The sequence below is a fragment of the Patella vulgata genome, chromosome 7, assembly GCF_932274485.2.
Source record: "Patella vulgata chromosome 7, xgPatVulg1.2, whole genome shotgun sequence".
Taxonomy (NCBI): Eukaryota; Metazoa; Mollusca; class Gastropoda; family Patellidae; genus Patella; species Patella vulgata.
The window spans coordinates 51,979,002-52,051,090 of NC_065885.2; the positions used below are offsets into that span (position 1 = coordinate 51,979,002).

General features: G+C 36.4%; 4 protein-coding genes across 4 annotated transcripts; all 4 read right to left on the reverse strand.

Moving 5' to 3' along the window:
• Nucleotides 1-18,087: 18,087 nt before the first annotated feature.
• On the reverse strand, nucleotides 18,088-22,769 carry LOC126827935 (M-phase inducer phosphatase-like). Its single transcript, XM_056102306.1, has 5 exons — nucleotides 22,500-22,769; nucleotides 21,658-21,674; nucleotides 21,419-21,536; nucleotides 21,192-21,300; nucleotides 18,088-18,098 (listed from the first exon to the last, which is right to left on the reverse strand). Exons 1-5 carry the CDS (start codon nucleotides 22,767-22,769, stop codon nucleotides 18,088-18,090), a joined length of 525 nt encoding a protein of 174 aa, XP_055958281.1.
• Nucleotides 22,770-31,224: 8,455 nt separating this feature from the next.
• Nucleotides 31,225-32,849, reverse strand: LOC126827934 (M-phase inducer phosphatase-like). The gene is made up of 3 exons (XM_050557515.2): nucleotides 32,515-32,849; nucleotides 32,276-32,393; nucleotides 31,225-31,368 (listed from the first exon to the last, which is right to left on the reverse strand). The coding sequence occupies exons 1-3, from the start codon at nucleotides 32,847-32,849 to the stop codon at nucleotides 31,225-31,227; spliced, it is 597 nt and encodes a 198-aa protein (XP_050413472.1).
• Nucleotides 32,850-42,516: 9,667 nt separating this feature from the next.
• LOC126827933 (M-phase inducer phosphatase-like) lies at nucleotides 42,517-43,351 on the reverse strand. Its single transcript, XM_050557514.2, has 3 exons — nucleotides 43,017-43,351; nucleotides 42,778-42,895; nucleotides 42,517-42,660 (listed from the first exon to the last, which is right to left on the reverse strand). The coding sequence occupies exons 1-3, from the start codon at nucleotides 43,349-43,351 to the stop codon at nucleotides 42,517-42,519; spliced, it is 597 nt and encodes a 198-aa protein (XP_050413471.1).
• A 4,535-nt stretch (nucleotides 43,352-47,886) lies between these two features.
• On the reverse strand, nucleotides 47,887-48,721 carry LOC126827931 (M-phase inducer phosphatase-like). The gene is made up of 3 exons (XM_050557512.2): nucleotides 48,387-48,721; nucleotides 48,148-48,265; nucleotides 47,887-48,030 (listed from the first exon to the last, which is right to left on the reverse strand). The coding sequence occupies exons 1-3, from the start codon at nucleotides 48,719-48,721 to the stop codon at nucleotides 47,887-47,889; spliced, it is 597 nt and encodes a 198-aa protein (XP_050413469.1).
• Between the last annotated feature and the right edge of the window lie 23,368 nt (nucleotides 48,722-72,089).

Below are 72,089 nucleotides of genomic sequence, written 5' to 3' on the forward strand. Positions count from 1 at the left end.
CTTCCTCTGTAAATATATTCATAGCTCCTTGAATGTGACCGCCATCAAACTCGTAAGGGTAGCGACAGTCTATAATGGTATAATCTTGAGAATATTCTCCTTGCAGTAACCGACCCACGGTTTTAGATTCTATGGAAATGAGGTCGCTGTGTTTTCCATCAATTGTTGGTAAACTGTGCTGTGTACTTGCATCACCAATTAAACACGGCTCGCTTTCCATTCTTTCCAAAGCCATTTTAATATCCACCTAAAAGTATATAACAAATCATTTATTATTTAAAGTACATGCAATACAATTTCGTCATTAGAAACGTTTAAGAGAAATATACTTTTGTATACACGTATAGTATAAAAAAATTCATAGTATTTACCTGCTGATTAATCATGGTCCTTTTTGACGATTTGCATTCCTGTACGTCTTCTTCTCGTTTACGCTTGTATGAAAACAGTGACCTTTTTGCTTTTATCATTGGTGACCGCTGGCATGAAGTTAAATGTGAAACAGATTCGGGAGAACTACCAAAACCACTATCACTGGAATCTTCGTCATCGCTGAGAAAATCGAATCTGACTGGTTTAAAGGTGTTTACTGACATCATTTCCTGAAGAAAATAAAATCAGAATTGTTTCAAGTTGTACGATTTGGGAAGAAAAAGAAGAAAAACGTTATTTTCCATTTACTTCGTTGTTTCAAACAAAACCTTTCAATTACTTACGGTGGATTGTGGAGATCTTACTGGACTCTGAAAATTGTAAAAAGATATGTTTCTGTAGAAAATATTAGGTATGAGAGGAAATCTTGTAATGACATTTAAGGGCAAAATGGTCGCGTTTTATACAGCATAGAAGCCATGTTGTGAGCACAGCTCACAATGGATTTAGAAGCACCGCCTCCATGTTTTTACAACTTGATTCAATCAGTCTCGTTAATAAATTTACACGTTGGATGATTGAATCATTTGATTTGATCAGTGAGTTAGTGTTCAATCATATTAATGGTGAAACCACGTGCTTGTTTTCTTATGATATTACCCGAAAAAAACTCATCTAAAGATCACAAGAGTTGTAACTCAATATTGTGACACCTTTAATCAGTTTCTGATTTATTTTGTTTAGTTTATAATCACAGATTTTCACATCACTATGTGATATAGAGAATAGCAAGTAAGATGATTCTGGGCGATATGTTATCACATAGAGGACTATATCCGGGCTACTTTAGTGCGTGTGGGAGGAACGGGGAAGATTTTGGATACATCACATATTATATTATTACCGCCATCAATGAAATCAAATGGGGTTTAACGTCCCACTATTCACCAGACAATGAATATGCGTGAACAATTAATCGAGTCTCTACATACAACTAGTCACTTTATTTTAAATTTATTCATGAATATGTTGCGTGCGTTTAAATAGCATGAATAGCTTACAGTTTTTTTTATTTAAATACATTTCATTATAAATCAGGACAATTGATAGAAATCATGAACTTTCTCCCTGTTCATTACGATCACGCGGTCTGTCAACGTTGCAATTGTCATAGTAGCGACCCCAACGTTAAAAACTCCTGCATTCGGACGAATAATTTCAATAAAAATATACTGTTCCGCTGCGACTGGACTAATGAACTGTGATATGAGGGAATTTTGCCCGGACATCGGAACTACAGCCTACTCATATATCGATTTCCAATTGCCAAGAGATCTTTTACGTGTACTCCAATGTATGCACGGGAATAATAGAAGACGGACATCCTGCATACATTGTGCTATGGGGTATATTTTGCTAGGACAACCAAAACTGACATCGAATTCCAACTTTCAAGGGATATTTTACGTGTACGCCAATATGTACACGGGAACTCACTATTTCGCCCAATCCGAAACTTTCTCGGCCAAAACAGGGAACGAACACGGGACCTCCAGGTTAGCTAGTCAACGTCTTACTGACTGATCCACTGTGGCTGACCTCAAGGTTAGCGAGCCAACATCCTACTCACTGAACTACCGATTCTCCCATACAGTCGTGCGTGCGCACCTTAATCTCGATTTGACCACGTTCGTTATTCTGGGATTTTGTTAGGGTCAATGACCAAAGGGGCCTCCCTCGATGAAATTGGAGGCTTTGAAGTTGAACTGAGATAAGGTTTAATGTCATAATTTTATGCACAAACCGAGTTGTGAGGATTTAATAGCCCTATTTCCCATAGATTCGCTGTTTTTTTTACGGCGAATTGGAAGGATACCCTGACGGTTACAATTTGGCTAGAAATGTCACTCCCAGCGCCTAATTACATTCACCGCGTGACCACGTCTAACCCAGGAAATTCTCGTATAAATTAAAAATGAAAGTTTTAATCCTTGTAAAACGTAATTTATTAGCGTGTGATATAACCACACATAACAGAACAATATTATATACAATTCTATAGATATAATTATAACAACAACATTTTAAAAACTTTAACAAGATAAAAACAATTAATCACATTATCACAGATCAGCTTCTAGATAAATTATAACAACTAACAAGAAATCACAAAAACAAAGGTTAACAATTTAGTATGGCGACTGGGCGACTCGGCGCGACCGGCTGCGCTTTTCACCTGCTGTCCAGGACTTAGATCTGGTACGAAAATGGCGGAGATCACTCGAGTGGTCTTCGTGAAGCATTGGTAGATAAGCCTGGGGATTACATTGAGCCTAAAATATAAAAAATAAAGAGAACTTAAATTGTGTTTTCTTAAATATAATGTACAGAGACAACAATCAGTCTGTTTGTCATTACTTTATACATAGTTTATACATTAAATGTACATACCTTGTTACATTCGTAGAAAGCTTTATAACCTCCGTCTAAAAGATAAATTTCTGGATAATACAACTCTGGGTAACGATGACTATTTTCTTTACGATCTAGACTTCTGAGCAATCTCATTCTGAAATAGAAAGTGAGAAAACATGAAATAATGGAAGATTTACAAAGTCCCGCTATTGGCATTTTCATTAGTATAGAAGTTTTATGTACGTTTATAATGAATAACTTGTGTGATAACTTACAATTTGGGACCTCTTTTTGATGAAAATTCACAATGAAAGACTAAAACTTGACGTTTGCATATAACATTCGCTCTCTGGTTCTCCAAAAAAGATCGAATTCCTTCCTCTGTAAATATATTCATAGCTCCTTGAATGTGACCGCCATCAAACTCGTAAGGGTAGCGACAGTCTATAATGGTATAATCTTGAGAATATTCTCCTTGCAGTAACCGACCCACGGTTTTAGATTCTATGGAAATGAGGTCGCTGTGTTTTCCATCAATTGTTGGTAACCTGTGCTGTGTACTTGCATCACCAATTAAACACGGCTCGCTTTCCATTCTTTCCAAAGCCATTTTAATATCCACCTAAAAGTATATAACAAATCATTTATTATTTAAAGTACATGCAATACAATTTCGTCATTAGAAACGTTTAAGAGAAATATACTTTTGTATACACGTATAGTATAAAAAAATTCATAGTATTTACCTGCTGATTAATCATGGTCCTTTTTGACGATTTGCATTCCTGGACGTCTTCTTCTCGTTACCCTGACGGTTACAATTTGGCTAGAAATGTCACTCCCAGCGCCTAATTACATTCACCGCGTGACCACGTCTAACCCAGGAAATTCTCGTATAAATTAAAAATGAAAGTTTTAATCCTTGTAAAACGTAATTTATTAGCGTGTGATATAACCACACATAACAGAACAATATTATATACAATTCTATAGATATAATTATAACAACAACATTTTAAAAACTTTAACAAGATAAAAACAATTAATCACATTATCACAGATCAGCTTCTAGATAAATTATAACAACTAACAAGAAATCACAAAAACAAAGGTTAACAATTTAGTATGGCGACTGGGCGACTCGGCGCGACCGGCTGCGCTTTTCACCTGCTGTCCAGGACTTAGATCTGGTACGAAAATGGCGGAGATCACTCGAGTGGTCTTCGTGAAGCATTGGTAGATAAGGCTGGGGATTACATTGAGCCTAAAATATAAAAAATAAAGAGAACTTAAATTGTGTTTTCTTAAATATAATGTACAGAGACAACAATCAGTCTGTTTGTCATTACTTTATACATAGTTTATACATTAAATGTACATACCTTGTTACATTCGTAGAAAGCTTTATAACCTCCGTCTAAAAGATAAATTTCTGGATAATACAACTCTGGGTAACGATGACTGTTTTCTTTACGATCTAGACTTCTGAGCAATCTCATTCTGAAATAGAAAGTGAGAAAACATGAAATAATGGAAGATTTACAAAGTCCCGCTATTGGCATTTTCATTAGTATAGAAGTTTTATGTACGTTTATAATGAATAACTTGTGTGATAACTTACAATTTGGGACCTCTTTTTGATGAAAATTCACAATGAAAGACTAAAACTTGACGTTTGCATATAACATTCGCTCTCTGGTTCTCCAAAAAAGATCGAATTCCTTCCTCTGTAAATATATTCATAGCTCCTTGAATGTGACCGCCATCAAACTCGTAAGGGTAGCGACAGTCTATAATGGTATAATCTTGAGAATATTCTCCTTGCAGTAACCGACCCACGGTTTTAGATTCTATGGAAATGAGGTCGCTGTGTTTTCCATCAATTGTTGGTAAACTGTGCTGTGTACTTGCATCACCAATTAAACACGGCTCGCTTTCCATTCTTTCCAAAGCCATTTTAATATCCACCTAAAAGTATATAACAAATCATTTATTATTTAAAGTACATGCAATACAATTTCGTCATTAGAAACGTTTAAGAGAAATATACTTTTGTATACACGTATAGTATAAAAAAATTCATAGTATTTACCTGCTGATTAATCATGGTCCTTTTTGACGATTTGCATTCCTGTACGTCTTCTTCTCGTTTACGCTTGTATGAAAACAGTGACCTTTTTGCTTTTATCATTGGTGACCGCTGGCATGAAGTTAAATGTGAAACAGATTCGGGAGAACTACCAAAACCACTATCACTGGAATCTTCGTCATCGCTGAGAAAATCGAATCTGACTGGTTTAAAGGTGTTTACTGACATCATTTCCTGAAGAAAATAAAATCAGAATTGTTTCAAGTTGTACGATTTGGGAAGAAAAAGAAGAAAAACGTTATTTTCCATTTACTTCGTTGTTTCAAACAAAACCTTTCAATTACTTACGGTGGATTGTGGAGATCTTACTGGACTCTGAAAATTGTAAAAAGATATGTTTCTGTAGAAAATATTAGGTATGAGAGGAAATCTTGTAATGACATTTAAGGGCAAAATGGTCGCGTTTTATACAGCATAGAAGCCATGTTGTGAGCACAGCTCACAATGGATTTAGAAGCACCGCCTCCATGTTTTTACAACTTGATTCAATCAGTCTCGTTAATAAATTTACACGTTGGATGATTGAATCATTTGATTTGATCAGTGAGTTAGTGTTCAATCATATTAATGGTGAAACCACGTGCTTGTTTTCTTATGATATTACCCGAAAAAAACTCATCTAAAGATCACAAGAGTTGTAACTCAATATTGTGACACCTTTAATCAGTTTCTGATTTATTTTGTTTAGTTTATAATCACAGATTTTCACATCACTATGTGATATAGAGAATAGCAAGTAAGATGATTCTGGGCGATATGTTATCACATAGAGGACTATATCCGGGCTACTTTAGTGCGTGTGGGAGGAACGGGGAAGATTTTGGATACATCACATATTATATCATTACCGCCATCAATGAAATCAAATGGGGTTTAACGTCCCACTATTCACCAGACAATGAATATGCGTGAACAATTAATCGAGTCTCTACATACAACTAGTCGCTTTATTTTAAATTTATTCATGAATATGTTGCGTGCGTTTAAATAGCATGAATAGCTTACAGTTTTTTTTATTTAAATACATTTCATTATAAATCAGGACAATTGATAGAAATCATGAACTTTCTCCCTGTTCATTACGATCACGCGGTCTGTCAACGTTGCAATTGTCATAGTAGCGACCCCAACGTTAAAAACTCCTGCATTCGGACGAATAATTTCAATAAAAATATACTGTTCCGCTGCGACTGGACTAATGAACTGTGATATGAGGGAATTTTGCCCGGACATCGGAACTACAGCCTACTCATATATCGATTTCCAATTGCCAAGAGATCTTTTACGTGTACTCCAATGTATGCACGGGAATAATAGAAGACGGACATCCTGCATACATTGTGCTATGGGGTATATTTTGCTAGGACAACCAAAACTGACATCGAATTCCAACTTTCAAGGGATATTTTACGTGTACGCCAATATGTACACGGGAACTCACTATTTCGCCCAATCCGAAACTTTCTCGGCCAAAACAGGGAACGAACACGGGACCTCCAGGTTAGCTAGTCAACGTCCTACTGACTGATCCACTGTGGCTGACCTCAAGGTTAGCGAGCCAACATCCTACTCACTGAACTACCGATTCTCCCATACAGTCGTGCGTGCGCACCTTAATCTCGATTTGACCACGTTCGTTATTCTGGGATTTTGTTAGGGTCAATGACCAAAGGGGCCTCCCTCGATGAAATTGGAGGCTTTGAAGTTGAACTGAGATAAGGTTTAATGTCATAATTTTATGCACAAACCGAGTTGTGAGGATTTAATAGCCCTATTTCCCATAGATTCGCTGTTTTTTTTACGGCGAATTGGAAGGATACCCTGACGGTTACAATTTGGCTAGAAATGTCACTCCCAGCGCCTAATTACATTCACCGCGTGACCACGTCTAACCCAGGAAATTCTCGTATAAATTAAAAATGAAAGTTTTAATCCTTGTAAAACGTAATTTATTAGCGTGTGATATAACCACACATAACAGAACAATATTATATACAATTCTATAGATATAATTATAACAACAACATTTTAAAAACTTTAACAAGATAAAAACAATTAATCACATTATCACAGATCAGCTTCTAGATAAATTATAACAACTAACAAGAAATCACAAAAACAAAGGTTAACAATTTAGTATGGCGACTGGGCGACTCGGCGCGACCGGCTGCGCTTTTCACCTGCTGTCCAGGACTTAGATCTGGTACGAAAATGGCGGAGATCACTCGAGTGGTCTTCGTGAAGCATTGGTAGATAAGGCTGGGGATTACATTGAGCCTAAAATATAAAAAATAAAGAGAACTTAAATTGTGTTTTCTTAAATATAATGTACAGAGACAACAATCAGTCTGTTTGTCATTACTTTATACATAGTTTATACATTAAATGTACATACCTTGTTACATTCGTAGAAAGCTTTATAACCTCCGTCTAAAAGATAAATTTCTGGATAATACAACTCTGGGTAACGATGACTGTTTTCTTTACGATCTAGACTTCTGAGCAATCTCATTCTGAAATAGAAAGTGAGAAAACATGAAATAATGGAAGATTTACAAAGTCCCGCTATTGGCATTTTCATTAGTATAGAAGTTTTATGTACGTTTATAATGAATAACTTGTGTGATAACTTACAATTTGGGACCTCTTTTTGATGAAAATTCACAATGAAAGACTAAAACTTGACGTTTGCATATAACATTCGCTCTCTGGTTCTCCAAAAAAGATCGAATTCCTTCCTCTGTAAATATATTCATAGCTCCTTGAATGTGACCGCCATCAAACTCGTAAGGGTAGCGACAGTCTATAATGGTATAATCTTGAGAATATTCTCCTTGCAGTAACCGACCCACGGTTTTAGATTCTATGGAAATGAGGTCGCTGTGTTTTCCATCAATTGTTGGTAAACTGTGCTGTGTACTTGCATCACCAATTAAACACGGCTCGCTTTCCATTCTTTCCAAAGCCATTTTAATATCCACCTAAAAGTATATAACAAATCATTTATTATTTAAAGTACATGCAATACAATTTCGTCATTAGAAACGTTTAAGAGAAATATACTTTTGTATACACGTATAGTATAAAAAAATTCATAGTATTTACCTGCTGATTAATCATGGTCCTTTTTGACGATTTGCATTCCTGGACGTCTTCTTCTCGTTTACGCTTGTATGAAAACAGTGACCTTTTTGCTTTTATCATTGGTGACCGCTGGCATGAAGTTGAATGTGAAACAGATTCGGGAGAACTACCAAAACCACTATCACTGGAATCTTCGTCATCGCTGAGAAAATCGAATCTGACTGGTTTAAAGGTGTTTACTGACATCATTTCCTGAAAAAAATAAAATCAGAATTGTTTTAAGTTGTACGATTTGGGAAGAAAAAGAAGAAAAACGTTATTTTCCATTTACTTCGTTGTTTCAAACAAAACCTTTCAATTACTTACGGTGGATTGTGGAGATCTTACTGGACTCTGAAAATTGTAAAAAGACATGTTTCTGTAGAAAATATTAGGTATGCGAGGAAATCTTGTAATGACATTTAAGGGCAAAATGGTCGCGTTTTATACAGCATAGAAGCCATGTTGTGAGCACAGCTCACAATGGATTTAGAAGCACCGCCTCCATGTTTTTACAACTTGATTCAATCAGTCTCGTTAATAAATTTACACGTTGGATGATTGAATCATTTGATTTGATCAGTGAGTTAGTGTTCAATCATATTAATGGTGAAACCACGTGCTTGTTTTCTTATGATATTACCCGAAAAAAACTCATCTAAAGATCACAAGAGTTGTAACTCAATATTGTGACACCTTTAATCAGTTTCTGATTTATTTTGTTTAGTTTATAATCACAGATTTTCACATCACTATGTGATATAGAGAATAGCAAGTAAGATGATTCTGGGCGATATGTTATCACATAGAGGACTATATCCGGGCTACTTTAGTGCGTGTGGGAGGAACGGGGAAGATTTTGGATACATCACATATTATATTATTACCGCCATCAATGAAATCAAATGGGGTTTAACGTCCCACTATTCACCAGACAATGAATATGCGTGAACAATTAATCGAGTCTCTACATACAACTAGTCACTTTATTTTAAATTTATTCATGAATATGTTGCGTGCGTTTAAATAGCATGAATAGCTTACAGTTTTTTTTATTTAAATACATTTCATTATAAATCAGGACAATTGATAGAAATCATGAACTTTCTCCCTGTTCATTACGATCACGCGGTCTGTCAACGTTGCAATTGTCATAGTAGCGACCCCAACGTTAAAAACTCCTGCATTCGGACGAATAATTTCAATAAAAATATACTGTTCCGCTGCGACTGGACAAATGAACTGTGATATGAGGGAATTTTGCCCGGACATCGGAACTACAGCCTACTCATATATCGATTTCCAATTGCCAAGAGATCTTTTACGTGTACTCCAATGTATGCACGGGAATAATAGAAGACGGACATCCTGCATACATTGTGCTATGGGGTATATTTTGCTAGGACAACCAAAACTGACATCGAATTCCAACTTTCAAGGGATATTTTACGTGTACGCCAATATGTACACGGGAACTCACTATTTCGCCCAATCCGAAACTTTCTCGGCCAAAACAGGGAACGAACACGGGACCTCCAGGTTAGCTAGTCAACGTCCTACTGACTGATCCACTGTGGCTGACCTCAAGGTTAGCGAGCCAACATCCTACTCACTGAACTACCGATTCTCCCATACAGTCGTGCGTGCGCACCTTAATCTCGATTTGACCACGTTCGTTATTCTGGGATTTTGTTAGGGTCAATGACCAAAGGGGCCTCCCTCGATGAAATTGGAGGCTTTGAAGTTGAACTGAGATAAGGTTTAATGTCATAATTTTATGCACAAACCTAGTTGTGAGGATTTAATAGCCCTATTTCCCATAGATTCGCTGTTTTTTTACGGCGAATTGGAAGGATACCCTGACGGTTACAATTTGGCTAGAAATGTCACTCCCAGCGCCTAATTACATTCACCGCGTGACCACGTCTAACCCAGGAAATTCTCGTATAAATTAAAAATGAAAGTTTTAATCCTTGTAAAACGTAATTTATTAGCGTGTGATATAACCACACATAACAGAACAATATTATATACAATTCTATAGATATAATTATAACAACAACATTTTAAAAACTTTAACAAGATAAAAACAATTAATCACATTATCACAGATCAGCTTCTAGATAAATTATAACAACTAACAAGAAATCACAAAAACAAAGGTTAACAATTTAGTATGGCGACTGGGCGACTCGGCGCGACCGGCTGCGCTTTTCACCTGCTGTCCAGGACTTAGATCTGGTACGAAAATGGCGGAGATCACTCGAGTGGTCTTCGTGAAGCATTGGTAGATAAGCCTGGGGATTACATTGAGCCTAAAATATAAAAAATAAAGAGAACTTAAATTGTGTTTTCTTAAATATAATGTACAGAGACAACAATCAGTCTGTTTGTCATTACTTTATACATAGTTTATACATTAAATGTACATACCTTGTTACATTCGTAGAAAGCTTTATAACCTCCGTCTAAAAGATAAATTTCTGGATAATACAACTCTGGGTAACGATGACTGTTTTCTTTACGATCTAGACTTCTGAGCAATCTCATTCTGAAATAGAAAGTGAGAAAACATGAAATAATGGAAGATTTACAAAGTCCCGCTATTGGCATTTTCATTAGTATAGAAGTTTTATGTACGTTTATAATGAATAACTTGTGTGATAACTTACAATTTGGGACCTCTTTTTGATGAAAATTCACAATGAAAGACTAAAACTTGACGTTTGCATATAACATTCGCTCTCTGGTTCTCCAAAAAAGATCGAATTCCTTCCTCTGTAAATATATTCATAGCTCCTTGAATGTGACCGCCATCAAACTCGTAAGGGTAGCGACAGTCTATAATGGTATAATCTTGAGAATATTCTCCTTGCAGTAACCGACCCACGGTTTTAGATTCTATGGAAATGAGGTCGCTGTGTTTTCCATCAATTGTTGGTAAACTGTGCTGTGTACTTGCATCACCAATTAAACACGGCTCGCTTTCCATTCTTTCCAAAGCCATTTTAATATCCACCTAAAAGTATATAACAAATCATTTATTATTTAAAGTACATGCAATACAATTTCGTCATTAGAAACGTTTAAGAGAAATATACTTTTGTATACACGTATAGTATAAAATAATTCATAGTATTTACCTGCTGATTAATCATGGTCCTTTTTGACGATTTGCATTCCTGGACGTCTTCTTCTCGTTTACGCTTGTATGAAAACAGTGACCTTTTTGCTTTTATCATTGGTGACCGCTGGCATGAAGTTGAATGTGAAACAGATTCGGGAGAACTACCAAAACCACTATCACTGGAATCTTCGTCATCGCTGAGAAAATCGAATCTGACTGGTTTAAAGGTGTTTACTGACATCATTTCCTGAAAAAAATAAAATCAGAATTGTTTCAAGTTGTACGATTTGGGAAGAAAAAGAAGAAAAACGTTATTTTCCATTTACTTCGTTGTTTCAAACAAAACCTTTCAATTACTTACGGTGGATTGTGGAGATCTTACTGGACTCTGAAAATTGTAAAAAGACATGTTTCTGTAGAAAATATTAGGTATGAGAGGAAATCTTGTAATGACATTTTAGGGCAAAATGGTCGCGTTTTATACAGCATAGAAGCCATGTTGTGAGCACAGCTCACAATGGATTTAGAAGCACCGCCTCCATGTTTTTACAACTTGATTCAATCAGTCTCGTTAATAAATTTACACGTTGGATGATTGAATCATTTGATTTGATCAGTGAGTTAGTGTTCAATCATATTAATGGTGAAACCACGTGCTTGTTTTCTTATGATATTACCCGAAAAAAACTCATCTAAAGATCACAAGAGTTGTAACTCAATATTGTGACACCTTTAATCAGTTTCTGATTTATTTTGTTTAGTTTATAATCACAGATTTTCACATCACTATGTGATATAGAGAATAGCAAGTAAGATGATTCTGGGCGATATGTTATCACATAGAGGACTATATCCGGGCTACTTTAGTGCGTGTGGGAGGAACGGGGAAGATTTTGGATACATCACATATTATATTATTACCGCCATCAATGAAATCAAATGGGGTTTAACGTCCCACTATTCACCAGACAATGAATATGCGTGAATAATTAATCGAGTCTCTACATACAACTAGTCACTTTATTTTAAATTTATTCATGAATATGTTGCGTGCGTTTAAATAGCATGAATAGCTTACAGTTTTTTTTATTTAAATACATTTCATTATAAATCAGGACAATTGATAGAAATCATGAACTTTCTCCCTGTTCATTACGATCACGCGGTCTGTCAACGTTGCAATTGTCCTATTCGGACGAATAATTTCAATAAAAATATACTGTTCCGCTGCGACTGGACTAATGAACTGTGATATGAGGGAATTCTGCCCGGACAGCGGAACTACGGACTACTCATATATCGATTTCCAATTGCCAAGAGATCTTTTACGTGTACTCCAATGTATGCACGGGAATAATAGAAGACGGACATCCTTCATACATTGTGCTATGGGGTATATTTTGCTAGGACAACCAAAACTGACATCGAATTCCAACTTTCAAGGGATCTTTTACGTGTACGCCAATATGTACACGAGAACTCACTGTTTCGCCACATCCGAAACTTTCTCGGCCAAAACAGGGAACGAACACGGGACCTCCAGGTTAGCTAGTCAACGTCCTACTGACTGATCCACTGTGGCTGACCTCAAGGTTAGCGAGCCAACATCCTACTCACTGAACTACCGATTCTCCCATACAGTCGTGCGTGCGCACCTTAATCTCGATTTGACCACGTTCGTTATGCTGGGATTTTGTTAGGGTCAATGACCAAAGGGGCCTCCCTCGATGAAATTGGAGGCTTTGAAGTTGAACTGAGATAAGGTTTAATGTCATAATTTTATGCACAAACCTAGTTGTGAGGATTTAATAGCCCTATTTCCCATAGATTCGCTGTTTTTTTTTACGGCGAATGGTCAATCAACATTTTAACTGTTTATTCAAGTTCGAAATTGGAAGGATACCCTGACGGTTACAATTTGGCTAGAAATGTCACTCCCAGCGCCTAATTACATTCACCGCGTGACCACGTCTAACCCAGGAAATTCTCGTATAAACTACAGCCTACTCATATATCGATTTCCAATTGCCAAGAGATCTTTTACGTGTACTCCAATGTATGCACGGGAATAATAGAAGACGGACATCCTGCATACATTGTGCTATGGGGTATATTTTGCTAGGACAACCAAAACTGACATCGAATTCCAACTTTCAAGGGATATTTTACGTGTACGCCAATATGTACACGGGAACTCACTATTTCGCCCAATCCGAAACTTTCTCGGCCAAAACAGGGAACGAACACGGGACCTCCAGGTTAGCTAGTCAACGTCCTACTGACTGATCCACTGTGGCTGACCTCAAGGTTAGCGAGCCAACATCCTACTCACTGAACTACCGATTCTCCCATACAGTCGTGCGTGCGCACCTTAATCTCGATTTGACCACGTTCGTTATTCTGGGATTTTGTTAGGGTCAATGACCAAAGGGGCCTCCCTCGATGAAATTGGAGGCTTTGAAGTTGAACTGAGATAAGGTTTAATGTCATAATTTTATGCACAAACCTAGTTGTGAGGATTTAATAGCCCTATTTCCCATAGATTCGCTGTTTTTTTTACGGCGAATTGGAAGGATACCCTGACGGTTACAATTTGGCTAGAAATGTCACTCCCAGCGCCTAATTACATTCACCGCGTGACCACGTCTAACCCAGGAAATTCTCGTATAAATTAAAAATGAAAGTTTTAATCCTTGTAAAACGTAATTTATTAGCGTGTGATATAACCACACATAACAGAACAATATTATATACAATTCTATAGATATAATTATAACAACAACATTTTAAAAACTTTAACAAGATAAAAACAATTAATCACATTATCACAGATCAGCTTCTAGATAAATTATAACAACTAACAAGAAATCACAAAAACAAAGGTTAACAATTTAGTATGGCGACTGGGCGACTCGGCGCGACCGGCTGCGCTTTTCACCTGCTATCCAGGACTTAGATCTGGTACGAAAATGGCGGAGATCACTCGAGTGGTCTTCGTGAAGCATTGGTAGATAAGCCTGGGGATTACATTGAGCCTAAAATATAAAAAATAAAGAGAACTTAAATTGTGTTTTCTTAAATATAATGTACAGAGACAACAATCAGTCTGTTTGTCATTACTTTATACATAGTTTATACATTAAATGTACATACCTTGTTACATTCGTAGAAAGCTTTATAACCTCCGTCTAAAAGATAAATTTCTGGATAATACAACTCTGGGTAACGATGACTGTTTTCTTTACGATCTAGACTTCTGAGCAATCTCATTCTGAAATAGAAAGTGAGAAAACATGAAATAATGGAAGATTTACAAAGTCCCGCTATTGGCATTTTCATTAGTATAGAAGTTTTATGTACGTTTATAATGAATAACTTGTGTGATAACTTACAATTTGGGACCTCTTTTTGATGAAAATTCACAATGAAAGACTAAAACTTGACGTTTGCATATAACATTCGCTCTCTGGTTCTCCAAAAAAGATCGAATTCCTTCCTCTGTAAATATATTCATAGCTCCTTGAATGTGACCGCCATCAAACTCGTAAGGGTAGCGACAGTCTATAATGGTATAATCTTGAGAATATTCTCCTTGCAGTAACCGACCCACGGTTTTAGATTCTATGGAAATGAGGTCGCTGTGTTTTCCATCAATTGTTGGTAAACTGTGCTGTGTACTTGCATCACCAATTAAACACGGCTCGCTTTCCATTCTTTCCAAAGCCATTTTAATATCCACCTAAAAGTATATAACAAATCATTTATTATTTAAAGTACATGCAATACAATTTCGTCATTAGAAACGTTTAAGAGAAATATACTTTTGTATACACGTATAGTATAAAATAATTCATAGTATTTACCTGCTGATTAATCATGGTCCTTTTTGACGATTTGCATTCCTGGACGTCTTCTTCTCGTTTACGCTTGTATGAAAACAGTGACCTTTTTGCTTTTATCATTGGTGACCGCTGGCATGAAGTTGAATGTGAAACAGATTCGGGAGAACTACCAAAACCACTATCACTGGAATCTTCGTCATCGCTGAGAAAATCGAATCTGACTGGTTTAAAGGTGTTTACTGACATCATTTCCTGAAAAAAATAAAATCAGAATTGTTTCAAGTTGTACGATTTGGGAAGAAAAAGAAGAAAAACGTTATTTTCCATTTACTTCGTTGTTTCAAACAAAACCTTTCAATTACTTACGGTGGATTGTGGAGATCTTACTGGACTCTGAAAATTGTAAAAAGACATGTTTCTGTAGAAAATATTAGGTATGAGAGGAAATCTTGTAATGACATTTTAGGGCAAAATGGTCGCGTTTTATACAGCATAGAAGCCATGTTGTGAGCACAGCTCACAATGGATTTAGAAGCACCGCCTCCATGTTTTTACAACTTGATTCAATCAGTCTCGTTAATAAATTTACACGTTGGATGATTGAATCATTTGATTTGATCAGTGAGTTAGTGTTCAATCATATTAATGGTGAAACCACGTGCTTGTTTTCTTATGATATTACCCGAAAAAAACTCATCTAAAGATCACAAGAGTTGTAACTCAATATTGTGACACCTTTAATCAGTTTCTGATTTATTTTGTTTAGTTTATAATCACAGATTTTCACATCACTATGTGATATAGAGAATAGCAAGTAAGATGATTCTGGGCGATATGTTATCACATAGAGGACTATATCCGGGCTACTTTAGTGCGTGTGGGAGGAACGGGGAAGATTTTGGATACATCACATATTATATTATTACCGCCATCAATGAAATCAAATGGGGTTTAACGTCCCACTATTCACCAGACAATGAATATGCGTGAATAATTAATCGAGTCTCTACATACAACTAGTCACTTTATTTTAAATTTATTCATGAATATGTTGCGTGCGTTTAAATAGCATGAATAGCTTACAGTTTTTTTTATTTAAATACATTTCATTATAAATCAGGACAATTGATAGAAATCATGAACTTTCTCCCTGTTCATTACGATCACGCGGTCTGTCAACGTTGCAATTGTCCTAGTAGCGACCCCAACGTTAAAAACTCCTGCATTCGGACGAATAATTTCAATAAAAATATACTGTTCCGCTGCGACTGGACTAATGAACTGTGATATGAGGGAATTCTGCCCGGACAGCGGAACTACGGACTACTCATATATCGATTTCCAATTGCCAAGAGATCTTTTACGTGTACTCCAATGTATGCACGGGAATAATAGAAGACGGACATCCTTCATACATTGTGCTATGGGGTATATTTTGCTAGGACAACCAAAACTGACATCGAATTCCAACTTTCAAGGGATCTTTTACGTGTACGCCAATATGTACACGAGAACTCACTGTTTCGCCACATCCGAAACTTTCTCGGCCAAAACAGGGAACGAACACGGGACCTCCAGGTTAGCTAGTCAACGTCCTACTGACTGATCCACTGTGGCTGACCTCAAGGTTAGCGAGCCAACATCCTACTCACTGAACTACCGATTCTCCCATACAGTCGTGCGTGCGCACCTTAATCTCGATTTGACCACGTTCGTTATGCTGGGATTTTGTTAGGGTCAATGACCAAAGGGGCCTCCCTCGATGAAATTGGAGGCTTTGAAGTTGAACTGAGATAAGGTTTAATGTCATAATTTTATGCACAAACCTAGTTGTGAGGATTTAATAGCCCTATTTCCCATAGATTCGCTGTTTTTTTTTACGGCGAATGGTCAATCAACATTTTAACTGTTTATTCAAGTTCGAAATTGGAAGGATACCCTGACGGTTACAATTTGGCTAGAAATGTCACTCCCAGCGCCTAATTACATTCACCGCGTGACCACGTCTAACCCAGGAAATTCTCGTATAAACTACAGCCTACTCATATATCGATTTCCAATTGCCAAGAGATCTTTTACGTGTACTCCAATGTATGCACGGGAATAATAGAAGACGGACATCCTGCATACATTGTGCTATGGGGTATATTTTGCTAGGACAACCAAAACTGACATCGAATTCCAACTTTCAAGGGATATTTTACGTGTACGCCAATATGTACACGGGAACTCACTATTTCGCCCAATCCGAAACTTTCTCGGCCAAAACAGGGAACGAACACGGGACCTCCAGGTTAGCTAGTCAACGTCCTACTGACTGATCCACTGTGGCTGACCTCAAGGTTAGCGAGCCAACATCCTACTCACTGAACTACCGATTCTCCCATACAGTCGTGCGTGCGCACCTTAATCTCGATTTGACCACGTTCGTTATTCTGGGATTTTGTTAGGGTCAATGACCAAAGGGGCCTCCCTCGATGAAATTGGAGGCTTTGAAGTTGAACTGAGATAAGGTTTAATGTCATAATTTTATGCACAAACCTAGTTGTGAGGATTTAATAGCCCTATTTCCCATAGATTCGCTGTTTTTTTTACGGCGAATTGGAAGGATACCCTGACGGTTACAATTTGGCTAGAAATGTCACTCCCAGCGCCTAATTACATTCACCGCGTGACCACGTCTAACCCAGGAAATTCTCGTATAAATTAAAAATGAAAGTTTTAATCCTTGTAAAACGTAATTTATTAGCGTGTGATATAACCACACATAACAGAACAATATTATATACAATTCTATAGATATAATTATAACAACAACATTTTAAAAACTTTAACAAGATAAAAACAATTAATCACATTATCACAGATCAGCTTCTAGATAAATTATAACAACTAACAAGAAATCACAAAAACAAAGGTTAACAATTTAGTATGGCGACTGGGCGACTCGGCGCGACCGGCTGCGCTTTTCACCTGCTGTCCAGGACTTAGATCTGGTACGAAAATGGCGGAGATCACTCGAGTGGTCTTCGTGAAGCATTGGTAGATAAGCCTGGGGATTACATTGAGCCTAAAATATAAAAAATAAAGAGAACTTAAATTGTGTTTTCTTAAATATAATGTACAGAGACAACAATCAGTCTGTTTGTCATTACTTTATACATAGTTTATACATTAAATGTACATACCTTGTTACATTCGTAGAAAGCTTTATAACCTCCGTCTAAAAGATAAATTTCTGGATAATACAACTCTGGGTAACGATGACTGTTTTCTTTACGATCTAGACTTCTGAGCAATCTCATTCTGAAATAGAAAGTGAGAAAACATGAAATAATGGAAGATTTACAAAGTCCCGCTATTGGCATTTTCATTAGTATAGAAGTTTTATGTACGTTTATAATGAATAACTTGTGTGATAACTTACAATTTGGGACCTCTTTTTGATGAAAATTCACAATGAAAGACTAAAACTTGACGTTTGCATATAACATTCGCTCTCTGGTTCTCCAAAAAAGATCGAATTCCTTCCTCTGTAAATATATTCATAGCTCCTTGAATGTGACCGCCATCAAACTCGTAAGGGTAGCGACAGTCTATAATGGTATAATCTTGAGAATATTCTCCTTGCAGTAACCGACCCACGGTTTTAGATTCTATGGAAATGAGGTCGCTGTGTTTTCCATCAATTGTTGGTAAACTGTGCTGTGTACTTGCATCACCAATTAAACACGGCTCGCTTTCCATTCTTTCCAAAGCCATTTTAATATCCACCTAAAAGTATATAACAAATCATTTATTATTTAAAGTACATGCAATACAATTTCGTCATTAGAAACGTTTAAGAGAAATATACTTTTGTATACACGTATAGTATAAAATAATTCATAGTATTTACCTGCTGATTAATCATGGTCCTTTTTGACGATTTGCATTCCTGGACGTCTTCTTCTCGTTTACGCTTGTATGAAAACAGTGACCTTTTTGCTTTTATCATTGGTGACCGCTGGCATGAAGTTGAATGTGAAACAGATTCGGGAGAACTACCAAAACCACTATCACTGGAATCTTCGTCATCGCTGAGAAAATCGAATCTGACTGGTTTAAAGGTGTTTACTGACATCATTTCCTGAAAAAAATAAAATCAGAATTGTTTCAAGTTGTACGATTTGGGAAGAAAAAGAAGAAAAACGTTATTTTCCATTTACTTCGTTGTTTCAAACAAAACCTTTCAATTACTTACGGTGGATTGTGGAGATCTTACTGGACTCTGAAAATTGTAAAAAGACATGTTTCTGTAGAAAATATTAGGTATGAGAGGAAATCTTGTAATGACATTTTAGGGCAAAATGGTCGCGTTTTATACAGCATAGAAGCCATGTTGTGAGCACAGCTCACAATGGATTTAGAAGCACCGCCTCCATGTTTTTACAACTTGATTCAATCAGTCTCGTTAATAAATTTACACGTTGGATGATTGAATCATTTGATTTGATCAGTGAGTTAGTGTTCAATCATATTAATGGTGAAACCACGTGCTTGTTTTCTTATGATATTACCCGAAAAAAACTCATCTAAAGATCACAAGAGTTGTAACTCAATATTGTGACACCTTTAATCAGTTTCTGATTTATTTTGTTTAGTTTATAATCACAGATTTTCACATCACTATGTGATATAGAGAATAGCAAGTAAGATGATTCTGGGCGATATGTTATCACATAGAGGACTATATCCGGGCTACTTTAGTGCGTGTGGGAGGAACGGGGAAGATTTTGGATACATCACATATTATATTATTACCGCCATCAATGAAATCAAATGGGGTTTAACGTCCCACTATTCACCAGACAATGAATATGCGTGAATAATTAATCGAGTCTCTACATACAACTAGTCACTTTATTTTAAATTTATTCATGAATATGTTGCGTGCGTTTAAATAGCATGAATAGCTTACAGTTTTTTTTATTTAAATACATTTCATTATAAATCAGGACAATTGATAGAAATCATGAACTTTCTCCCTGTTCATTACGATCACGCGGTCTGTCAACGTTGCAATTGTCCTAGTAGCGACCCCAACGTTAAAAACTCCTGCATTCGGACGAATAATTTCAATAAAAATATACTGTTCCGCTGCGACTGGACTAATGAACTGTGATATGAGGGAATTCTGCCCGGACAGCGGAACTACGGACTACTCATATATCGATTTCCAATTGCCAAGAGATCTTTTACGTGTACTCCAATGTATGCACGGGAATAATAGAAGACGGACATCCTTCATACATTGTGCTATGGGGTATATTTTGCTAGGACAACCAAAACTGACATCGAATTCCAACTTTCAAGGGATCTTTTACGTGTACGCCAATATGTACACGAGAACTCACTGTTTCGCCACATCCGAAACTTTCTCGGCCAAAACAGGGAACGAACACGGGACCTCCAGGTTAGCTAGTCAACGTCCTACTGACTGATCCACTGTGGCTGACCTCAAGGTTAGCGAGCCAACATCCTACTCACTGAACTACCGATTCTCCCATACAGTCGTGCGTGCGCACCTTAATCTCGATTTGACCACGTTCGTTATGCTGGGATTTTGTTAGGGTCAATGACCAAAGGGGCCTCCCTCGATGAAATTGGAGGCTTTGAAGTTGAACTGAGATAAGGTTTAATGTCATAATTTTATGCACAAACCTAGTTGTGAGGATTTAATAGCCCTATTTCCCATAGATTCGCTGTTTTTTTTTACGGCGAATGGTCAATCAACATTTTAACTGTTTATTCAAGTTCGAAATTGGAAGGATACCCTGACGGTTACAATTTGGCTAGAAATGTCACTCCCAGCGCCTAATTACATTCACCGCGTGACCACGTCTAACCCAGGAAATTCTCGTATAAATTAAAAATGAAAGTTTTAATCCTTGTAAAACGTAATTTATTAGCGTGTGATATAACCACACATAACAGAACAATATTATATACAATTCTATAGATATAATTATAACAACAACATTTTAAAAACTTTAACAAGATAAAAACAATTAATCACATTATCACAGATCAGCTTCTAGATAAATTATAACAACTAACAAGAAATCACAAAAACAAAGGTTAACAATTTAGTATGGCGACTGGGCGACTCGGCGCGACCGGCTGCGCTTTTCACCTGCTGTCCAGGACTTAGATCTGGTACGAAAATGGCGGAGATCACTCGAGTGGTCTTCGTGAAGCATTGGTAGATAAGCCTGGGGATTACATTGAGCCTAAAATATAAAAAATAAAGAGAACTTAAATTGTGTTTTCTTAAATATAATGTACAGAGACAACAATCAGTCTGTTTGTCATTACTTTATACATAGTTTATACATTAAATGTACATACCTTGTTACATTCGTAGAAAGCTTTATAACCTCCGTCTAAAAGATAAATTTCTGGATAATACAACTCTGGGTAACGATGACTGTTTTCTTTACGATCTAGACTTCTGAGCAATCTCATTCTGAAATAGAAAGTGAGAAAACATGAAATAATGGAAGATTTACAAAGTCCCGCTATTGGCATTTTCATTAGTATAGAAGTTTTATGTACGTTTATAATGAATAACTTGTGTGATAACTTACAATTTGGGACCTCTTTTTGATGAATTATTCGGACGAATAATTTCAATAAAAATATACTGTTCCGCTGCGACTGGACTAATGAACTGTGATATGAGGGAATTTTGCCCGGACATCGGAACTACAGCCTACTCATATATCGATTTCCAATTGCCAAGAGATCTTTTACGTGTACTCCAATGTATGCACGGGAATAATAGAAGACGGACATCCTGCATACATTGTGCTATGGGGTATATTTTGCTAGGACAACCAAAACTGACATCGAATTCCAACTTTCAAGGGATATTTTACGTGTACGCCAATATGTACACGGGAACTCACTATTTCGCAAAATCCGAAACTTTCTCGGCCAAAACAGGGAACGAACACGGGACCTCCAGGTTAGCTAGTCAACGTCCTACTGACTGATCCACTGTGGCTGACCTCAAGGTTAGCGAGCCAACATCCTACTCACTAAACTACCGATTCTCCCATACAGTCGTATGTACAGAGACAACAATCAGTCTGTTTGTCATTACTTTATACATAGTTTATACATTAAATGTACATACCTTGTTACATTCGTAGAAAGCTTTATAACCTCCGTCTAAAAGATAAATTTCTGGATAATACAACTCTGGGTAACGATGACTGTTTTCTTTACGATCTAGACTTCTGAGCAATCTCATTCTGAAATAGAAAGTGAGAAAACATGAAATAATGGAAGATTTACAAAGTCCCGCTATTGGCATTTTCATTAGTATAGAAGTTTTATGTACGTTTATAATGAATAACTTGTGTGATAACTTACAATTTGGGACCTCTTTTTGATGAAAGACTAAAACTTGACGTTTACATATAACACTCGCTCTCTGGTTCTCCAAAAAAGATCGAATTCCTTCCTCTGTAAATATATTCATAGCTCCTTGAATGTGACCGCCATCAAACTCGTAAGGGTAGCGACAGTCTATAATGGTATAATCTTGAGAATATTCTCCTTGCAGTAACCGACCCACGGTTTTAGATTCTATGGAAATGAGGTCGCTGTGTTTTCCATCAATTGTTGGTAAACTGTGCTGTGTACTTGCATCACCAATTAAACACGGCTCGCTTTCCATTCTTTCCAAAGCCATTTTAATATCCACCTAAAAGTATATAACAAAACATTTATTATTTAAAGTACATGCAATACAATTTCGTCATTAGAAACGTTTAAGAGAAATATACTTTTGTATACACGTATAGTATAAAAAAATTCATAGTATTTACCTGCTGATTAATCATGGTCCTTTTTGACGATTTGCATTCCTGGACGTCTTCTTCTCGTTTACGCTTGTATGAAAACAGTGACCTTTTTGCTTTTATCATTGGTGACCGCTGGCATGAAGTTGAATGTGAAACAGATTCGGGAGAACTACCAAAACCACTATCACTGGAATCTTCGTCATCGCTGAGAAAATCGAATCTGACTGGTTTAAAGGTGTTTACTGACATCATTTCCTGAAAAAAATAAAATCAGAATTGTTTCAAGTTGTACGATTTGGGAAGAAAAAGAAGAAAAACGTTATTTTCCATTTACTTCGTTGTTTCAAACAAAACCTTTCAATTACTTACGGTGGATTGTGGAGATCTTACTGGACTCTGAAAATTGTAAAAAGACATGTTTCTGTAGAAAATATTAGGTATGAGAGGAAATCTTGTAATGACATTTAAGGGCAAAATGGTCGCGTTTTATACAGCATAGAAGCCATGTTGTGAGCACAGCTCACAATGGATTTAGAAGCACCGCCTCCATGTTTTTACAACTTGATTCAATCAGTCTCGTTAATAAATTTACACGTTGGATGATTGAATCATTTGATTTGATCAGTGAGTTAGTGTCCAATCATATTAATGGTGAAACCACGTGCTTGTTTTCTTATGATATTACCCGAAATAAACTCATCTAAAGATCACAAGAGTTGTAACTCAATATTGTGACACCTTTCTGATTTATTTTGTTTAGTTTATAATCACAGATTTTCACATCACTATGTGATATAGAGAATAGCAAGTAAGATGATTCTGGGCGATATGTTATCACATAGAGGACTATATCCGGGCTACTTTAGTGCGTGTGGGAGGAACGGGGAAGATTTTGGATACATCACATATTATATTATTACCGCCATCAATGAAATCAAATGGGGTTTAACGTCCCACTATTCACCAGACAATGAATATGCGTGAACAATTAATCGAGTCTCTACATACAACTAGTCACTTTATTTTAAATTTATTCATGAAAATGTTGCGTGCGTTTAAATAGCATGAATAGCTTACAGTTTTTTTTATTTAAATACATTTCATTATAAATCAGGACAATTGATAGAAATCATGAACTTTCTCCCTGTTCATTACGATCACGCGGTCTGTCAACGTTGCAATTGTCATAGTAGCGACCCCAACGTTAAAAACTCCTGCATTCGGACGAATAATTTCAATAAAAATATACTGTTCCGCTGCGACTGGACTAATGAACTGTGATATGAGGGAATTTTGCCCGGACATCGGAACTACAGCCTACTCATATATCGATTTCCAATTGCCAAGAGATCTTTTACGTGTACTCCAATGTATGCACGGGAATAATAGAAGACGGACATCCTTCATACATTGTGCTATGGGGTATATTTTGCTAGGACAACCAAAACTGACATCGAATTCCAACTTTCAAGGGATATTTTACGTGTACGCCAATATGTACACGGGAACTCACTATTTCGCCCAATCCGAAACTTTCTCGGCCAAAACAGGGAACGAACACGGGACCTCCAGGTTAGCTAGTCAACGTCCTACTGACTGATCCACTGTGGCTGACCTCAAGGTTAGCGAGCCAACACCCTACTCACTGAACTACCGATTCCCCCATACAGTCGTGCGTGCGCACCTTAATCTCGATTTGACCACGTTCGTTATTCTGGGATTTTGTTAGGGTCAATGACCAAAGGGGCCTCCCTCGATGAAATTGGAGGCTTTGAAGTTGAACTGAGATAAGGTTTAATGTCATAATTTTATGCACAAACCTAGTTGTGAGGATTTAATAGCCCTATTTCCCATAGATTCGCTGGTTTTTTTTACGGCGAATGGTCAATCAACATTTTAACTGTTTATTCAAGTTCGAAATTGGAAGGATACCCTGACGGTTACAATTTGGCTAGAAATGTCACTCCCAGCGCCTAATTACATTCACCGCGTGACCACGTCTAACCCAGGAAATTCTCGTATAAATTAAAAATGAAAGTTTTAATCCTTGTAAAACGTAATTTATTAGCGTGTGATATAACCACACATAACAGAACAATAAAGAGAACTTAAATTGTGTTTTCTTAAATATAATGTACAGAGACAACAATCAGTCTGTTTGTCATTACTTTATACATAGTTTATACATTAAATGTACATACCTTGTTACATTCGTAGAAAGCTTTATAACCTCCGTCTAAAAGATAAATTTCTGGATAATACAACTCTGGGTAACGATGACTGTTTTCTTTACGATCTAGACTTCTGAGCAATCTCATTCTGAAATAGAAAGTGAGAAAACATGAAATAATGGAAGATTTACAAAGTCCCGCTATTGGCATTTTCATTAGTATAGAAGTTTTATGTACGTTTATAATGAATAACTTGTGTGATAACTTACAATTTGGGACCTCTTTTTGATGAAAATTCACAATGAAAGACTAAAACTTGACGTTTGCATATAACATTCGCTCTCTGGTTCTCCAAAAAAGATCGAATTCCTTCCTCTGTAAATATATTCATAGCTCCTTGAATGTGACCGCCATCAAACTCGTAAGGGTAGCGACAGTCTATAATGGTATAATCTTGAGAATATTCTCCTTGCAGTAACCGACCCACGGTTTTAGATTCTATGGAAATGAGGTCGCTGTGTTTTCCATCAATTGTTGGTAAACTGTGCTGTGTACTTGCATCACCAATTAAACACGGCTCGCTTTCCATTCTTTCCAAAGCCATTTTAATATCCACCTAAAAGTATATAACAAATCATTTATTATTTAAAGTACATGCAATACAATTTCGTCATTAGAAACGTTTAAGAGAAATATACTTTTGTATACACGTATAGTATAAAATAATTCATAGTATTTACCTGCTGATTAATCATGGTCCTTTTTGACGATTTGCATTCCTGGACGTCTTCTTCTCGTTTACGCTTGTATGAAAACAGTGACCTTTTTGCTTTTATCATTGGTGACCGCTGGCATGAAGTTGAATGTGAAACAGATTCGGGAGAACTACCAAAACCACTATCACTGGAATCTTCGTCATCGCTGAGAAAATCGAATCTGACTGGTTTAAAGGTGTTTACTGACATCATTTCCTGAAGAAAATAAAATCAGAATTGTTTCAAGTTGTACGATTTGGGAAGAAAAAGAAGAAAAACGTTATTTTCCATTTACTTCGTTGTTTCAAACAAAACCTTTCAATTACTTACGGTGGATTGTGGAGATCTTACTGGACTCTGAAAATTGTAAAAAGACATGTTTCTGTAGAAAATATTAGGTATGAGAGGAAATCTTGTAATGACATTTAAGGGCAAAATGGTCGCGTTTTATACAGCATAGAAGCCATGTTGTGAGCACAGCTCACAATGGATTTAGAAGCACCGCCTCCATGTTTTTACAACTTGATTCAATCAGTCTCGTTAATAAATTTACACGTTGGATGATTGAATCATTTGATTTGATCAGTGAGTTAGTGTTCAATCATATTAATGGTGAAACCACGTGCTTGTTTTCTTATGATATTACCCGAAAAAAACTCATCTAAAGATCACAAGAGTTGTAACTCAATATTGTGACACCTTTAATCAGTTTCTGATTTATTTTGTTTAGTTTATAATCACAGATTTTCACATCACTATGTGATATAGAGAATAGCAAGTAAGATGATTCTGGGCGATATGTTATCACATAGAGGACTATATCCGGGCTACTTTAGTGCGTGTGGGAGGAACGGGGAAGATTTTGGATACATCACATATTATATTATTACCGCCATCAATGAAATCAAATGGGGTTTAACGTCCCACTATTCACCAGACAATGAATATGCGTGAATAATTAATCGAGTCTCTACATACAACTAGTCACTTTATTTTAAATTTATTCATGAATATGTTGCGTGCGTTTAAATAGCATGAATAGCTTACAGTTTTTTTTATTTAAATACATTTCATTATAAATCAGGACAATTGATAGAAATCATGAACTTTCTCCCTGTTCATTACGATCACGCGGTCTGTCAACGTTGCAATTGTCCTAGTAGCGACCCCAACGTTAAAAACTCCTGCATTCGGACGAATAATTTCAATAAAAATATACTGTTCCGCTGCGACTGGACTAATGAACTGTGATATGAGGGAATTCTGCCCGGACAGCGGAACTACGGACTACTCATATATCGATTTCCAATTGCCAAGAGATCTTTTACGTGTACTCCAATGTATGCACGGGAATAATAGAAGACGGACATCCTTCATACATTGTGCTATGGGGTATATTTTGCTAGGACAACCAAAACTGACATCGAATTCCAACTTTCAAGGGATCTTTTACGTGTACGCCAATATGTACACGAGAACTCACTGTTTCGCCACATCCGAAACTTTCTCGGCCAAAACAGGGAACGAACACGGGACCTCCAGGTTAGCTAGTCAACGTCCTACTGACTGATCCACTGTGGCTGACCTCAAGGTTAGCGAGCCAACATCCTACTCACTGAACTACCGATTCTCCCATACAGTCGTGCGTGCGCACCTTAATCTCGATTTGACCACGTTCGTTATGCTGGGATTTTGTTAGGGTCAATGACCAAAGGGGCCTCCCTCGATGAAATTGGAGGCTTTGAAGTTGAACTGAGATAAGGTTTAATGTCATAATTTTATGCACAAACCTAGTTGTGAGGATTTAATAGCCCTATTTCCCATAGATTCGCTGTTTTTTTTTACGGCGAATGGTCAATCAACATTTTAACTGTTTATTCAAGTTCGAAATTGGAAGGATACCCTGACGGTTACAATTTGGCTAGAAATGTCACTCCCAGCGCCTAATTACATTCACCGCGTGACCACGTCTAACCCAGGAAATTCTCGTATAAATTAAAAATGAAAGTTTTAATCCTTGTAAAACGTAATTTATTAGCGTGTGATATAACCACACATAACAGAACAATATTATATACAATTCTATAGATATAATTATAACAACAACATTTTAAAAACTTTAACAAGATAAAAACAATTAATCACATTATCACAGATCAGCTTCTAGATAAATTATAACAACTAACAAGAAATCACAAAAACAAAGGTTAACAATTTAGTATGGCGACTGGGCGACTCGGCGCGACCGGCTGCGCTTTTCACCTGCTGTCCAGGACTTAGATCTGGTACGAAAATGGCGGAGATCACTCGAGTGGTCTTCGTGAAGCATTGGTAGATAAGCCTGGGGATTACATTGAGCCTAAAATATAAAAAATAAAGAGAACTTAAATTGTGTTTTCTTAAATATAATGTACAGAGACAACAATCAGTCTGTTTGTCATTACTTTATACATAGTTTATACATTAAATGTACATACCTTGTTACATTCGTAGAAAGCTTTATAACCTCCGTCTAAAAGATAAATTTCTGGATAATACAACTCTGGGTAACGATGACTGTTTTCTTTACGATCTAGACTTCTGAGCAATCTCATTCTGAAATAGAAAGTGAGAAAACATGAAATAATGGAAGATTTACAAAGTCCCGCTATTGGCATTTTCATTAGTATAGAAGTTTTATGTACGTTTATAATGAATAACTTGTGTGATAACTTACAATTTGGGACCTCTTTTTGATGAAAATTCACAATGAAAGACTAAAACTTGACGTTTGCATATAACATTCGCTCTCTGGTTCTCCAAAAAAGATCGAATTCCTTCCTCTGTAAATATATTCATAGCTCCTTGAATGTGACCGCCATCAAACTCGTAAGGGTAGCGACAGTCTATAATGGTATAATCTTGAGAATATTCTCCTTGCAGTAACCGACCCACGGTTTTAGATTCTATGGAAATGAGGTCGCTGTGTTTTCCATCAATTGTTGGTAAACTGTGCTGTGTACTTGCATCACCAATTAAACACGGCTCGCTTTCCATTCTTTCCAAAGCCATTTTAATATCCACCTAAAAGTATATAACAAATCATTTATTATTTAAAGTACATGCAATACAATTTCGTCATTAGAAACGTTTAAGAGAAATATACTTTTGTATACACGTATAGTATAAAATAATTCATAGTATTTACCTGCTGATTAATCATGGTCCTTTTTGACGATTTGCATTCCTGGACGTCTTCTTCTCGTTTACGCTTGTATGAAAACAGTGACCTTTTTGCTTTTATCATTGGTGACCGCTGGCATGAAGTTGAATGTGAAACAGATTCGGGAGAACTACCAAAACCACTATCACTGGAATCTTCGTCATCGCTGAGAAAATCGAATCTGACTGGTTTAAAGGTGTTTACTGACATCATTTCCTGAAAAAAATAAAATCAGAATTGTTTCAAGTTGTACGATTTGGGAAGAAAAAGAAGAAAAACGTTATTTTCCATTTACTTCGTTGTTTCAAACAAAACCTTTCAATTACTTACGGTGGATTGTGGAGATCTTACTGGACTCTGAAAATTGTAAAAAGACATGTTTCTGTAGAAAATATTAGGTATGAGAGGAAATCTTGTAATGACATTTAAGGGCAAAATGGTCGCGTTTTATACAGCATAGAAGCCATGTTGTGAGCACAGCTCACAATGGATTTAGAAGCACCGCCTCCATGTTTTTACAACTTGATTCAATCAGTCTCGTTAATAAATTTACACGTTGGATGATTGAATCATTTGATTTGATCAGTGAGTTAGTGTTCAATCATATTAATGGTGAAACCACGTGCTTGTTTTCTTATGATATTACCCGAAAAAAACTCATCTAAAGATCACAAGAGTTGTAACTCAATATTGTGACACCTTTAATCAGTTTCTGATTTATTTTGTTTAGTTTATAATCACAGATTTTCACATCACTATGTGATATAGAGAATAGCAAGTAAGATGATTCTGGGCGATATGTTATCACATAGAGGACTATATCCGGGCTACTTTAGTGCGTGTGGGAGGAACGGGGAAGATTTTGGATACATCACATATTATATTATTACCGCCATCAATGAAATCAAATGGGGTTTAACGTCCCACTATTCACCAGACAATGAATATGCGTGAATAATTAATCGAGTCTCTACATACAACTAGTCACTTTATTTTAAATTTATTCATGAATATGTTGCGTGCGTTTAAATAGCATGAATAGCTTACAGTTTTTTTTATTTAAATACATTTCATTATAAATCAGGACAATTGATAGAAATCATGAACTTTCTCCCTGTTCATTACGATCACGCGGTCTGTCAACGTTGCAATTGTCCTAGTAGCGACCCCAACGTTAAAAACTCCTGCATTCGGACGAATAATTTCAATAAAAATATACTGTTCCGCTGCGACTGGACTAATGAACTGTGATATGAGGGAATTCTGCCCGGACAGCGGAACTACGGACTACTCATATATCGATTTCCAATTGCCAAGAGATCTTTTACGTGTACTCCAATGTATGCACGGGAATAATAGAAGACGGACATCCTTCATACATTGTGCTATGGGGTATATTTTGCTAGGACAACCAAAACTGACATCGAATTCCAACTTTCAAGGGATCTTTTACGTGTACGCCAATATGTACACGAGAACTCACTGTTTCGCCACATCCGAAACTTTCTCGGCCAAAACAGGGAACGAACACGGGACCTCCAGGTTAGCTAGTCAACGTCCTACTGACTGATCCACTGTGGCTGACCTCAAGGTTAGCGAGCCAACATCCTACTCACTGAACTACCGATTCTCCCATACAGTCGTGCGTGCGCACCTTAATCTCGATTTGACCACGTTCGTTATGCTGGGATTTTGTTAGGGTCAATGACCAAAGGGGCCTCCCTCGATGAAATTGGAGGCTTTGAAGTTGAACTGAGATAAGGTTTAATGTCATAATTTTATGCACAAACCTAGTTGTGAGGATTTAATAGCCCTATTTCCCATAGATTCGCTGTTTTTTTTTACGGCGAATGGTCAATCAACATTTTAACTGTTTATTCAAGTTCGAAATTGGAAGGATACCCTGACGGTTACAATTTGGCTAGAAATGTCACTCCCAGCGCCTAATTACATTCACCGCGTGACCACGTCTAACCCAGGAAATTCTCGTATAAATTAAAAATGAAAGTTTTAATCCTTGTAAAACGTAATTTATTAGCGTGTGATATAACCACACATAACAGAACAATATTATATACAATTCTATAGATTTAATTATAACAACAACATTTTAAAAACTTTAACAAGATAAAAACAATTAATCACATTATCACAGATCAGCTTCTAGATAAATTATAACAACTAACAAGAAATCACAAAAACAAAGGTTAACAATTTAGTATGGCGACTGGGCGACTCGGCGCGACCGGCTGCGCTTTTCACCTGCTGTCCAGGACTTAGATCTGGTACGAAAATGGCGGAGATCACTCGAGTGGTCTTCGTGAAGCATTGGTAGATAAGCCTGGGGATTACATTGAGCCTAAAATATAAAAATAAAGAGAACTTAAATTGTGTTTTCTTAAATATAATGTACAGAGACAACAATCAGTCTGTTTGTCATTACTTTATACATAGTTTATACATTAAATGTACATACCTTGTTACATTCGTAGAAAGCTTTATAACCTCCGTCTAAAAGATAAATTTCTGGATAATACAACTCTGGGTAACGATGACTGTTTTCTTTACGATCTAGACTTCTGAGCAATCTCATTCTGAAATAGAAAGTGAGAAAACATGAAATAATGGAAGATTTACAAAGTCCCGCTATTGGCATTTTCATTAGTATAGAAGTTTTATGTACGTTTATAATGAATAACTTGTGTGATAACTTACAATTTGGGACCTCTTTTTGATGAATTATTCGGACGAATAATTTCAATAAAAATATACTGTTCCGCTGCGACTGGACTAATGAACTGTGATATGAGGGAATTTTGCCCGGACATCGGAACTACAGCCTACTCATATATCGATTTCCAATTCCCAAGAGATCTTTTACGTGTACTCCAATGTATGCACGGGAATAATAGAAGACGGACATCCTGCATACATTGTGCTATGGGGTATATTTTGCTAGGACAACCAAAACTGACATCGAATTCCAACTTTCAAGGGATATTTTACGTGTACGCCAATATGTACACGGGAACTCACTATTTCGCCCAATCCGAAACTTTCTCGGCCAAAACAGGGAACGAACACGGGACCTCCAGGTTAGCTAGTCAACGTCCTACTGACTGATCCACTGTGGCTGACCTCAAGGTTAGCGAGCCAACATCCTACTCACTGAACTACCGATTCTCCCATACAGTCGTATGTACAGAGACAACAATCAGTCTGTTTGTCATTACTTTATACATAGTTTATACATTAAATGTACATACCTTGTTACATTCGTAGAAAGCTTTATAACCTCCGTCTAAAAGATAAATTTCTGGATAATACAACTCTGGGTAACGATGACTGTTTTCTTTACGATCTAGACTTCTGAGCAATCTCATTCTGAAATAGAAAGTGAGAAAACATGAAATAATGGAAGATTTACAAAGTCCCGCTATTGGCATTTTCATTAGTATAGAAGTTTTATGTACGTTTATAATGAATAACTTGTGTGATAACTTACAATTTGGGGCCTCTTTTTGATGAAAATTCACAATGAAAGACTAAAACTTGACGTTTACATATAACACTCGCTCTCTGGTTCTCCAAAAAAGATCGAATTCCTTCCTCTGTAAATATATTCATAGCTCCTTGAATGTGACCGCCATCAAACTCGTAAGGGTAGCGACAGCCTATAATGGTATAATCTTGAGAATATTCTCCTTGCAGTAACCGACCCACGGTTTTAGATTCTATGGAAATGAGGTCGCTGTGTTTTCCATCAATTGTTGGTAAACTGTGCTGTGTACTTGCATCACCAATTAAACACGGCTCGCTTTCCATTCTTTCCAAAGCCATTTTAATATCCACCTAAAAGTATATAACAAAACATTTATTATTTAAAGTACATGCAATACAATTTCGTCATTAGAAACGTTTAAGAGAAATATACTTTTGTATACACGTATAGTATAAAAAAATTCATAGTATTTACCTGCTGATTAATCATGGTCCTTTTTGACGATTTGCATTCCTGGACGTCTTCTTCTCGTTTACGCTTGTATGAAAACAGTGACCTTTTTGCTTTTATCATTGGTGACCGCTGGCATGAAGTTGAATGTGAAACAGATTCGGGAGAACTACCAAAACCACTATCACTGGAATCTTCGTCATCGCTGAGAAAATCGAATCTGACTGGTTTAAAGGTGTTTACTGACATCATTTCCTGAAAAAAATAAAATCAGAATTGTTTCAAGTTGTACGATTTGGGAAGAAAAAGAAGAAAAACGTTATTTTCCATTTACTTCGTTGTTTCAAACAAAACCTTTCAATTACTTACGGTGGATTGTGGAGATCTTACTGGACTCTGAAAATTGTAAAAAGACATGTTTCTGTAGAAAATATTAGGTATGAGAGGAAATCTTGTAATGACATTTAAGGGCAAAATGGTCGCGTTTTATACAGCATAGAAGCCATGTTGTGAGCACAGCTCACAATGGATTTAGAAGCACCGCCTCCATGTTTTTACAACTTGATTCAATCAGTCTCGTTAATAAATTTACACGTTGGATGATTGAATCATTTGATTTGATCAGTGAGTTAGTGTTCAATCATATTAATGGTGAAACCACGTGCTTGTTTTCTTATGATATTACCCGAAATAAACTCATCTAAAGATCACAAGAGTTGTAACTCAATATTGTGACACCTTTAATCAGTTTCTGATTTATTTTGTTTAGTTTATAATCACAGATTTTCACATCACTATGTGATATAGAGAATAGCAAGTAAGATGATTCTGGGCGATATGTTATCACATAGAGGACTATATCCGGGCTACTTTAGTGCGTGTGGGAGGAACGGGGAAGATTTTGGATACATCACATATTATATTATTACCGCCATCAATGAAATCAAATGGGGTTTAACGTCCCACTATTCACCAGACAATGAATATACGTGAACAATTAATCGAGTCTCTACATACAACTAGTCACTTTATTTTAAATTTATTCATGAATATGTTGCGTGCGTTTAAATAGCATGAATAGCTTACAGTTTTTTTTATTTAAATACATTTCATTATAAATCAGGACAATTGATAGAATTCCTTCCTCTGTAAATATATTCATAGCTCCTTGAATGTGACCGCCATCAAACTCGTAAGGGTAGCGACAGCCTATAATGGTATAATCTTGAGAATATTCTCCTTGCAGTAACCGACCCACGGTTTTAGATTCTATGGAAATGAGGTCGCTGTGTTTTCCATCAATTGTTGGTAAACTGTGCTGTGTACTTGCATCACCAATTAAACACGGCTCGCTTTCCATTCTTTCCAAAGCCATTTTAATATCCACCTAAAAGTATATAACAAAACATTTATTATTTAAAGTACATGCAATACAATTTCGTCATTAGAAACGTTTAAGAGAAATATACTTTTGTATACACGTATAGTATAAAAAAATTCATAGTATTTACCTGCTGATTAATCATGGTCCTTTTTGACGATTTGCATTCCTGGACGTCTTCTTCTCGTTTACGCTTGTATGAAAACAGTGACCTTTTTGCTTTTATCATTGGTGACCGCTGGCATGAAGTTGAATGTGAAACAGATTCGGGAGAACTACCAAAACCACTATCACTGGAATCTTCGTCATCGCTGAGAAAATCGAATCTGACTGGTTTAAAGGTGTTTACTGACATCATTTCCTGAAAAAAATAAAATCAGAATTGTTTCAAGTTGTACGATTTGGGAAGAAAAAGAAGAAAAACGTTATTTTCCATTTACTTCGTTGTTTCAAACAAAACCTTTCAATTACTTACGGTGGATTGTGGAGATCTTACTGGACTCTGAAAATTGTAAAAAGACATGTTTCTGTAGAAAATATTAGGTATGAGAGGAAATCTTGTAATGACATTTAAGGGCAAAATGGTCGCGTTTTATACAGCATAGAAGCCATGTTGTGAGCACAGCTCACAATGGATTTAGAAGCACCGCCTCCATGTTTTTACAACTTGATTCAATCAGTCTCGTTAATAAATTTACACGTTGGATGATTGAATCATTTGATTTGATCAGTGAGTTAGTGTCCAATCATATTAATGGTGAAACCACGTGCTTGTTTTCTTATGATATTACCCGAAATAAACTCATCTAAAGATCACAAGAGTTGTAACTCAATATTGTGACACCTTTCTGATTTATTTTGTTTAGTTTATAATCACAGATTTTCACATCACTATGTGATATAGAGAATAGCAAGTAAGATGATTCTGGGCGATATGTTATCACATAGAGGACTATATCCGGGCTACTTTAGTGCGTGTGGGAGGAACGGGGAAGATTTTGGATACATCACATATTATATTATTACCGCCATCAATGAAATCAAATGGGGTTTAACGTCCCACTATTCACCAGACAATGAATATGCGTGAACAATTAATCGAGTCTCTACATACAACTAGTCACTTTATTTTAAATTTATTCATGAAAATGTTGCGTGCGTTTAAATAGCATGTATAGCTTACAGTTTTTTTTATTTAAATACATTTCATTATAAATCAGGACAATTGATAGAAATCATGAACTTTCTCCCTGTTCATTACGATCACGCGGTCTGTCAACGTTGCAATTGTCATAGTAGCGACCCCAACGTTAAAAACTCCTGCATTCGGACGAATAATTTCAATAAAAATATACTGTTCCGCTGCGACTGGACTAATGAACTGTGATATGAGGGAATTTTGCCCGGACATCGGAACTACAGCCTACTCATATATCGATTTCCAATTGCCAAGAGATCTTTTACGTGTACTCCAATGTATGCACGGGAATAATAGAAGACGGACATCCTGCATACATTGTGCTATGGGGTATATTTTGCTAGGACAACCAAAACTGACATCGAATTCCAACTTTCAAGGGATATTTTACGTGTACGCCAATATGTACACGGGAACTCACTATTTCGCCCAATCCGAAACTTTCTCGGCCAAAACAGGGAACGAACACGGGACCTCCAGGTTAGCTAGTCAACGTCCTACTGACTGATCCACTGTGGCTGACCTCAAGGTTAGCGAGCCAACACCCTACTCACTGAACTACCGATTCCCCCATACAGTCGTGCGTGCGCACCTTAATCTCGATTTGACCACGTTCGTTATTCTGGGATTTTGTTAGGGTCAATGACCAAAGGGGCCTCCCTCGATGAAATTGGAGGCTTTGAAGTTGAACTGAGATAAGGTTTAATGTCATAATTTTATGCACAAACCTAGTTGTGAGGATTTAATAGCCCTATTTCCCATAGATTCGCTGGTTTTTTTTACGGCGAATGGTCAATCAACATTTTAACTGTTTATTCAAGTTCGAAATTGGAAGGATACCCTGACGGTTACAATTTGGCTAGAAATGTCACTCCCAGCGCCTAATTACATTCACCGCGTGACCACGTCTAACCCAGGAAATTCTCGTATCAATTAAAAATGAAAGTTTTAATCCTTGTAAAACGTAATTTATTAGCGTGTGATATAACCACACATAACAGAACAATAAAGAGAACTTAAATTGTGTTTTCTTAAATATAATGTACAGAGACAACAATCAGTCTGTTTGTCATTACTTTATACATAGTTTATACATTAAATGTACATACCTTGTTACATTCGTAGAAAGCTTTATAACCTCCGTCTAAAAGATAAATTTCTGGATAATACAACTCTGGGTAACGATGACTGTTTTCTTTACGATCTAGACTTCTGAGCAATCTCATTCTGAAATAGAAAGTGAGAAAACATGAAATAATGGAAGATTTACAAAGTCCCGCTATTGGCATTTTCATTAGTATAGAAGTTTTATGTACGTTTATAATGAATAACTTGTGTGATAGCTTACAATTTGGGACCTCTTTTTGATGAATTATTCGGACGAATAATTTCAATAAAAATATACTGTTCCGCTGCGACTGGACTAATGAACTGTGATATGAGGGAATTTTGCCCGGACATCGGAACTACAGCCTACTCATATTGTGAGGATTTAATAGCCCTATTTCCCATAGATTCGCTGTTTTTTTTTTACGGCGAATGGTCAATCAACATTTTAACTGTTTATTCAAGTTCGAAATTGGAAGGATACCCTGACGGTTACAATTTGGCTAGAAATGTCACTCCCAGCGCCTAATTACATTCACCGCGTGACCACGTCTAACCCAGGAAATTCTCGTATAAATTAAAAATGAAAGTTTTAATCCTTGTAAAACGTAATTTATTAGCGTGTGATATAACCACACATAACAGAACAATAAAGAGAACTTAAATTGTGTTTTCTTAAATATAATGTACAGAGACAACAATCAGTCTGTTTGTCATTACTTTATACATAGTTTATACATTAAATGTACATACCTTGTTACATTCGTAGAAAGCTTTATAACCTCCGTCTAAAAGATAAATTTCTGGATAATACAACTCTGGGTAACGATGACTGTTTTCTTTACGATCTAGACTTCTGAGCAATCTCATTCTGAAATAGAAAGTGAGAAAACATGAAATAATGGAAGATTTACAAAGTCCCGCTATTGGCATTTTCATTAGTATAGAAGTTTTATGTACGTTTATAATGAATAACTTGTGTGATAACTTACAATTTGGGACCTCTTTTTGATGAAAATTCACAATGAAAGACTAAAACTTGACGTTTGCATATAACATTCGCTCTCTGGTTCTCCAAAAAAGATCGAATTCCTTCCTCTGTAAATATATTCATAGCTCCTTGAATGTGACCGCCATCAAACTCGTAAGGGTAGCGACAGTCTATAATGGTATAATCTTGAGAATATTCTCCTTGCAGTAATTCTATGGAAATGAGGTCGCTGTGTTTTCCATCAATTGTTGGTAAACTGTGCTGTGTACTTGCATCACCAATTAAACACGGCTCGCTTTCCATTCTTTCCAAAGCCATTTTAATATCCACCTAAAAGTATATAACAAATCATTTATTATTTAAAGTACATGCAATACAATTTCGTCATTAGAAACGTTTAAGAGAAATATACTTTTGTATACACGTATAGTATAAAATAATTCATAGTATTTACCTGCTGATTAATCATGGTCCTTTTTGACGATTTGCATTCCTGGACGTCTTCTTCTCGTTTACGCTTGTATGAAAACAGTGACCTTTTTGCTTTTATCATTGGTGACCGCTGGCATGAAGTTGAATGTGAAACAGATTCGGGAGAACTACCAAAACCACTATCACTGGAATCTTCGTCATCGCTGAGAAAATCGAATCTGACTGGTTTAAAGGTGTTTACTGACATCATTTCCCGATAAAAATAAAATCAGAATTGTTTCAAGTTGTACGATTTGGGAAGAAAAAGAAGAAAAACGTTATTTTCCATTTACTTCGTTGTTTCAAACAAAACCTTTCAATTACTTACGGTGGATTGTGGAGATCTTACTGGACTCTGAAAATTGTAAAAAGACATGTTTCTGTAGAAAATATTAGGTATGAGAGGAAATCTTGTAATGACATTTAAGGGCAAAATGGTCGCGTTTTATACAGCATAGAAGCCATGTTGTGAGCACAGCTCACAATGGATTTAGAAGCACCGCCTCCATGTTTTTACAACTTGATTCAATCAGTCTCGTTAATAAATTTACACGTTGGATGATTGAATCATTTGATTTGATCAGTGAGTTAGTGTTCAATCATATTAATGGTGAAACCACGTGCTTGTTTTCTTATGATATTACCCGAAATAAACTCATCTAAAGATCACAAGAGTTGCAACTCAATATTGTGACACCTTTAATCAGTTTCTGATTTATTTTGTTTAGTTTATAATCACAGATTTTCACATCACTATGTGATATAGAGAATAGCAAGTAAGATGATTCTGGGCGATATGTTATCACATAGAGGACTATATCCGGGCTACTTTAGTGCGTGTGGGAGGAACGGGGAAGATTTTGGATACATCACATATTATATTATTACCGCCATCAATGAAATCAAATGGGGTTTAACGTCCCACTATTCACCAGACAATGAATATGCGTGAATAATTAATCGAGTCTCTACATACAACTAGTCACTTTATTTTAAATTTATTCATGAATATGTTGCGTGCGTTTAAATAGCATGAATAGCTTACAGTTTTTTTTATTTAAATACATTTCATTATAAATCAGGACAATTGATAGAAATCATGAACTTTCTCCCTGTTCATTACGATCACGCGGTCTGTCAACGTTGCAATTGTCATAGTAGCGACCCCAACGTTAAAAACTCCTGCATTCGGACGAATAATTTCAATAAAAATATACTGTTCCGCTGCGACTGGACTAATGAACTGTGATATGAGGGAATTTTGCCCGGACATCGGAACTACAGCCTACTCATATATCGATTTCCAATTGCCAAGAGATCTTTTACGTGTACTCCAATGTATGCACGGGAATAATAGAAGACGGACATCCTGCATACATTGTGCTATGGGGTATATTTTGCTAGGACAACCAAAACTGACATCGAATTCCAACTTTCAAGGGATATTTTACGTGTACGCCAATATGTACACGGGAACTCACTATTTCGCCCAATCCGAAACTTTCTCGGCCAAAACAGGGAACGAACACGGGGCTTTGAGGGAATTTTGCCCGGACAGCGGAACTACGACCTACTCGTATATCGATTTCCAACTGCCAAGAGATCTTTAACGTGTACGCCAATGTGTGCACGGGAATAACAGGAGATGGACATATCTCACTGTTTCATCCTATCCTAAACTTTATCGTTATTAAAGGTCCAGGACTCAGTGGCTTTGATCCTTCCCCCATTTCTAAAAATCAAAATTCTTGTCTTATTAGTGTTAATAGACATATTCGATTTCTGAGTATAATTGTAAAGAGAATTTAAAAGGCTTTGAAAGCCTTCAATAGTTTCTGAAAATATGAACTTATCAGCATATATCAAAAGGAATAAATTACGTGTTTGGATATTAACTGAAGGACAATTGTGAAATATAAATTGAGACTCACAATCGTTAACAAAGAATGAAAGTAAAAGCGGAGAGAGGACCTCCCCCTGAATAATCCATTTTTATTTTCAAAATATTCAGATAACTTTATCATATAATGATCTTCTCTTTATTAACACCTTCATGAATTAATTTATACCGTAAGTTAGATCTGTCAACATCAATAAAACAACAATACAATCTCATTTTATTTTTTAAACTTCTATTGATAAGAGCCTGTAGAATAAATATGGCATCCACAGTTGTTTGATTTTTACGAAATCCAAACTAGCACGTGCTTATTTTTTTATTGTTTTTTTTTTATCAAATTGCGACAATCTGTTATTTAAAATCGAAGTAAGGGGTTTACCCAAACAGGATACAATTGTAATTCTTGTAAAATTATCGAGGTTATTCGGGTCCCCTCTTTTGAAAACCGGTACGATATTCCCAGCGGCTCAAAATGACGGATAGCATCAACAATCAAGAATGTTATAAAATATTTTAAGTAAACATGGTATACGTTCCGTCTCAAAATATTTTAGAATCTCGTTTTTAATGTTGTCACTAGCTGATGCTTTATTTAAATGTAACCGTTTAAGATCACAACACAAGAGTTGCAACTCAATATTGTGACACCCTATTGAAATCAGTTTCTGATTTAATTTGTGTTTTATCAAGTAACATGGTTCTGGGCGATATGTTATCACATAGTGGGCTACATTCCCGGCTAGTTTAGTGCGCGTGGGAGGGACGTGGTAGATTTTGTTTCATCACATATTACAACACCAGATAATGAAATGAAATCGTCCTATTGTCAACAGATAATGAATATGCGTGACCAGTTAATTGAGCCTCTCTATAGATACAACTAGCCCCTTAAATATATTCATGTATATGTATTTCATTACATGTTCAGGACAATTTATAGAAATCATGAACCTTCTCTCTATTTCGTACGATCACGCGGTGTACCAACGATGTAATTGTTGTAGCTTCAACCCCTCCATTAAAGTTTCCGCATTCGGACGAATAATTTCAATAAAAATATACAGTATGATGGCATAAAATGGGGTTTACCGTGCTACTGTTCTGCTTCAACTGGGCTAATGAAGGCGGAAATGTAATGAAACGGGGCTTAACGCATTACTGTTCTGGTCTGAATGAGATAATGAAGACGGGCACACATCACGCAGTGTGCTATGGGGGAGAATTTGCATGGATAGCGGTACTATTGCCTACACGAATATCGGTCGAATTCCAACTTTCAAGGGATCTTTTACATATATATACGACAATGTGTACACGGGACCTCGGTGTTCATCCCATCCGAACGACTATACGTTGTCCTTTTCCAGACACTCTGTCCTGCACCACTTACAAGGGGGAACCACGCCGGAAAATTCGGATAAACTTTCTCGGCCAACGCATGTTAGATAACTAACGTCCTACGTCCTGAACCACCTTGACTGACCTCCAGGTTAGCTAGCCAACGTACTACTCACTGAACCATCGTGACTTCCATACAGTATGTTAGTCTCGAAATGACTCCAATGTATGCACGAGAATAATAGAAGACGGACATCCTGCATACATTGTGCTATGGGGTATATTTTGCTAGGACAACCAAAACTGACATCGAAATCCAACTTTCAAGGGATATTTTACGTGTACGCCAATATGTACACGGGAACTCACTATTTCGCCCAAAACCACTATCACTGGAATCTTCGTCATCGCTGAGAAAATCGAATCTGACTGGTTTAAAGGTGTTTACTGACATCATTTTCTCGGCCAAAACAGGGAACGAACACGGGACCTCCAGGTTAGCTAGTCAACGTCCTACTGACTGATCCACTGTGGCTGACGTCAAGGTTAGCGAGCCAACATCCTACTCACTGAACTATCGATTCTCCCATACAGTCGTGCGTGCGCACCTTAATCTCGATTTGACCACGTTCGTTATTCTGGGATTTTGTTAGGGTCAATGACCAAAGGGGCCTCCCTCGATGAAATTGGAGGCTTTGAAGTTGAACTGAGATAAGGTTTAATGTCATAATTTTATGCACAAACCGAGTTGTGAGGATTTAATAGCCCTATTTCCCATAGATTCGCTGGGTTTTTTTACGGCGAATGGTCAATCAACATTTTAACTGTTTATTCAAGTTCGAAATTGGAAGGATACCCTGACGGTTACAATTTGGCTAGAAATGTCACTCCCAGCGCCTAATTACATTCACCGCGTGACCACGTCTAACCCAGGAAATTCTCGTATAAATTAAAAATGAAAGTTTTAATCCTTGTAAAACGTAATTTATTAGCGTGTGATATAACCACACATAACAGAACAATATTATATACAATTCTATAGATATAATTATAACAACAACATTTTAAAAACTTTAACAAGATAAAAACAATTAATCACATTATCACAGATCAGCTTCTAGATAAATTATAACAACTAACAAGAAATCACAAAAACAAAGGTTAACAATTTAGTATGGCGACTGGGCGACTCGGCGCGACCGGCTGCGCTTTTCACCTGCTGTCCAGGACTTAGATCTGGTACGAAAATGGCGGAGATCACTCGAGTGGTCTTCGTGAAGCATTGGTAGATAAGCCTGGGGATTACATTGAGCCTAAAATATAAAAATAAAGAGAACTTAAATTGTGTTTTCTTAAATATAATGTACAGAGACAACAATCAGTCTGTTTGTCATTACTTTATACATAGTTTATACATTAAATGTACATACCTTGTTACATTCGTAGAAAGCTTTATAACCTCCGTCTAAAAGATAAATTTCTGGATAATACAACTCTGGGTAACGATGACTGTTTTCTTTACGATCTAGACTTCTGAGCAATCTCATTCTGAAATAGAAAGTGAGAAAACATGAAATAATGGAAGATTTACAAAGTCCCGCTATTGGCATTTTCATTAGTATAGAAGTTTTATGTACGTTTATAATGAATAACTTGTGTGATAACTTACAATTTGGGACCTCTTTTTGATGAAAATTCACAATGAAAGACTAAAACTTGACGTTTGCATATAACATTCGCTCTCTGGTTCTCCAAAAAAGATCGAATTCCTTCCTCTGTAAATATATTCATAGCTCCTTGAATGTGACCGCCATCAAACTCGTAAGGGTAGCGACAGTCTATAATGGTATAATCTTGAGAATATTCTCCTTGCAGTAACCGACCCACGGTTTTAGATTCTATGGAAATGAGGTCGCTGTGTTTTCCATCAATTGTTGGTAAACTGTGCTGTGTACTTGCATCACCAATTAAACACGGCTCGCTTTCCATTCTTTCCAAAGCCATTTTAATATCCACCTAAAAGTATATAACAAATCATTTATTATTTAAAGTACATGCAATACAATTTCGTCATTAGAAACGTTTAAGAGAAATATACTTTTGTATACACGTATAGTATATAAAAAATTCATAGTATTTACCTGCTGATTAATCATGGTCCTTTTTGACGATTTGCATTCCTGGACGTCTTCTTCTCGTTTACGCTTGTATGAAAACAGTGACCGTTTTGCTTTTATCATTGGTGACCGCTGGCATGAAGTTGAATGTGAAACAGATTCGGGAGAACTACCAAAACCACTATCACTGGAATCTTCGTCATCGCTGAGAAAATCGAATCTGACTGGTTTAAAGGTGTTTACTGACATCATTTCCTGAAAAAAATAAAATCAGAATTGTTTCAAGTTGTACGATTTGGGAAGAAAAAGAAGAAAAACGTTATTTTCCATTTACTTCGTTGTTTCAAACAAAACCTTTCAATTACTTACGGTGGATTGTGGAGATCTTACTGGACTCTGAAAATTGTAAAAAGACATGTTTCTGTAGAAAATATTAGGTATGAGAGGAAATCTTGTAATGACATTTAAGGGCAAAATGGTCGCGTTTTATACAGCATAGAAGCCATGTTGTGAGCACAGCTCACAATGGATTTAGAAGCACCGCCTCCATGTTTTTACAACTTGATTCAATCAGTCTCGTTAATAAATTTACACGTTGGATGATTGAATCATTTGATTTGATCAGTGAGTTAGTGTTCAATCATATTAATGGTGAAACCACGTGCTTGTTTTCTTATGATATTACCCGAAATAAACTCATCTAAAGATCACAAGAGTTGCAACTCAATATTGTGACACCTTTAATCAGTTTCTGATTTATTTTGTTTAGTTTATAATCACAGATTTTCACATCACTATGTGATATAGAGAATAGCAAGTAAGATGATTCTGGGCGATATGTTATCACATAGAGGACTATATCCGGGCTACTTTAGTGCGTGTGGGAGGAACGGGGAAGATTTTGGATACATCACATATTATATTATTACCGCCATCAATGAAATCAAATGGGGTTTAACGTCCCACTATTCACCAGACAATGAATATGCGTGAACAATTAATCGAGTCTCTACATACAACTAGTCACTTTATTTTAAATTTATTCATGAATATGTTGCGTGCGTTTAAATAGCATGAATAGCTTACAGTTTTTTTTATTTAAATACATTTCATTATAAATCAGGACAATTGATAGAAATCATGAACTTTCTCCCTGTTCATTACGATCACGCGGTCTGTCAACGTTGCAATTGTCATAGTAGCGACCCCAACGTTAAAAACTCCTGCATTCGGACGAATAATTTCAATAAAAATATACTGTTCCGCTGCGACTGGACTAATGAACTGTGATATGAGGGAATTTTGCCCGGACATCGGAACTACAGCCTACTCATATATCGATTTCCAATTGCCAAGAGATCTTTTACGTGTACTCCAATGTATGCACGGGAATAATAGAAGACGGACATCCTGCATACATTGTGCTATGGGGTATATTTTGCTAGGACAATCAAAACTGACATCGAATTCCAACTTTCAAGGGATATTTTACGTGTACGCCAATATGTACACGGGAACTCACTATTTCGCCCATTCCGAAACTTTCTCGGCCAAAACAGGGAACGAACACGGGGCTTTGAGGGAATTTTGCCCGGACAGCGGAACTACGACCTACTCGTATATCGATTTCCAACTGCCAAGAGATCTTTAACGTGTACGCCAATGTGTGCACGGGAATAACAGGAGATGGACATATCTCACTGTTTCATCCTATCCTAAACTTTATCGTTATTAAAGGTCCAGGACTCAGTGGCTTTGATCCTTCCCCCATTTCTAAAAATCAAAATTCTTGTCTTATTAGTGTTAATAGACATATTCGATTTCTGAGTATAATTGTAAAGAGAATTTAAAAGGCTTTGAAAGCCTTCAATAGTTTCTGAAAATATGAACTTATCAGCATATATCAAAAGGAATAAATTACGTGTTTGGATATTAACTGAAGGACAATTGTGAAATATAAATTGAGACTCACAATCGTTAACAAAGAATGAAAGTAAAAGCGGAGAGGGGACCTCCCCCTGAATAATCCATTTTTATTTTCAAAATATTCAGATAACTTTATCAGATAATGATCTTCTCTTTATTAACACCTTCATGAATTAATTTATACCGTAAGTTAGATCTGTCAACATCAATAAAACAACAATACAATCTCATTTTATTTTTTAAACTTCTATTGATAAGAGCCTGTAGAATAAATATGGCATCCACAGTTGTTTGATTTTTACGAAATCCAAACTAGCACGTGCTTATTTTTTTATTGTTTTTTTTTTATCAAATTGCGACAATCTGTTATTTAAAATCGAAGTAAGGGGTTTACCCAAACAGGATACAATTGTAATTCTTGTAAAATTATCGAGGTTATTCGGGTCCCCTCTTTTGAAAACCGGTACGATATTCCCAGCGGCTCAAAATGACGGATAGCATCAACAATCAAGAATGTTATAAAATATTTTAAGTAAACATGGTATACGTTCCGTCTCAAAATATTTTAGAATCTCGTTTTTAATGTTGTCACTAGCTGATGCTTTATTTAAATGTAACCGTTTAAGATCACAACACAAGAGTTGCAACTCAATATTGTGACACCCTATTGAAATCAGTTTCTGATTTAATTTGTGTTTTATCAAGTAACATGGTTCTGGGCGATATGTTATCACATAGTGGGCTACATTCCCGGCTAGTTTAGTGCGCGTGGGAGGGACGTGGTAGATTTTGTTTCATCACATATTACAACACCAGATAATGAAATGAAATCGTCCTATTGTCAACAGATAATGAATATGCGTGACCAGTTAATTGAGCCTCTCTATAGATACAACTAGCCCCTTAAATATATTCATGTATATGTATTTCATTACATGTTCAGGACAATTTATAGAAATCATGAACCTTCTCTCTATTTCGTACGATCACGCGGTGTACCAACGATGTAATTGTTGTAGCTTCAACCCCTCCATTAAAGTTTCCGCATTCGGACGAATAATTTCAATAAAAATATACAGTATGATGGCATAAAATGGGGTTTACCGTGCTACTGTTCTGCTTCAACTGGGCTAATGAAGGCGGAAATGTAATGAAACGGGGCTTAACGCATTACTGTTCTGGTCTGAATGAGATAATGAAGACGGGCACACATCACGCAGTGTGCTATGGGGGAGAATTTGCATGGATAGCGGTACTATTGCCTACACGAATATCGGTCGAATTCCAACTTTCAAGGGATCTTTTACATATATATACGACAATGTGTACACGGGACCTCGGTGTTCATCCCATCCGAACGACTATACGTTGTCCTTTTCCAGACACTCTGTCCTGCACCACTTACAAGGGGGAACCACGCCGGAAAATTCGGATAAACTTTCTCGGCCAACGCATGTTAGATAACTAACGTCCTACGTCCTGAACCACCTTGACTGACCTCCAGGTTAGCTAGCCAACGTACTACTCACTGAACCATCGTGACTTCCATACAGTATGTTAGTCTCGAAATGACTCCAATGTATGCACGAGAATAATAGAAGACGGACATCCTGCATACATTGTGCTATGGGGTATATTTTGCTAGGACAACCAAAACTGACATCGAAATCCAACTTTCAAGGGATATTTTACGTGTACGCCAATATGTACACGGGAACTCACTATTTCGCCCAAAACCACTATCACTGGAATCTTCGTCATCGCTGAGAAAATCGAATCTGACTGGTTTAAAGGTGTTTACTGACATCATTTTCTCGGCCAAAACAGGGAACGAACACGGGACCTCCAGGTTAGCTAGTCAACGTCCTACTGACTGATCCACTGTGGCTGACGTCAAGGTTAGCGAGCCAACATCCTACTCACTGAACTATCGATTCTCCCATACAGTCGTGCGTGCGCACCTTAATCTCGATTTGACCACGTTCGTTATTCTGGGATTTTGTTAGGGTCAATGACCAAAGGGGCCTCCCTCGATGAAATTGGAGGCTTTGAAGTTGAACTGAGATAAGGTTTAATGTCATAATTTTATGCACAAACCGAGTTGTGAGGATTTAATAGCCCTATTTCCCATAGATTCGCTGGGTTTTTTTACTGTTTATTCAAGTTCGAAATTGGAAGGATACCCTGACGGTTACAATTTGGCTAGAAATGTCACTCCCAGCGCCTAATTACATTCACCGCGTGACCACGTCTAACCCAGGAAATTCTCGTATAAATTAAAAATGAAAGTTTTAATCCTTGTAAAACGTAATTTATTAGCGTGTGATATAACCACACATAACAGAACAATATTATATACAATTCTATAGATATAATTATAACAACAACATTTTAAAAACTTTAACTAGATAAAAACAATTAATCACATTATCACAGATCAGCTTCTAGATAAATTATAACAACTAACAAGAAATCACAAAAACAAAGGTTAACAATTTAGTATGGCGACTGGGCGACTCGGCGCGACCGGCTGCGCTTTTCACCTGCTGTCCAGGACTTAGATCTGGTACGAAAATGGCGGAGATCACTCGAGTGGTCTTCGTGAAGCATTGGTAGATAAGCCTGGGGATTACATTGAGCCTAAAATATAAAAATAAAGAGAACTTAAATTGTGTTTTCTTAAATATAATGTACAGAGACAACAATCAGTCTGTTTGTCATTACTTTATACATAGTTTATACATTAAATGTACATACCTTGTTACATTCGTAGAAAGCTTTATAACCTCCGTCTAAAAGATAAATTTCTGGATAATACAACTCTGGGTAACGATGACTGTTTTCTTTACGATCTAGACTTCTGAGCAATCTCATTCTGAAATAGAAAGTGAGAAAACATGAAATAATGGAAGATTTACAAAGTCCCGCTATTGGCATTTTCATTAGTATAGAAGTTTTATGTACGTTTATAATGAATAACTTGTGTGATAACTTACAATTTGGGACCTCTTTTTGATGAAAATTCACAATGAAAGACTAAAACTTGACGTTTGCATATAACATTCGCTCTCTGGTTCTCCAAAAAAGATCGAATTCCTTCCTCTGTAAATATATTCATAGCTCCTTGAATGTGACCGCCATCAAACTCGTAAGGGTGGCGACAGTCTATAATGGTATAATCTTGAGAATATTCTCCTTGCAGTAACCGACCCACGGTTTTAGATTCTATGGAAATGAGGTCGCTGTGTTTTCCATCAATTGTTGGTAAACTGTGCTGTGTACTTGCATCACCAATTAAACACGGCTCGCTTTCCATTCTTTCCAAAGCCATTTTAATATCCACCTAAAAGTATATAACAAATCATTTATTATTTAAAGTACATGCAATACAATTTCGTCATTAGAAACGTTTAAGAGAAATATACTTTTGTATACACGTATAGTATATAAAAAATTCATAGTATTTACCTGCTGATTAATCATGGTCCTTTTTGACGATTTGCATTCCTGGACGTCTTCTTCTCGTTTACGCTTGTATGAAAACAGTGACCGTTTTGCTTTTATCATTGGTGACCGCTGGCATGAAGTTGAATGTGAAACAGATTCGGGAGAACTACCAAAACCACTATCACTGGAATCTTCGTCATCGCTGAGAAAATCGAATCTGACTGGTTTAAAGGTGTTTACTGACATCATTTCCTGAAAAAAATAAAATCAGAATTGTTTCAAGTTGTACGATTTGGGAAGAAAAAGAAGAAAAACGTTATTTTCCATTTACTTCGTTGTTTCAAACAAAACCTTTCAATTACTTACGGTGGATTGTGGAGATCTTACTGGACTCTGAAAATTGTAAAAAGACATGTTTCTGTAGAAAATATTAGGTATGAGAGGAAATCTTGTAATGACATTTAAGGGCAAAATGGTCGCGTTTTATACAGCATAGAAGCCATGTTGTGAGCACAGCTCACAATGGATTTAGAAGCACCGCCTCCATGTTTTTACAACTTGATTCAATCAGTCTCGTTAATAAATTTACACGTTGGATGATTGAATCATTTGATTTGATCAGTGAGTTAGTGTTCAATCATATTAATGGTGAAACCACGTGCTTGTTTTCTTATGATATTACCCGAAATAAACTCATCTAAAGATCACAAGAGTTGTAACTCAATATTGTGACACCTTTAATCAGTTTCTGATTTATTTTGTTTAGTTTATAATCACAGATTTTCACATCACTATGTGATATAGAGAATAGCAAGTAAGATGATTCTGGGCGATATGTTATCACATAGAGGACTATATCCGGGCTACTTTAGTGCGTGTGGGAGGAACGGGGAAGATTTTGGATACATCACATATTATATTATTACCGCCATCAATGAAATCAAATGGGGTTTAACGTCCCACTATTCACCAGACAATGAATATACGTGAACAATTAATCGAGTCTCTACATACAACTAGTCACTTTATTTTAAATTTATTCATGAATATGTTGCGTGCGTTTAAATAGCATGAATAGCTTACAGTTTTTTTTATTTAAATACATTTCATTATAAATCAGGACAATTGATAGAAATCATGAACTTTCTCCCTGTTCATTACGATCACGCGGTCTGTCAACGTTGCAATTGTCATAGTAGCGACCCCAACGTTAAAAACTCCTGCATTCGGACGAATAATTTCAATAAAAATATACTGTTCCGCTGCGACTGGACTAATGAACTGTGATATGAGGGAATTTTGCCCGGACATCGGAACTACAGCCTACTCATATATCGATTTCCAATTGCCAAGAGATCTTTTACGTGTACTCCAATGTATGCACGGGAATAATAGAAGACGGACATCCTGCATACATTGTGCTATGGGGTATATTTTGCTAGGACAATCAAAACTGACATCGAATTCCAACTTTCAAGGGATATTTTACGTGTACGCCAATATGTACACGGGAACTCACTATTTCGCCCATTCCGAAACTTTCTCGGCCGAAACAGGGAACGAACACGGGACCTCCAGGTTAGCTAGTCAACGTCCTACTGACTGATCCACTGTGGCTGACCTCAAGGTTAGCGAGCCAACATCCTACTCACTGAACTACCGATTCTCCCATACAGTCGTGCGTGCGCACCTTAATCTCGATTTGACCACGTTCGTTATTCTGGGATTTTGTTAGGGTCAATGACCAAAGGGGCCTCCCTCGATGAAATTGGAGGCTTTGAAGTTGAACTGAGATAAGGTTTAATGTCATAATTTTATGCACAAACCTAGTTGTGAGGATTTAATAGCCCTATTTCCCATAGATTCGCTGTTTTTTTTACGGCGAATTGGAAGGATACCCTGACGGTTACAATTTGGCTAGAAATGTCACTCCCAGCGCCTAATTACATTCACCGCGTGACCACGTCTAACCCAGGAAATTCTCGTATAAATTAAAAATGAAAGTTTTAATCCTTGTAAAACGTAATTTATTAGCGTGTGATATAACCACACATAACAGAACAATATTATATACAATTCTATAGATATAATTATAACAACAACATTTTAAAAACTTTAACAAGATAAAAACAATTAATCACATTATCACAGATCAGCTTCTAGATAAATTATAACAACTAACAAGAAATCACAAAAACAAAGGTTAACAATTTAGTATGGCGACTGGGCGACTCGGCGCGACCGGCTGCGCTTTTCACCTGCTGTCCAGGACTTAGATCTGGTACGAAAATGGCGGAGATCACTCGAGTGGTCTTCGTGAAGCATTGGTAGATAAGCCTGGGGATTACATTGAGCCTAAAATATAAAAAATAAAGAGAACTTAAATTGTGTTTTCTTAAATATAATGTACAGAGACAACAATCAGTCTGTTTGTCATTACTTTATACATAGTTTATACATTAAATGTACATACCTTGTTACATTCGTAGAAAGCTTTATAACCTCCGTCTAAAAGATAAATTTCTGGATAATACAACTCTGGGTAACGATGACTGTTTTCTTTACGATCTAGACTTCTGAGCAATCTCATTCTGAAATAGAAAGTGAGAAAACATGAAATAATGGAAGATTTACAAAGTCCCGCTATTGGCATTTTCATTAGTATAGAAGTTTTATGTACGTTTATAATGAATAACTTGTGTGATAACTTACAATTTGGGACCTCTTTTTGATGAATTATTCGGACGAATAATTTCAATAAAAATATACTGTTCCGCTGCGACTGGACTAATGAACTGTGATATGAGGGAATTTTGCCCGGACATCGGAACTACAGCCTACTCATATATCGATTTCCAATTGCCAAGAGATCTTTTACGTGTACTCCAATGTATGCACGGGAATAATAGAAGACGGACATCCTGCATACATTGTGCTATGGGGTATATTTTGCTAGGACAATCAAAACTGACATCGAATTCCAACTTTCAAGGGATATTTTACGTGTACGCCAATATGTACACGGGAACTCACTATTTCGCCCATTCCGAAACTTTCTCGGCCGAAACAGGGAACGAACACGGGACCTCCAGGTTAGCTAGTCAACGTCCTACTGACTGATCCACTGTGGCTGACCTCAAGGTTAGCGAGCCAACATCCTACTCACTGAACTACCGATTCTCCCATACAGTCGTGCGTGCGCACCTTAATCTCGATTTGACCACGTTCGTTATTCTGGGATTTTGTTAGGGTCAATGACCAAAGGGGCCTCCCTCGATGAAATTGGAGGCTTTGAAGTTGAACTGAGATAAGGTTTAATGTCATAATTTTATGCACAAACCTAGTTGTGAGGATTTAATAGCCCTATTTCCCATAGATTCGCTGTTTTTTTTACGGCGAATTGGAAGGATACCCTGACGGTTACAATTTGGCTAGAAATGTCACTCCAAGCGCCTAATTACATTCACCGCGTGACCACGTCTAACCCAGGAAATTCTCGTATAAATTAAAAATGAAAGTTTTAATCCTTGTAAAACGTAATTTATTAGCGTGTGATATAACCACACATAACAGAACAATATTATATACAATTCTATAGATATAATTATAACAACAACATTTTAAAAACTTTAACAAGATAAAAACAATTAATCACATTATCACAGATCAGCTTCTAGATAAATTATAACAACTAACAAGAAATCACAAAAACAAAGGTTAACAATTTAGTATGGCGACTGGGCGACTCGGCGCGACCGGCTGCGCTTTTCACCTGCTGTCCAGGACTTAGATCTGGTACGAAAATGGCGGAGATCACTCGAGTGGTCTTCGTGAAGCATTGGTAGATAAGCCTGGGGATTACATTGAGCCTAAAATATAAAAAATAAAGAGAACTTAAATTGTGTTTTCTTAAATATAATGTACAGAGACAACAATCAGTCTGTTTGTCATTACTTTATACATAGTTTATACATTAAATGTACATACCTTGTTACATTCGTAGAAAGCTTTATAACCTCCGTCTAAAAGATAAATTTCTGGATAATACAACTCTGGGTAACGATGACTGTTTTCTTTACGATCTAGACTTCTGAGCAATCTCATTCTGAAATAGAAAGTGAGAAAACATGAAATAATGGAAGATTTACAAAGTCCCGCTATTGGCATTTTCATTAGTATAGAAGTTTTATGTACGTTTATAATGAATAACTTGTGTGATAACTTACAATTTGGGACCTCTTTTTGATGAATTATTCGGACGAATAATTTCAATAAAAATATACTGTTCCGCTGCGACTGGACTAATGAACTGTGATATGAGGGAATTTTGCCCGGACATCGGAACTACAGCCTACTCATATATCGATTTCCAATTGCCAAGAGATCTTTTACGTGTACTCCAATGTATGCACGGGAATAATAGAAGACGGACATCCTGCATACATTGTGCTATGGGGTATATTTTGCTAGGACAACCAAAACTGACATCGAATTCCAACTTTCAAGGGATATTTTACGTGTACGCCAATATGTACACGGGAACTCACTATTTCGCCCAATCCGAAACTTTCTCGGCCAAAACAGGGAACGAACACGGGACCTCCAGGTTAGCTAGTCAAAGTCCTACTGACTGATCCACTGTGGCCGACCTCAAGGTTAGCGAGCCAACATCCTACTCACTGAACTACCGATTCTCCCATACAGTCGTGCGTGCGCACCTTAATCTCGATTTGACCACGTTCGTTATTCTGGGATTTTGTTAGGGTCAATGACCAAAGGGACCTCCCTCGATGAAATTGGAGGCTTTGAAGTTGAACTGAGATATGGTTTAATGTCATAATTTTATGCACAAACCGAGTTGTGAGGATTTAATAGCCCTATTTCCCATAGATTCGCTGGGGTTTTTTTACGGCGAATGGTCAATCAACATTTTAACTGTTTATTCAAGTTCGAAATTGGAAGGATACCCTGACGGTTACAATTTGGCTAGAAATGTCACTCCCAGCGCCTAATTACATTCACCGCGTGACCACGTCTAACCCAGGAAATTCTCGTATAAATTAAAAATGAAAGTTTTAATCCTTGTAAAACGTAATTTATTAGCGTGTGATATAACCACACATAACAGAACAATATTATATACAATTCTATAGATATAATTATAACAACAACATTTTAAAAACTTTAACAAGATAAAAACAATTAATCACATTATCACAGATCAGCTTCTAGATAAATTATAACAACTAACAAGAAATCACAAAAACAAAGGTTAACAATTTAGTATGGCGACTGGGCGACTCGGCGCGACCGACTGCGCTTTTCACCTGCTGTCCAGGACTTAGATCTGGTACGAAAATGGCGGAGATCACTCGAGTGGTCTTCGTGAAGCATTGGTAGATAAGCCTGGGGATTACATTGAGCCTAAAATATAAAAAATAAAGAGAACTTAAATTGTGTTTTCTTAAATATAATGTACAGAGACAACAATCAGTCTGTTTGTCATTACTTTATACATAGTTTATACATTAAATGTACATACCTTGTTACATTCGTAGAAAGCTTTATAACCTCCGTCTAAAAGATAAATTTCTGGATAATACAACTCTGGGTAACGATGACTGTTTTCTTTACGATCTAGACTTCTGAGCAATCTCATTCTGAAATAGAAAGTGAGAAAACATGAAATAATGGAAGATTTACAAAGTCCCGCTATTGGCATTTTCATTAGTATAGAAGTTTTATGTACGTTTATAATGAATAACTTGTGTGATAACTTAAAATTTGGGACCTCTTTTTGATGAAAATTCACAATGAAAGACTAAAACTTGACGTTTGCATATAACACTCGCTCTCTGGTTCTCCAAAAAAGATCGAATTCCTTCCTCTGTAAATATATTCATAGCTCCTTGAATGTGACCGCCATCAAACTCGTAAGGGTAGCGACAGTCTATAATGGTATAATCTTGAGAATATTCTCCTTGCAGTAACCGACCCACGGTTTTAGATTCTATGGAAATGAGGTCGCTGTGTTTTCCATCAATTGTTGGTAAACTGTGCTGTGTACTTGCATCACCAATTAAACACGGCTCGCTTTCCATTCTTTCCAAAGCCATTTTAATATCCACCTAAAAGTATATAACAAATCATTTATTATTTAAAGTACATGCAATACAATTTCGTCATTTGAAACGTTTAAGAGAAATATACCTTTGTATACACGTATAGTATAAAAAAATTCATAGTATTTACCTGCTGATTAATCATGGTCCTTTTTGACGATTTGCATTCCTGGACGTCTTCTTCTCGTTTACGCTTGTATGAAAACAGTGACCTTTTTGCTTTTATCATTGGTGACCGCTGGCATGAAGTTGAATGTGAAACAGATTCGGGAGAACTACCAAAACCACTATCACTGGAATCTTCGTCATCGCTGAGAAAATCGAATCTGACTGGTTTAAAGGTGTTTACTGACATCATTTCCTGAAGAAAATAAAATCAGAATTGTTTCAAGTTGTACGATTTGGGAAGAAAAAGAAGAAAAACGTTATTTTCCATTTACTTCGTTGTTTCAAACAAAACCTTTCAATTACTTACGGTGTATTGTGGAGATCTTACTGGACTCTGAAAATTGTAAAAAGACATGTTTCTGTAGAAAATATTAGGTATGAGAGAAAATCTTGTAATGACATTTAAGGGCAAAATGGTCGCGTTTTATACAGCATAGAAGCCATGTTGTGAGCACAGCTCACAATGGATTTAGAAGCACCGCCTCCATGTTTTTACAACTTGATTCAATCAGTCTCGTTAATAAATTTACACGTTGGATGATTGAATCATTTGATTTGATCAGTGAGTTAGTGTTCAATCATATTAATGGTGAAACCACGTGCTTGTTTTCTTATGATATTACCCGAAATAAACTCATCTAAAGATCACAAGAGTTGTAACTCAATATTGTGACACCTTTAATCAGTTTCTGATTTATTTTGTTTAGTTTATAATCACAGATTTTCACATCACTATGTGATATAGAGAATAGCAAGTAAGATGATTCTGGGCGATATGTTATCACATAGAGGACTATATCCGGGCTACTTTAGTGCGTGTGGGAGGAACGGGGAAGATTTTGGATACATCACATATTATATTATATTACCGCCATCAATGAAATCAAATGGGGTTTAACGTCCCACTATTCACCAGACAATGAATATGCGTGAACAATTAATCGAGTCTCTATATACAACTAGTCACTTTATTTTAAATTTATTCATGAATATGTTGCGTGCGTTTAAATGGCATGAATTGCTTACAGTTGTTTTTATTTAAATACATTTCATTATAAATCAGGACAATTGATAGAAATCATGAACTTTCTCCCTGTTCAGTACGATCACGCGGTCTGTCAACGATGCAATTGTCGTAGTAACGACCCCAACGTTAAAAACTCCTGCATTCGGACGAATAATTTCAAAAAAAATATACTGTTCCGCTGCGACTGGACTAATGAACTGTGATATGAGGGAATTCTGCCCGGACAGCGGAACTACGGACTAATCATATATCGATTTCCAATTGCCAAGAGATCTTTTACGTGTACTCCAATGTATGCACGGGAATAATAGAAGACGGACATCCTTCATACATTGTGCTATGGGGTATATTTTGCTAGGACAACCAAAACTGACATCGAATTCCAACTTTCAAGGGATCTTTTACGTGTACGCCAATATGTACACGAGAACTCACTGTTTCGCCACATCCGAAACTTTCTCGGCCAAGACAAGGAACGAACACGGGGCTTTGAGGGAATTTTGCCCGGACAGCGGAACTACGACCTACTCGTATATCGATTTCCAACTGCCAAGAGATCTTTAACGTGTACGCCAATGTGTGCACGGGAATAACAGGAGATGGACATATCTCACTGTTTCATCCTATCCTAAACTTTATCGTTATTAAAGGTCCAGGACTCAGTGGCTTTGATCCTTCCCCCATTTCTAAAAATCAAAATTCTTGTCTTATTAGTGTTAATAGACATATTCGATTTCTGAGTATAATTGTAAAGAGAATTTAAAAGGCTTTGAAAGCCTTCAATAGTTTCTGAAAATATGAACTTATCAGCATATATCAAAAGGAATAAATTACGTGTTTGGATATTAACTGAAGGACAATTGTGAAATATAAATTGAGACTCACAATCGTTAACAAAGAATGAAAGTAAAAGCGGAGAGAGGACCTCCCCCTGAATAATCCATTTTTATTTTCAAAATATTCAGATAACTTTATCATATAATGATCTTCTCTTTATTAACACCTTCATGAATTAATTTATACCGTAAGTTAGATCTGTCAACATCAATAAAACAACAATACAATCTCATTTTATTTTTTAAACTTCTATTGATAAGAGCCTGTAGAATAAATATGGCATCCACAGTTGTTTGATTTTTACGAAATCCAAACTAGCACGTGCTTATTTTTTTATTGTTTTTTTTTTATCAAATTGCGACAATCTGTTATTTAAAATCGAAGTAAGGGGTTTACCCAAACAGGATACAATTGTAATTCTTGTAAAATTATCGAGGTTATTCGGGTCCCCTCTTTTGAAAACCGGTACGATATTCCCAGCGGCTCAAAATGACGGATAGCATCAACAATCAAGAATGTTATAAAATATTTTAAGTAAACATGGTATACGTTCCGTCTCAAAATATTTTAGAATCTCGTTTTTAATGTTGTCACTAGCTGATGCTTTATTTAAATGTAACCGTTTAAGATCACAACACAAGAGTTGCAACTCAATATTGTGACACCCTATTGAAATCAGTTTCTGATTTAATTTGTGTTTTATCAAGTAACATGGTTCTGGGCGATATGTTATCACATAGTGGGCTACATTCCCGGCTAGTTTAGTGCGCGTGGGAGGGACGTGGTAGATTTTGTTTCATCACATATTACAACACCAGATAATGAAATGAAATGAAATCGTCCTATTGTCAACAGATAATGAATATGCGTGACCAGTTAATTGAGCCTCTCTATAGATACAACTAGCCCCTTAAATATATTCATGTATATGTATTTCATTACATGTTCAGGACAATTTATAGAAATCATGAACCTTCTCTCTATTTCGTACGATCACGCGGTGTACCAACGATGTAATTGTTGTAGCTTCAACCCCTCCATTAAAGTTTCCGCATTCGGACGAATAATTTCAATAAAAATATACAGTATGATGGCATAAAATGGGGTTTACCGTGCTACTGTTCTGCTTCAACTGGGCTAATGAAGGCGGAAATGTAATGAAACGGGGCTTAACGCATTACTGTTCTGGTCTGAATGGGATAATGAAGACGGGCACACATCACGCAGTGTGCTATGGGGGAGAATTTGCATGAACAGCGGTACTATTGCCTACACGAATATCGGTCGAATTCCAACTTTCAAGGGATCTTTTACATATATATACGACAATGTGTACACGGGACCTCGGTGTTTCATCCCATCCGAACGACTATACGTTGTCCCTTTCCAGACACTCTGTCCTGCACCACTTACAAGGGGGAACCACGCCGGAAAATTCGGATAAACTTTCTCGGCCAACGCATGTTAGATAACTAACGTCCTACGTCCTGAACCACCTTGACTGACCTCCAGGTTAGCTAGCCAACGTCCTACTCACTGAACCATCGTGGCTTCCATACAGTATGTTAGTCTCGAAATGACCCAGTTAGTGCCGAGTGTGTGCGCATGTTATAACAGAATTGACTACGTTCTTTTTTTGTGTGTTTGTTAGGGTCAATGACCGAAGGGGCCCCTCTCGATGAAATGTTAGGAGTTGAATTGAGATAAGGTTTAGTGTCTTACTTTTCTACACCAACCGAGAATAAAAGAGTCGTAGAGATTTAATGCCACCATTTCCCATAGATTCACTAATTTTCAAGGCGAACGCTCGATCAACATTTTAACAATTTATTTAAATTCCGAATTGTAATGATACCTCGACAGTTACAATTTGGCTACAAATGTCACTGACAGCGCAAAATTACATTCCACGCGTGACCATGTCGGTCAATGATCATAAAGTCATGATGGCCCAGGGAATTCTCGTATAAATCATAAATAAAAGTTGAAATCATTGTAAAACGTAATTTATTGGCGTGTGATATAACCACACATAACATAACAATATTATATACAATTCTATACATATAATTATAACAACACGTTTTAGAAACTTTAAAAGGATAATACCAATAAATCACATTATCAGCTTTTATTTAAATGATAACAACTATTATTAACTAGATCAACCGACGTGATCCTTGACGAGCGCAATATAAATGAAATGTTTCAATCGGATAATCTTGCTTTCATGTCGGTTGTGTACAGAAGTTATTTCCCTTGCATTGTGTTGTTTCACGCGTTTGTTATGAAATTTGGTTCCAATTTTTGTTTATGACATATTGTATGTCCGTTAGTTATTAATTGTTGATAATCTACAGTCTGATCCCCAGTGACTGTTATAGAGATAGAACAATATTGAAATTCAGAATGACTAGATTGCAAATCGAGAAGACGTCTGTCCGTTTCCGTTCGCACTCCTTAACAAATGCGATAAAGTGAGATTTTCTCCCCGTCTGCTATTTGCAGATACTAGAGTGGAAGTGCTACCCTCTTGTTTGGCAGCAATGCACAAACGCTAAGATCTAGTGATACGACGGGGTGCTAACCAAATTCCAATTAATTTTGGACCTTTCCATTTTAACTTTACCAAAAAAGGCATTTGACGGCAAGATGTCATTTATTAACTTTAGCATTGATCAACCTTGGTATTCTCTGTTTCATTATCATGGTATGTTCGGACATTTAGTCCGCTTGGTATCACCGGCGTATAATTTCTCACAGAGGGGTCGAATACATAAAATCCCCGAGAAAGAGATAAAAAAAACTGTAATATATCTTTTGAAGTTTCTGTATGGGAACTCAAGAGGTCAGACAAAGAGAGGATATCAAAGACAATTTAATCTTCTTTGAAGCTTATCAATAGATATTTATATCCGTAGGTGAGCTGCCGATCGGAAGCCGAAGCGGAAATTTTTCTTATAGTAATAATTACATTTTATTCATCCTATAAATTGGCACAAACACGAAATCAAAACACTGTTAGGTTTAATATTACGAGGACCACAAAGAGTCGGTAAACTGATGTAAAATGTAAAATGTAATAAACTAACTACAGTAACAAATGTGCATAAATAAGATAGGAATATTGGAAGTTAATGCAGAAAACTTGATATTGATGATGACAAAATGGAAGGCGTGCTATTCTGATGAGTATTGGCCTCAGGAGGTGTTTTCAGGAATCATATTGTACTGAATACCACAAAATACATAACAAAGACGGTGTGCGAGCCCCCACTGTATCCGCGCCTACGAATTACCCCCCCCCCCCCAAACTATAAAAATCAATCTATACCCCATAATTTACTATTCGAATGGTAGTTTTTGTTAAATGTATAATAATTGTTGTAGATAAGGATATTACGAAGACGAACGGTGCGAAGTAGCACTAGTAGCATCTCAGCACGGTTCCTGTCGATATTCGTGCATATCCGACCGTAACTTCATAAATTATGGGCCCTGATCGTGCAGAAAATCACATTTTTAGTTTGTGGGCCCTCTAGAGTTCTCCATTTTTAGCTGATGTTAAACCCGGTTCAAATATAACACCGTTACACCATAAGCCCGGATCAGTTTGATTTCCAAAATCGGACCGAAACTGTCCATCAAAATGTTTCAACTTTACGCAAATAATTTAAAAGCACGTAATATCGAAAGGTTCATTTCGATATTCGCGCATTTTGGATCGTACGTGAAAAGTATGTTTATAACCAACCGATATTGGCTCATATCGAAAGTTAACTTATGGCCCTTGATTGTACGAAAAATCATGTTTTTAACTTGTGGAATCTCTAGAGGTCATAATATTCATCCGGTTTTGATGAAACTAAAGTTTATATCCCACAGATCTCGGTTCCTTTTGATATTGAAGTATGTCGGACTGAAACATCGTGGATTATGGCCCTGATTATATGCGAAATCATTTTGTTAGCTTGTTCTCTGTCCACCTCTTGCAAACGTGACCGTATGTTGCATGGCAACCGCTTGTTTAATTAAATTATTAACTATCAATCCGTTTAAACCCAAAAGCATCCGATGTTCTAGAGCGTTGACCATGGTCTTGGCACATGAATAAATATCCCATTAATGATTTATAACACAAAGACCTGCATTAGGCAGATTTAGCTCTTACATAATGAATCTTTAAATAGAAAGTTCAATAGGGGTATTCATCAAACTTGAACAACTAGAATCGTCATATGAGAAAATTGTCATAATGTAAAAAGGTACCGTGTTTTCTGGATATGATTGATTTGGGATTAGTTATTGCGGTTTCTATAGTAAAGCTACAAGCGTCAGTGTGCTGTTTTGTGTTGAAATTAGGTTAGTGGTCTATAATTTGAGAAATAAAAAACAACGTTTTTGTTCCATGGCTTGTTGATTGGTCAACAGATCGGAGACATTTAACATCAGTTTCATATTAGTTAGTCCTATTAATAATGTTCGAGTTATTGATGTACAATTTGATTGCTTAAGCTGGATATTTGGCAGAAGTGGAAGGTTGGATATTTGACAGAAGTGGAAGGTAATAATATAAGTCTTGACACCCAGCGGAAGCATGTCTTTCACATCATGAGGTTTATCATCCCGGGATAATTTCAAACCATTACGATATGCAGACAGTATGGGTTTTTATACAGGGAAGCAATTGTCAATAAATCAATCCATGACCATAGGCCGCAAGTGGAACTTTCAAAATCATATTTTAATATAATAAATATGCAATTCATAACCCCTTCTTACTTCTTTGTTTCTATTTCTCTAATTTCAGATATAGCATTACCAGTATAGAATGGCAAGGCCTCCAAGGCTTGTAGACTGTTTGACGACAAGATTTCACCCAGATCATTGAGATAACAATATATCAACCAAACCAAACGCACAGTGTCTGCAATTCAAGGACACTACACCGTTGTCCTAGCTATAAACAAATAGATCATCAGTTGTAATCGTCAATTGTGATATATTTTAACTGACTGTATATTTTTTCATAACGAATCATGTCTGTCTATTTCAGACTTTCATTGGCTGGCAACGAAATCTTGGTTTAAAGTAGCTAAGTCTCTAACTCAATATCATACAAAATCTTCAACATTGAAAACACGATTTATTTGTCAAATTAAATCAACATTCATGTTGTGATCTTACCGGAAAAAGATGGGCTTTTGATATCCAATATTTAAGACAAAATAAACATTTTACCATTGGTACACGAATCGTGTACCATAATGCGCTTCAGCCCCAGTTGTATCAAGAGACTCGAGGGACGAGGCTAGACACATTGCACCAAATCAAACGGCGTATATAGACTGGAATAACCAGACGCTAGAAATGTGCACTCGCTTGAGACTGCTGGCTTATTTCGCCGAACATAACTGATTTGAAATTGGAGTAAAAACGGAAACCATTGAATGTAATCAGTTTATATACATTCATACTACAGTATTATATGCGTTGCGACCCACTTTTGTCAATTTCTAGGTCTCAAATGTTAGCGATTTAGCTCCTTTAATAAATACGTGAGAAAGAGAGAGATAAAATGGGGGTTAACAAACTAGGCCATTTCGCGATTAGCAGATGATGATTCAATTCGCATATGTCAGGACCCGGACAGGCGACCCACTCCCCGTCACGCACGACCCCTCTTGACTCAGTGACAGACCTTATGACCATTTGGCATTTGGCCACCCAACCCCCGGATTATAACGCACTGGCAAGACCGCCCCACCCGTGTAGGGTTCAAACAGAATTTGCCCCTTTAAGCAAGATTCGTGTTTATTATTTCACTAAAGTCAGAATAACATTTAACAGACAGGAGTAAATCTATAATACAGTCCGCGATAAAAATTTTCTCGGGGGTCAGATGACTTTCTCTGTTATACTAACTGACCGAATAGCCTCGCTAGATTAGGATAAAATAAAACGTGCTTTTGTAGAGAAATTATGTTATCACGGCGTTATTAGTCTATAAATGAAGTATTGATGTGTGCTTTGGAAAAAGAGTTCAATGATGTTAATTGCTTTATTCAAATCAATGTCAGTAGTGATGTTAAACTGTATACATCATTACTGTGACTCTATGGTCCCTAATTAATGGCTTTTTAATATCCCGCTGGGTACGAAATAGCCCTGTTTTGCTCTTTAATTTGCTAGCATTCCTTTGACAACTAAGACCACCTTCCTTATATTGATGACAGTCGACGACGGCACAAGCACTAAAGAAAACAGGAAATGGGCTCTGAATCAAATGAATTACATACTAGGCAACCATAAAGCCCAATATAGTTATGTCATTGGTTATGGTGATAAGTTTCTACGACGACCACACCATAGACGAAGGCAATCGGAAATTGTGATATTCTTTTCATAAACTTGCCGGCATCAAGAGAAGTTCATTCAACTCGTTTACAGTAACCATTAATTGCTAAAAGAATTAATATTCACAGCGAGAATCGATGAAAAGAGGCAGAGAGAATCGATGAATAGAGACAATCTTTACCCAAGAGTCTAATACCTTTTCCATCATAATTAAATGACATTCAGTTTTTTTACATCTCTGCAACAGAAAATTCTGAAAGGAATCTGTGAAAGGCAAAACATCTCCGATGCATTAAATGAGAGAGAGAGAGAGAGAGAGAGAGAGAGAGAGAGAGAGAGATGGTGATTTTTATTTCAGTTATTCCCTTACGCGTAGTGTATATGGGTAGGGGGTGTCTGATCTAAAGCGCATGCTTTAGACCACTCGACCACACAACACCCACAAAGGGGAGCACGAATGTAAAACATTTTTCACTTGCCGTGGTTTTAATTAGTTCATACATAAAACTATTATCGAACACTCGATCCCATAACACCCACAAGGAGGGCACGAATGTTAAACATTTTTACTTCATAAGTAAAACTGTTATCTGACCCAATATAACGACGTTGCTTCACTAATACCTCTATATATAGCTTATAAACGCGATAGAGAGGGGGTGGGCCTACTTCAACGCATTTTTTTTTTTTTTTTTTTTTTTACTAATGCGTAATAATAAGGAATACTCTGTTTTCGATAGCAATTCGCAAAGTTTTTTCCCCGCTTACATTTTGGGTTACAAAGCATAGACTTGGCTGGATTTGAGGTTTATATCTCGTTAACACAATACCTTGAACAAACATATGGTAATGTTCATTTCTATGGTTACGGTTCCTCCTACTACTCTTCTTCGATTTCCATCTGTCAAACTAGGTCCATTTCGGGACTAACAAATGGTTCAATTTTATTTCAATAATTCGCATGCGCGTAGGGGTCTTTAGCAGTGGGAGGAAACCGAAGGATACGGAGAAAACCTACGGGGTTGGAAGGCCACCCTACTCCTTGTCACGTACAAGCGGGGACTAGAAACCACGCCACTTGACCCAATGACCAACCTTGTGATACCACACACACACGCGTTAAACCACTTGACCACCTGTAATACTATAGGGGTTATTTCAGTTTTATGAAACGTGCTCTGTTTAATATATTGACGTGGTTAAACAAATGGGTGACAACGAGAAATGTGTGGCAACGAGAAATGGGCTAAATAGGTATTTTGCAAGATTCAACTTTCTTAGAACTAACCCACTGACAGTTATGCCAGTATCTATTTCTGGAAGGGAATTACTATCGTCCAGGCATCTGGTGCACAGATAAGTACAATTAAATAGAATAATGTTGACGTAACAGGGTGCCCACACGAAACACTTATCCAGAAATGGCAATTGCCCTGCCCTAATAGCTGACGTATCTATACTTTGTATATAAGAAAGAGCGAGGTTAAATTTCCCTCCAGACATCATTTAGAATTTCCAGCCTCCTCGACTGACAGGCTGGGAAACAGGCATCATTCAGACATCCAGACATCATTTTGAGTTCGTAGAGAGACATAATATGGGCTTCTTACATGGCGGACGAGAACATCATGTAGAACTATCAAGAAGTGTGTGGCTCTTGCCAACTTTATGACTCTAAGGTATCTTCAGACACCATTTAGTATTCTCAGAAGGACGTTCCCACAGCCTCCTCAGCTGAGAGGCTGGGACACAGACATCATTTGGAGTTCGTAGAGAGACATCATGCAGAGTTCGGTCCTACAGGGACGTTTAGCCGCCTCGACTTAGAGGTTGGGATACCGACATCATGCGCGGTTCTTAGAAGAAAAAGAGAGAACACGCAAGGACCGAGGGAGATCACCATGTGTTTTTCTGAGTATGATGTCTTGTCTGTTTATTTGTTTTTGTGTAAATTTTGTGTGGTGCAGCCCCCTGCATTAGAGAGAGAGAGAGAGAGATGAGGTTTAACGTCCACTCGACACAAACTAAGTCATTTCGGTACTAACATAATTAAGGTTTTAATTCTATTTCAATAATTCGCTTGCGCGTAGGGGTCCTTAGCAGTGGGAGGAAACCGGAAGACCCGGAGAAAACCCACGAGGTTGGACAGGCGACGTACAACCGGGGATACGAAACCACGCCAGTTGACATAATGACAGGCTTTATGATACAGCGCGCACGTGCTAACCATTCGGCCATTCACCCCCCCCCCCCCCCCCAACATGTAGACTTAGAAAGAAGAGCATATACCGACCATCTTTTAATGCTTATAGACTTGTTATATCACATTGTACATCCATAATGGATCACCCCAGATGTTATGTTATAATTGTATGATCAACTTTTGTTTAAACTGTGTATGCTGTCCTTGGTGGATGCAATGATACAATAAAATCTTATCTTATCTTATCTTACCGCCGCAAAACACATGCTAGGGGATAGGGAACTTACATTTAGCTTATATTTAATGTCATAGCTGTGCGTGTAGTTTCCTGCATATAACCGCAGTATTATGGATGCTATGAAGATATAATCAGCGGTTGCCAGGCAAGATAAGCTCACATTTTGCAAGAGATGGATAGAGAACAAGCAAAAAAAGGCCTTTTTCGTACAATCTGGTGCCATAATCCAAGAAGTTATGGTCTGAAATGCGCGAATATCGACAGGGGCTGCGATATTTGGGATATAAAATATGTTCAAGTTTCATCAAAATCGGATAAAAATTGTGACTGATAGGGTCCTCAACCTTGGTATTACATACTTTTACACTATTTGCGTTCAGGGAGCGGCGATTTTGTTCAGGTTTTTTTTTACGAAATTCGAAATCAGCCTCCATTGGTGTGTAAAGGTGATACATTTCAAAGCTTTTTTTTCTTTTTTTTAAATTGAATACAAATTGTGATTTCTAGTGAAGTTTCATCAACATCGGATCAAAATTGTGGCCTCTAGAGGATCCACAACCTTGATATATCATATATTTACACACTTTGCGTACGAGGTGTGGCCATTTTGTCCGGCAGTCTTGGTCCAATTTTCACGAAATTCGAACTCAACCGACATTACTATGTAACAGTGATATATTTGAACGTTTTTTTTTAAATCTAGAGTGACCACAAACTAAAAACCCGATTTGTCGTACAATCAGGGGCCATAATTCAGGAAGTTACGATCCGATATGCGCGAATATCGGCAGGAACTAAGATCTTTGGGTTATAAACATGCATTTCAAGTTTCATAAAAATCAAAAGAAAATTGTGACCTCTAGAGTGTCCACAAGCTAAAAACGTGATTTTTCGAACAATCAGGGCCATAATCCTATGGTCCGATACATTTCAATATCGAAAGGAACCGAGATCTTGGGGACCTATATTTCAAGTTTGTTCAAAATCGGATAAAAATTGTTTACAAACAAACTGTTGACGGACGGACAGGAGCGACGGTATAATACGTATGAAAACATAGTTAAAGTAACAAAGCGTTCCAGAGTCAATTGATCCTTGACAGTTTATACACAAGATGAAAGTTATGACTAGACAGGTCCAACCCTAGTGCCACGGGCCGTTTTCTGTAAGTTCCTGTGTCCCCGCTGTGTCACACATATACCCCCCCCCCCCTAAAAAAATAAATAAATAAAAAGCTCCGAAACTTTATTGGAGGTGGTGTAAATCATTTGAATACGCAGAAATCACTCGTTAAGTACAGACTAATGTTATTACAAATTAAAGAGTTGACTTTTATATTCATTCTTACTTTTTGAATTTGTAACGTCGCACTAGTGAAAATTTGTTCGTTTGATTATATTGAAAATTCTAACTATGAAAATTCTAATTGTTTCCAACCTACTAAAAATAATTGCCGCGGACAGCGTTGTCTTGGCACCCCTCAGTTTATGGTTAAACCTTCTGTTCAATTCCATTGTTTTAGTTGCTGTCCCGACATGGGTGGTTTTAATTAAATACCATAGTCTCATGGTCCCCAAGTATTAGTCGGTGGTATAGTTGGCTGTCCCAAGGAATCCGATCTTTACGTTCATGAGAGGGTGCATTCTCCACACAAGTCTCGCTACCCAGCATTCGTGAACTGCAAGGGAAGACAACCCATCTTTGGAAGATTGTTGAAGGCAGACTACCATTAAATTTCACCATCTCGGAACAAATTGTAGTTCAGCTTAATGTTTTACATTTTGGATGTAAATGTATTATTTGTGGTGATCTTTGAAAATGTGGCATTTTCAATTCTAGAACAAAAGGCCCATGGACCAGAGCTGCAACCCGGTATACAAAACAGTACATAATTTTAAAGGGTCACCATTTCTGCAGTAATTTTTTTTTTTTGATTCTGTATTATAAAAATGTTGCACAAATAAATGTGAAGCTATAAAGAAAATAATTTTGATGATATATGAACTTATAAAACCATATAGGAGACAAACCACCATTAAATTTCACCATCTCGGTACCCACGAATTGTAGTTCGTCTATTTATAGCAATTCTCTCTGTCTTTTTTTCTCCCCTTTTGCATGCCAATTTTTGTTGATTTTTTGGTCTAGAAAAGACGAAGAGGGTTTTAATTAACATTTTCTGCCAGGTTTTGGTAAATATTTATGATTTTGAGGCGGAAGGATAACGGGGTTATCAGATTGGCTACGGTGATATGTACGGCAACTAGTGACATGTTTTAGTATACTTCTTCAAGTTTGTGTATCTCAAAATTTTGGTGGTCAACCTCATACAAATTTTAGTGCAAAGACATGACCATTTGTTCCCCTGTCTGTAGTGAAAAGCATTCAGCCCAACGAAAATTTGGGGAAAAGATGGAGGTGGGCAAAGAGGCCAGAATTAACATTGAAATTAACGGGGGAAATTAATGGTGGTCTGCCTCCATTGGAGACGGTGGACGGTGTGAGAAATGGGAATATTGACAGTTCTCGCTATAATAGTTTTAAAAATGGATAATGTAAAGGGAATATGATGAAAATGTCAGTCGTATTACTTCACTCTGAGCCGAGAAATTCTCATTTCAATAACACTATAGCCTCCATTGTCATTGTAATAACCGCTGTTACGATAATAAGCAAAGTCTCCATTATTCATTTTTAAATCAGATCCATCAGATGGCATTTATATACTACGTTGTCGGTTTATTACAACCTTTATCTCTTGAGCTGAAAACTACTTAGAACAGATTATACGTGGTATGTTCACCAGGCAAGAAGATCCAGATTTACTTTGATTTAGTATTATGTGTTTTGTTATTATACTTACTGATGTGACAGTCCATCAACTCAAGGTTACCTTGTATGGATATGACATGTGACATTGCTCGTCCATCACAAATGTAACTTTCGCAAATTGTAGTAAACATGCAAAATAAGTAACACAAATCACCTCCTACCGGCTTAAAAAAATATTGTTCCAGTACATTCACACTGGGTTAAACATAGATCAGGACAGCCTCTGAATTATTTCCAGGTCTGGTTTATCTAGTGGTGAAAAATCAGTTACTCATAGCTGATTCACCCAAGTGTTAATAAGTGGGGAATTTAATAAATCTCTTTAATTTAATTAATGATAAATATAAACCGATATACCATATTGGATCGTTAGTTATTGCCTTAATTATAAAACCCGATTTGCTTTTAATTTCCGCTTGAAGACCGTATTCGTCCTTTCGATCCAATATTTTTTACTCATCATTAGCTTCAATAATTTAACCAATTTCGCCCAATTTACTTGACTGTAGTTAATCTACTGAGGGTAAATAATTGAACATTCATGGTAGGAAACATCTAAACACATGGCTAAAGTAATTAATTTCAACCGACCAAAGTTTCTTCTGAGCATGCAAATGAAAGAAATGGAATTTTGCCACCACACGTAGAACCACGGAAAAAAGTATTGGTTTTTGTCCAAAGTTTAGAAAAGGGGTGTTGCTTCAATGAGTTAATTGGATTGATAAGGGATGTTATCGATTTGTAAATTTCATGCATGTAGTTTTATTGCGTGCAATTAAGGTTATGACGAGACTGCACAAGCGCCAGGGAGAACGTTATTGACGCCTTTTAAATATTTGTTGTCAGAGGTGAGATCGGATTTTGCTAACATACACAACATCACCTCTGACGAGCCAAACAAAAGGGACACGAAGCAGTTAATCTTACAAACAACATGACCATTCCTCAAACTTATATTTGAAGTGTCTTGACTGGTTGTCAGTTTGTACTGATTCGATCAGACGTAATCAGATGTAATGAAACACGATCCGGTTTGATTAAATTGATACTGACAGTTTCACACTCAATCTAAAGCTAACATATCGACAACCGTCGTTACATTTCGTAGATTGTATTATTGTACGTTTCATAAAGACATATTAGCCAACGTCTGTGATTATCTTTCATTTATCAACAAAATAGACAGTTTCCCTTCTGGAGGATTTAGATCTATTTCTCAGTTTTATTAAGTTTGGGGTTGATGTTCCATTACATGCTTACCCAACCAACAAGCTTTTAGACTGGCTGTACATATTGTTCAAAATCATGGAAATTATTCAATATGTAAGAAAAGAATGGTTACTGCACAAATGAATAGAAATTCTTCGTCCGTTATATCCGTTGGAATTTTCTTTAATAGAATATTCTTGTATATAATGTACTGAAATGAAATGGGGGTTTAACGTCCTACCGTTCTGCTTCGACATGCAATGTGCTATGAGGGAAATGCTGCCTACTCTTATATCGAATTCCAACTGACGTACATTTCTGATTTTTAACGAAACCCTCAATCTCGATCAAAAAGACACAATTTTGGCATTTGGCCGTTTTACAAATTGGGCAAAACGAAAACACAACTGGCTCCGTGGGCGGTACTTTATCCTGGTCAAACTTTCAGACAAATCTAGGCCGAAGGAGTAGAAGATAAGATCAAAGCATGCTCGAGGAAACATAACAATACCTTTAAGATAGATTAAAAATATTATTGAAAGCCCTCTGCCCTCGTATTCCTAATCTTAACCCAGACAGTTCATTGGTTCACCGTGTCTTGATTTTGACATTTCTTTCTATTACTGTTTGTGGAAAAGGGGGAGGGGGGGTGCTTCTGCACAAGGTGATAAAGAGAAATGCGCTCGCCGATCAAAAATGAAACCAACTTTTTCTATAATGTTAAATTGAAAAGGCGTAGACGGGGGCCACATACAGAAATTCTGGCCAATTGCAACCAATGTTACCTAATCTTTAAAAATTTAATAGATCACCATTAGTACAACAAATATAAAATAACGAGTGTCGGTTACACGTAGTTCTGTGTAAGATATAGTGGGCCAGAGGTGGGAATGTGCAAGAATCTGTAATTGCAAAGCACAAAATAGTCAATAAAAGGATCCACAGAAACTGTATCAAAATATATTTCCTAAATTTATGCAAAACTCTGCTAATTTACCAATCAAAAAATACAATGATATGATAGGAAAAACATCACGATAATTCTGAAAACTCCTGAAGCTCAAATACGAACTTTTGTTTCTTTATTTCCTATATTTATTTTTAATTTTGAATCTTTAAAAAATAATTTCTATTATTAATTTTCTATTTCGTAAAATAATTTTTAATTTTGTAATCTTTTATTTCTTATTTTTATTTGTAATATTGTGAAATAAATCTTCAATTTTGTAAAAAAAAAATAAATAAATAAATAAAAAAAAAAATTGTGAAATAAAATTCAATTTTGTGAAATTAAATTATTTTTTTTTTTTTTTTTTTTTTTTTTTTACAAAATTGAAGATTCGTTTTACAAAATTAAAAATAGGAAATAGGAAATAAAATTCAATTTTGTAAAATTAAATTCAATTATTATTATTTTTTTTTTTTTTTTTTCACAAAATTGAGGATTCATTTCACAAAATTAAAAACATTAATAGGAAATAAAAGATTACAAAATTAAAAATTATTCTATAAAATAGAAAATTAAAAACAGAAATTTTGTAAAAACAATTTTACAATTTTAAATTTTGACTTTGAATTTTGTAAAATTATTTTTGAATTTTGTATTGTAAAATTATTTTTGAATTTTGTATTGTATAATTATTTTTGAATTTTGTAAAATTATTTTTGAATTTTGTAAAATTATTTTTGAATTTTGTAAAATTATTTTTGAATTTTGTAAAATTATTTTTGAATTTTGTAAAATTATTTTTGAATTTTGTATTGTAAAATTATTTTTCAATTTTGTATTGTAAGATTATTTTTCAATTTTATATTGTAAAATTATTTTTCAATTTTGTATTGTAAAATTATATTGTAAAATTATTTTTCAATGTTGTATTGTAAAATTATTTTTCAATGTTGTATTGTAAAATTATTTTTCAATGTTGTATTGTAAAATTATTTTTCAATTTTGTATTGTAAAATTATTTTTCAATTTTGTATTGTAAAATTATTTTTCAATTTTGTATTGTAAAATTATTTTTCAATTTTGTATTGTAAAATTATTTTTCAGTTTAGTAAAATAGTTTTTCAATTTTCTGGGGCGAAAATGATTGCAAAAGTGGCGCAAAGGTCATTGTGGCGGTGGCGCATGAGTATTGCTACTCATGTACTCATTATCTTTCATTGATGGGGTTATACGACAATGCATAATAAATCAGTGCTTGATGTACGTTATATGGAAATAAAACCACTGAAGCAGTATAGTAAACACCAATA

What these genes read in the sequence shown, in the direction of transcription:
- LOC126827935 (XM_056102306.1), bottom strand. Translation starts at nt 22,769, where the DNA reads ATGGCTTTGGAAAGAATGGAAAGCGAGCCGTGTTTAATTGGTGATGCA. An exon ending in CTTTCTACGAATGTAACAAG is followed by an intron (nt 21,301 to 21,418) that starts GTATGTACATTT and finishes TTTATATTTTAG; the next exon opens with GCTCAATGTAATCCCCAGGC.
- LOC126827933 (XM_050557514.2), bottom strand. Translation starts at nt 43,351, where the DNA reads ATGGCTTTGGAAAGAATGGAAAGCGAGCCGTGTTTAATTGGTGATGCA. An exon ending in TCAAAAAGAGGTCCCAAATT is followed by an intron (nt 42,896 to 43,016) that starts GTAAGTTATCAC and finishes TTTCTATTTCAG; the next exon opens with AATGAGATTGCTCAGAAGTC. An exon ending in CTTTCTACGAATGTAACAAG is followed by an intron (nt 42,661 to 42,777) that starts GTATGTACATTT and finishes TTTATATTTTAG; the next exon opens with GCTCAATGTAATCCCCAGGC.
- LOC126827931 (XM_050557512.2), bottom strand. Translation starts at nt 48,721, where the DNA reads ATGGCTTTGGAAAGAATGGAAAGCGAGCCGTGTTTAATTGGTGATGCA. An exon ending in TCAAAAAGAGGTCCCAAATT is followed by an intron (nt 48,266 to 48,386) that starts GTAAGTTATCAC and finishes TTTCTATTTCAG; the next exon opens with AATGAGATTGCTCAGAAGTC. An exon ending in CTTTCTACGAATGTAACAAG is followed by an intron (nt 48,031 to 48,147) that starts GTATGTACATTT and finishes TTTATATTTTAG; the next exon opens with GCTCAATGTAATCCCCAGGC.
- LOC126827934 (XM_050557515.2), bottom strand. Translation starts at nt 32,849, where the DNA reads ATGGCTTTGGAAAGAATGGAAAGCGAGCCGTGTTTAATTGGTGATGCA. An exon ending in TCAAAAAGAGGCCCCAAATT is followed by an intron (nt 32,394 to 32,514) that starts GTAAGTTATCAC and finishes TTTCTATTTCAG; the next exon opens with AATGAGATTGCTCAGAAGTC. An exon ending in CTTTCTACGAATGTAACAAG is followed by an intron (nt 31,369 to 32,275) that starts GTATGTACATTT and finishes TTTATATTTTAG; the next exon opens with GCTCAATGTAATCCCCAGGC.